General features: G+C 40.8%; 2 protein-coding genes across 7 annotated transcripts in view; both read left to right on the plus strand.

The window, feature by feature from the left end:
• Positions 1–6296: 6296 nt before the first annotated feature.
• PSMA5 (proteasome 20S subunit alpha 5) lies at positions 6297–36052 on the plus strand. 2 transcript variants are annotated; one of them, XM_032249861.1, is made up of 9 exons: positions 6297–6448; positions 10390–10456; positions 17100–17226; positions 19746–19813; positions 20697–20804; positions 20947–21005; positions 21788–21890; positions 23210–23296; positions 35812–36052. In XM_032249861.1, exons 1-9 carry the CDS (start codon positions 6420–6422, stop codon positions 35887–35889), a joined length of 726 nt encoding a protein of 241 aa, XP_032105752.1. In that variant the 5' UTR covers positions 6297–6419; the 3' UTR covers positions 35890–36052. The 2 variants fall into 2 exon arrangements, with proteins under 2 accessions (XP_032105752.1, XP_032105753.1); XM_032249862.1 differs by lacking the exon at positions 10390–10456 and having other exon boundaries at positions 6301–6448.
• Positions 36053–40209: 4157 nt separating this feature from the next.
• The window catches only part of SORT1 (sortilin 1), an 81421-nt gene continuing 49789 nt past the window's right edge, over positions 40210–71841 (plus strand). Inside the window, exons 1-3 of one of the 5 annotated variants that reach the window (XM_032249864.1) lie at positions 40210–40562; positions 67222–67281; positions 68279–68352. In XM_032249864.1, the coding sequence (XP_032105755.1) occupies positions 40257–40562; positions 67222–67281; positions 68279–68352 (440 nt within the window). In that variant the 5' untranslated portion in view covers positions 40210–40256. Of the gene's footprint in view, positions 40563–40814; positions 40946–43306; positions 45455–67221; positions 67282–68278; positions 68353–71841 lie in introns of those variants that run through there. The other 4 variants (XM_032249863.1, XM_032249866.1, XM_032249865.1 and 1 more) reach the window with 4 other exon arrangements.

The following is a 71841-nucleotide window of genomic DNA, read 5'->3' on the forward strand; positions in this document are numbered from 1 at the left end:
AACCTTATCCAGAAATACCCTCACAAACAAATCCAGAATATTTGATCAAATACCTGGGTACCCTATAGTCGAGTTGATAAAAAATTAATCATCACAAACTCCAGACTGCATCTTTCCATGCCTGACAGCTACAATACAATAGATTCTACTGAAATATATAACTAAAGTAGGGAATAGCCCCTACAATATATCACAAAAATTCAGACATTTCTACTGTGCTACTCTTCCCAGATCTTGCTGCTCTTACTGGTAATTGAACCTTCTGGATTCTGATGACTAAGCACCAGCATCTGGCCTCCATTACTTGGGAGTTGGGGTGATATAATTATCATAGTTATTAATAAGAATTCTGTGACAGCTTCTCCAACTGTCAACCCAGGATTGCAGAAAACTCTTTGGTAATGCTGTTTTTCCTCTTAACTGAGCACGTTTGATGGCCTTGGTGAATGGTGTCTTCTGGACCCTTCTGTGGAACATAATCCTCTAAAGGGTCTTCTGCTCTCATGTAATACATCAATTGTAAACACTCAGTTTGCCCATATATGGTAGAAGAATGAATTTTTAAATTCATTCTACCATATGCCAGGGTAACTCATTTTTACTTTGCTCAGGATTGGCCATCACTTGCTCCAGATTTCTAAGAATTCCTCAAAAGTGACTTTGTTTCATTTCTGATGTTTTGCTAGGGTGTTAAATCCTGTCTCTCAAGAAGTGCCCCCAAGTCAATAAATCTTGATTATTGTTTTATATTTCAGTCCCCTTGATCAAGCAACTTCAAAATCCAATCCTTGAGTACTCCCCTGGCTTGTCTGCATATGCTAATTAATTCTTAGTGTACTTCCTCCTTTGTCAGGCCCAGCATCTTCCTGGCTGGGTTATGCTAGTATTTACCTCTATCTATTGGCCTGGAGAGGATAGGAGGGGAAGTTGGGACAACTCCTGTGTTTCTTTGTGGGTGAGTAGCTCTACAGTGTCTTTCAGTTTGGGGGAAGTAGTACCTCTTAATACGGAAAGGCAGACCACCTCTGCAAGTTTTGAAAGTACACAGAGGTCTGCAGAGCAAACATCCATACGGATGTCTATCCAGATGTTCCATCCTTGTTTCAGTCTTGGCCTTTCCCAATAAGGACCCTGACCTACCTTGGCTGCACATTTAAATGTGTCTGAAACTCTGTGACTCTATCATGTCCGAAGTCTGTCACTCATCTGTGTTAGCTTTTCCACTGCAGAAAATAAGTGATTCTTTGTAGGCTACTAAAGAGACCCTCTGTCTTTCATATTTGGCTATTAACCCAGTGGAACCTTTGTTTTCTCATCCCTCTTCTGAGTGTCACTATAACTTTGCAGCATCCAGGCATCTTCACTGTCCTTGTAGGCATTGTTCCCCTATATATTTCAAATGCCTGAAATCGAATCAGCAGGGTCTTTAACTTAACTTCACTGGGATATTTTCCCAGGTGACCATTTACGAAAATCTTTAGCAACTGGGTCACCACCTTGTGCTAGGAACTACCTATACTGTGCTCCTATACTGTGCAGGATGGCATCTTCTTTGCCCAACAAGTAGTGAGTGAGTCGGTCTTGAAACCCCATCTTATGTCTTCCTGGATCTCCCCTAGCGCCATCCATGCTAGTTTGGGTCCTCTGAGAAGCAAAAGCCAAAGTGAGATTTGACATGTGTATTAGTTTCCTAGTGCTGCCATAACAAAATACCACAGACTGAGTGGCTTAAATAACAGAAATGTATTTCCTCACAGTTCTAGAGGCCAGTAGTCCAAGATCAACGTGTCAGCAGGTCTGGTTTCTTCTGAAGTCTCTCTCCTTGGTTTGCAGATGGCCACCTTCTTGTTGTGTCTTCATATGGCCTTTTCTCTTGTGCGCACCTGCCCGATGTCTCTCTGTGTATCCAAATTTCTTCTTCTTATAATGCCACCAGTCAGGACTGGATTAGGGCCCACCTTAACAGTCTCATTGAACTTGAGCACTTCCTTAAAGGTCCTAGCTACAATCACATTCTGAGATACTGGGGGTTAAGGCTTTAACAACTGAATTTGGTGGAAGACACAATTTCAGCCCATGACAACATGTAAGAAATAAATGGGAAGAAATGTCTATGAAGGATAAAAGGGATGAGAGCAGGAGAAGGTGAGAGATGCTCCAGACTGTAATAAAAGTCTGGCACCTATGAAAGAGAAAAGAAAGGATGGCACAGGCAGGGTCTCAGACTGCAGTGCAGTTCTAAGAAGGTTTCAACTAGGCTGATGGGTAGTCTGTAAGCCAAAGTTTCCTATTACAGTAGTCCCAAATTATGCAGCAATGGGCCTGCATTAGTACTCTTGCCATACTCAGTCACTGGCCAGAACTCTTCAATTTCTATTTCTTCAAGGTCTTCCAAGAATCAAAGCTAGCTAAACCTCTCTATATCCTTGAGGTAAAAACCTTTGCTATTTAAAAATATTCTATAAAATGATTGAAGTAAAAAATAATACACAGGGAAGCAGCCAAATCTAAAATGTCTTTTTATGTAAACAAATTGTAGTTACTAGAGATAAATGTGGATAAATGGATTTGGGGAACGTAATATTTAGAAAGGGCAAAGAATCCTAAATTTATTTGGAATTACTTTTTAAATTCTCCACATATTTTCTGCCTTAACCAGGAATGTCTGACACAATGTATTCATATATGATGTTTGCTAACAAATATGTTTTCAACATTTATTGGGCTACCAACTTTACCAAACTACTTCATTTACTTCCAGTAGAATAACAAAGCTTCTAATCTATAGTTGAAAAAGAATCTTTATTGCAGTATAATTTATTTCATCTATAAAATAATTATGGCAGCTTTCAATTAAGGGGTGATTTTCCTTTCTTTGGAAAAAATGTGCAAAATAGTACCAAAATATTTGAGAACTCTCACTCTATGGGAGAATGTAGAACTTTTATTAATGTCTAAATAACTTATGTTTCTCCAATGAGGAACAGTCCTTCTCATCTCTCAGTATTAATATTTCACCGAAAAAGGTGTGACTAACAATCTTTTGTCTATTTTCTTTAAAAATTTTTAGAAAGTACTTAAAAACATTTTAAAGTGGCCATTTGAAATTCTGAATTTTCTACTTACTCTACTTCTCCAAGTCACACATATATTAATGTCTATGGAACTACTATGTTTATAGCAATAAATACTTATCTGGAGGCCATTATCCTTAACAAACTAATGTAGAAACAGAAAACCAAATACCACATGTTCTCACTTATAACTGGGAACTGAATGATGAGACTACATGGACACATGGAGGGAAACAATGAATACTAGGGTCTACTGGAGGGCAGAGGGTGGGAAAAGGGAGGGGATCAGGAGAAATGACTGGTGGATACTAAGCCTGATACCTGGGTGATGAAATGGTCTGTACAGCAGATCCCCATGGCACACAATTAGCTATGTAATAAATCTGCACATCCTGCACATGTACGCTGAACTTAAAATAAATACTTATTTACTAAACAAATGTATCTAGAACATCTACTGTATACCAGGTGTTAGGCTAAACAAGACAGAGTACTGACCCTCAAAGAACTTACATTTCCATTATCTTCCTTTTTCCCCCTTTAACTTAAAAAATTATTTCTATTGTGGTAAAATATCCTGACATAAAAGTTACCATTTTTACTTTTTTTTTGAGACAGAGTCTTGCTCTGTCACCCAGGCTGGAATGCAGTGGTGCAATCTTGGATCACTGCAACCTCCACCTCCCAGGTTCAAGTGGTTCTGCTTCAGCCTTCTGAGTAGCTGGGCCCACAGGTGCCCACCACCATGCCCGGCTAATTTTTGTATTTTTAGTAGAGACAGGGTTTCACCATATTGGCCAGGCCAGTCTCAAACTCCTGACCCCATGATCAGCCCACCTTGGTCTCCCAAAGTGCTGGGATTACAGGGGAGAGCTACTGTGCCTGGCTGACATTTTAACCATTTTTAAGTGTGACATTAAGTACATTCACACTGTTGTGTAACCATTACCACAATCCATCAGAACTTCTTCATCATCCCAAACTGAAATGCTGTACTCATTAAACCCATTAACTGCTCATTCCCTTCTTCCTCCAGCCCTAGATAACAACTATTCTACTCTCTTTGTGAATTTGACTATTCTAGGTACCTTATATAAGTAGAATCATACAACATTTGTGTCTGAGATTTCGCTTAGCATAAGGGCTTCAAGTCTCATCCAAGGTGTAGCATGAGTCAGAATTGCCTTTTTAAAGGGTGAACAATATTCCTTTGCATATATACACATTTTGTTTAACTTCAATTACTTTTAGATGGCTAATTTCTCATTTTATTTCTTTCAAAGAGACATTAAGCTGGCTGCTAGATTTTTACAACAATGCACTCTCTTGGGAGAAAAGATTTTCCTTCCTACCCACAATTATAGGTGGCGCCCCTTCATTTACATTATATATAGCACAAACACACTTACCCAGAGGAGATTCTACGTTGAAGAACATTTTGTAAGCCATTCATTACTGTCTCTGATATTGGTAGGGGCTGCAGAGCACCGTGCATCCGTAGGTGTTCAGGAAATATTATACTCAAGTACCTATGTAGTAAAAGAACTTCTAAAGAGCAGCTGTAGTGAATTTATGACCAAGACTTTTCAATAGAAAGCAAGTGACAAGCCGGGGGTGGGGGGAGCTGACAAGAAAGCTAAAGAGTACGATTCTTTTCTCAGAAATCTAACAGATCCCTGAGGATTGCTACTTGGAATTTTTCCTCAGTTTTATTAGTGCTAAACACCTGATTGGCCAGGGATGACCAAACTAAGTTCCTACTGAATTCATGAAGGAAGTCAGAAAATAAAAGGTGGGAAAACAGAAAATAAAAGGTGGGAAAACAGATGTTGGTTAATACCCCAAAGACATATTTTTACATTTCCTGTACTTTTGAAATGCCTGGGTGACTTACAAACCTAATCTAGGACCAAGAATAAACTTTACTGGAGAGATACAGGCCTTGAGAGGTTAAGGACTTGACTAACGGTATCACGTTAATAACTGGAAATGAGATGCTGCCATTTCCCTTTCAGGCATATACTACCTGACAAATGACTTATTTCCAGCTTTATTAAGGTATAAGTGACAAATATAAATTGTTCATGTTTATGGTATACAACATGACGTTTTGACATACATTTATATGTACACACACACACTGCAAATAATTAAGTCAAGCTAATCAACATATCCATCAACTCACATACTTACTTTCCCGTGGTAAGTACATTTAAGGTGTACCCTCTTCGCAATTTCAAGCACGCAATACATGATTAACTATAGAACTCATTCACCTTGTCAAACTGAAACTTTGTATAATTTGACCAACAATTTCCCTATGTCCCCCACCTCCGCGCCAAGACTTCTTGCCTTTCTTTAACAAATACTTCAATTACAGTGTTATTATAAAGCTGTGAAGTTGCTCCTCTGACCTTATTGAAGGGAAGCAAGTAGCGCCGAAAAAGAGCGTTTTTTTGTTTTTGTTTTTTTTGGATAGGGTTTGGCTGTTGCCCAGGCTGGAGTGCAATAGCACGATCTGGGCTCACAAAAAACTTATTTTTCACAAATAACAGAAAAAGTAGAGAATGTTTTGAAGTCGGGATCGTGAACTCTAGGTTATTTAGGTTTGAAACCTGTGCTGGGGGAGGGGTGCAAGAAAGAGCTGGTAAAATTACCTCAACCATATGGAAACTTGACTTTCTTATATACTAACCCCTCGTCCCCCGCTTTTCTCAATAAACGAGCCAAACTGGCTGAAGCTAAAGGGACTCGCCCGCGGCACTGGCTCAGACCCACAACAGCGGACCCATTACCGCCCAAAGTCCTGGAGCCCTCGACCCGGCACGTAAAAGACCGCGCGAGAGCCCTAAGAGAGGGAATCCTGAGAACGGCCGGCAGCTGGAGGCCGCGCAGGAAACGGGACCAACATCCTCTAGCTGAGATTACGGGAGCCGGCGAGGGACTTATCAAGTCAGGGTTCAGACAACTCAGCTCGGCGTGCAAGCTCTTCCAATTGCCAGTCTTGGGGCGGGCTCACACCTTCTCTAAAATGCGAACTCACCACTCGCCTTCGGTTCCGATCTTCCTTAGCAACCACCCGCGATTTAAAGCGGAAGTACCTCACTGGTCCTCCTCCTCCTCCGGACCAACCACGCCCTGGCGAGGAAGCGCGTTGGCCCAGTCACCTCTGCGGGAACTACTATCAGCCAATAAGGAGCAGGCACAGGAGGGCGGGCTAAAGAGGTCGCGGGCGCACGCGCGGTTGGTCCTTGGTGCTGTGGCGGTGTGGGTGACTTGGGTGCCGGTGGAGTCGTGCTGGTCCTCAGAATCCCCGCGTAGCCGCTGCCTCTTCCTTCCCTCGCAATGTTTCTCACTCGGTCTGAGTACGACAGGTCCGTGCGGCGGGGGGACGTCGGGTCGGAATTATGGTGGGCAGGCCGGGCACCTGGCGGCGCGGCCTGGGTTCTGCCCCGTCATGGGGCGTCCCAGGAACCCGACACTGGCCGGACCTGGGGATTTCTTGCCCTACCCAGGCGCCCGCCGTGGTTCCCCTAGCTGGACTTGGGCACATCGGCGGCACTTTTCCTACCACCGAGTCTCCCCCTGGGTCCTAACTCGGTGCGGAAGCGAGAAGCTCCGGTTTGTGCTTGGTAAAGAAGGCTTGAGGAGCCGAAACTCCTAACTTGAATCAGGAGAAGGCCAGAGGTCACCCCTTGCCTCATTCATCTTTTTGTGCTTAGTATGACTGCCTTAAAAAAAAAAAAGTTTAACGTGCCTCCTGGAACAAAAAGCAACTGGCTTGTAGTAGGGTATGCTGCAGTGTATGAAGCACGAAGGCAGTCGTAGCTTTGGCCGGATATATTGTCTAGAGTCTGATTTTATAGGAACTGGAACTTAGAATGGTTTTCAAGAGATTTCTTATCATGCGGCTTCCAATTGACCTAAATTTTTCTGACATTTAAAAAGTTTAAAGCAAGTTTCACTCACAATATAAAGTTGTGCATATTTATGCTGTAGACATTTTTACTTTCAGTTTCCGTTTTCATCAGTTAAGTTTTCACATAGCTGTGAAGTTTTCATTAAAGCCAGGGAAGGCAGACATTTTCTTTGTAATAAGTGGCGTGAGAAGCTGCATTTCCTGTCAAGTATATGCTGATCCTGTCAAAGTTTTACCACCTGCAGTTACCTCTTTTTCATCTTTTTTACTGACTCATAGAAGATGTGTTGACATATGTTTTGACATATTTTCCCACTGTCTATAAAGTGACTGTTGGTCGATATTTAACTTCCAAATATTGAAGAGAATCATCTTCGGGTGACAATTTTGAGTAAGGGTGTGTATGATGGAAATTGTTATCCTTATCAGAAAGCATTTATTAAATTTTGTGGCCGTTTATTTAACATACGTATTGACTGCCTTGTTACTCATTTTTCTGTCTTCCCAAGACCGCCTAAAATACATCCCTTTTTGTTCTCTTAGTTAATGTGCTTGAGTGCTTGCTGTGAACAGGGCACTGTTCTAGGTGCTGGTGCTACAGCAGTGGACAAAATCAAGCTCCTTGCTCTCGTATACGAGACTCTCTTAAAGAATTGTTTACAGGCATAGTGGTTGATGCCTGTAATCCCAGCACTTTGGGGAGCCGAGGTAGGATTGCCTGAGCTCAGGAGTTGGAGACCGGCCTGGGCAACATAGCGAGACCTCGTCTCTACTAAACATTAAAAAAAAATCAGTGGGGCATGGTGGCCCTGACCTCATCTCAAAAAAAAAAACAGAATTGTTTACGGAAGTAACTGTAGTGTGAGTCAGAAATATATTAATGCCATTAGAGAAATTCAAGTCAGTACCGTGGAAGTTTTGATGAGAGATTGCATTCAATATGAGAGGATCATGGAAAACTTCACAAAGGAGCTGACATTTAAACTGGGTCTTTAACTGGGCGTGATGGCGCGCACCTGTAGTCCCAGCTACTCGGAACGCTGAGGCAGAAGAATCGCTTGAACCCGGGAGGCCGAGGTTGCAGTCAGCCAAGATTGCGTCACTGCACTCTAGCCTGTGTGACAGAGCGAGACTCCATCTCAAAAAAAAAAAAAAAAAAAAGACCACAAAAAAGAACTGGGTCTCTTGAAAGAGTAGGAATTTAATGAAGACAGTGAGATCAATAGTTGTGAGTTGGAGAATATGGGATAAATGAAGAAGGGGCAATGGAAAAACAATGCATGTTTGGGAAAAGTCCAGTCTGACTGGCACATATGATACATGTATGGGAACAGCGGGAGATAATGGGAAAAACAGCATGCTGCTAGATACTGAATGGCTTTAATATGAGGTTAAGGAGTTTGGGTCCTATTTCTGTAGACTACAGCTTGCTGTTAAATAATACTTGTGTCTTACAGAGATTATTGTCTGCATTAGGGGAAAGTGAGTCAATACCTGTCAGGAGCCTAGGAGGCTATTACAATAGTAGGTGAAAGGTAATGAGGCATTGAGAAGGAAGAGTGATGTGTTACTGTGGAGGAGGAATTGATATGAATTAGTATGACTTAGCATATAGTTGGATATGGGAAAAGGTGGGGAGGAATGAGTCAGATCATTCAGAAATTCCTATCTTGGGAAAACTGGAAGATTGGAGGTATTTTAAAATAAAACTGAAATAGGAATGGCAGGAGATGAAGTCAATTTTGCAAGGTGGCTGGATATAAAGAGATAGTATTTCAAATTGGAAAATGTTACGTGTTAAGTGCTAATGGAATATCCAAGTGGAAATGTTCAGCAAGCATTTAAATTGTTAGGAAAGAGGTAAAACTGGTAATAGAGATTTGGAAGTAACTGGTGCTTAGCACTCCGTAGCCCAGGCTAGAGTGCAGTGGTGCCATCTCGGCTCACTAGCAACCTCCGCCTCCTGGGTTCAAGTGATTCTCATGCCTCAGCCTCCCAAGTAGCTGGGATTATAGGCACCTGCCACCACACCCCAGCTAATTTTTGTATTTTTAGTAGAGACAGGGTTTCACCATATTGGCCAGCCTGGTCTTGAATTCCTGACCTCAGGTGATCTGTCCTCCTCAGCTTCCCAAAGTGGTGGGATTACAGGTGTGAGCCACCACAGGCAGCCTAGAGCACTACTACTTGTCATGTTACCTGTTACAAAGTCCAGACTCCATAAACCAAGGATTCCAACCATCTCATTCATTTATTCAGACATTTTTATTTTTTCTTTTTTCTAGGAGACGGGGTTTGCCGTTTGTTGCCCAGACTGGAGTGCAATGGCACGATCTTGGCTCACCGCAACCTCCGCCTCCTGGGTTCAAGCAATTCTCCTGCCTCAGCCTCCCGAGTAGCTGGGACTACAGGCACGCACTATCATGCCCAGCTAATTTTTGTATTTTTAGTAGAGACGAGGTTTCACCTTGTTGACCAGGATGGTCTCGATCTCTTGACCTCATGATCCACCCGCCTCGGCCTCCCAAAGTGCTAGGGTTATAGGCGTGAGCCACCGCGCCTGGCCTATTCAGACATTTTTTGTATCCATTGTGTGCTCAAAGCTTTTATAGCTGAGACCATGATTGGTGCCTCTTCTCCATAGGGATTTCTAGCACACTTGAGCAAGGAAAGGTGGAAAGTGTTAAGTGTTAAGGGGAACTGTTTTAGAGAGAAAAGCTGTCTGGCATGTAATTTATATAAATATCGAGTGATGAACTAGGTTAGACATAGGAACTACATTTATCTCAGTCTGTTGTTAAGATAATAATAGTAATTCACACAAATAAGTAGAGAAATGTACCTGTGGCCGACTTCTACTAAAAAGTAATAATTGTGTTTTGTAGAGATTGTTTGAATTAAGGGAAAAACACAACCTGCTCCAAAAGACAATACCTGTTAGGAGACTATTAAAATAGTTAAGTGAAAGGTAATGAGGGCACTGAGAATGGAAAGAAGAGTGATAACCCCAAATATTAACATCACATACATGTTATGGGAAGAGGATAAGAAAAAATGCACATTTTCTTGGAAACTGGCTGTTAGTTTTGGGGCATGAACTTACCAAGGGAATTGGTAAGTCGATGCAGCATTGATCCAGGTTGATTCAGGATTGAGGCAGAAAAGTCACTTGCTCTCATTTCATCAGTTTGAGAAGACTTTCTGGGAGTGGGGCAGAAGTGTTCTATATATAGGTCCCATTCCCTTGAGAAACTAATGTACAAAAAAAGCTACAGATTGTTGTGGGCGAAGTAGAGAATAATGACAGCATGCATATTCTGTAGCTATCTTAGCTTGAATTCAGGTCTATGTGACTAGCTTATATGAGAATAATTAATAATTTTTTTTAAATTATAGGGGTGTGAATACTTTTTCTCCTGAAGGAAGATTATTTCAAGTGGAATATGCCATTGAGGCTATCAAGGTATAGTAGCAAGTAGCATAGTTCCTGAAATTTCATGCTGGCAGAACCTACCTTGGAGTAAATGTGGTTTAACCATTCCTTTAGAAAATGTTTTTATATCCCTTTAAGCAACCACTATTAACTATTTTCATAACAGTTTCAATCCTATTCCTAATATCTATTTTAAAACTTTTTGAGCAGTTAACTGCTTCATAATTACCTAAATAGCTTTTTCTCAGTGGGGGTGGCGGGACATATTTGTGCTTTAGATCCTCTTAGCTATAAAGAAGAATGCAGAAGTCCAGAATTAGCACCTGTATTTATTTTTTATGTTTTGTTTTCTTGAGCAAATCATGACTCTGACCACCTTTGTTTTCTTGTTGGTAAAGACACCTAAGGGACTAAATAAGAGATTTGTTTTAGTTTTTTTAGAGACAGGGTTTCACTCTATCACCCACACTGGAGTACAGTGGCACCATCTTAACTCACTGCAGCTTCCAGCTCCTGGGCTCAAGCTTTCCTCCCACCTTAACCTCCCTAGCAGCTAGGATACAGATGTGTGCACCATGCCTGGCTAATTTTTTAATTTTTTTTTATTTGATAGAGATGTGGTCTTGCTATGTTGCCCAAGTTGGCCTTAAACTCTTGGGCTCAAGCGATCCCCCTGCCTCAGCCTCCCAAAGAGTTGAGATTTATAGGTGTCAACCACCACACCTGGCCTGGCCTGGATAATTATTTGTTGTGGAGGGCCATCTTGTACATTTTGGGATGTTTATAAATATTCCTGGATACTACCCATTAGATACCAGTAGCACTTACTCTTTCAGTTGTGACAACCAAAAATGTCTCCAAACTTTGCCAACTGTCTGGTGGGGACAAAAGGGCCCCCAATTGAGAATCACTCTTCTAAATAAAATTTAAAAGTATATATAAATTTTGTCTTACTCTGTTCAGTTGGGGATTCAGGATCAGTATACTATACATAAAACAATTAGAGAACAACTAAGTGCTGAATTACGTTTTTTGGCAATGGTTTCTGATTATATATTGGTTTGACTTTTAAGGTATACATGCATGTAGTTTCAGAGTCAAAAGGCAAAGTAGTTCTATAAACCTTATAACAAAAACAGCAACTCTTGAGCCCTGCATCGTCCGTGTTCAGCTTTTCAGAGGCAACCCTTTAAATTCTTTCAGCTGGTAATGTTCTAGGCGTGTCTCTACATATCTCTACAACACAGATTTGTGGTTTTTTTGTTAGGCATTATCCATGGACTTTTTATTATGAAAGATGAAGATTTTTGCCCCAACCCCACATCCCTACTCCGCATCACACACAGTTGTCTTTTGAGGTGGGGATGGATGACCCTCTCCAGATATATCTTGAATAGCGTAATTTTGTTAGATCTTTAGTCAACAGTTACATTAGTATGACTGTAAATGCTTTTCACAGCTGAGCCATTTTGTGTTTTATAATTGTTTTTCTGTTTCTGCACAATATTGTTTTTCTTGGAGTTAATAATTCTCTTTTTAAAAATATTTGCATAATTTAGGATGATCAGTAATGCATTCCAAAGTCTCTGCAGGTTACATGTATCCTCTCAAAACATTCAGCCAAATTAAGTGTCCTATTAAGGATTACTTTTTTTTTTTTTTTCTTGAGATGCATACCCGTCTCAGCTCACTGCAGCCTCAAGCTCCCAGGCTCAAGTGATCCTCCAGCGTCAGCCCCCAATGTAGTCAGGACTGCAGGCATGCACCACTGTGCCCATCTAACTTTTTGTATTTTTTGCAGAGATGGGGTTTCGCCATGATGCACAGGCTGGTCTTGAGCTCTTGAGCTCAAGTAATACGCCCACTTAGGCCTCCCAAAGTGCTAGGATTACAGGTATGAGTCACTGTGACCCATTAAGGATTCTTTTTTTTTTTTTTTTTTTTGAGACGGAGTCTCAGGCTGGAGTGCAATGGCGCAATCTCGGCTCACCGCAACCTCCGTCTCCTGGGTTCAGGCAATTCTCCTGCCTCAGCCTCCTGAGTAGCTGGGATTACAGGCACATGCCACCATGCCCAGCTAATTTTTTGTATTTTTAGTAGAGACGGGGTTTCACCATGTTGACCAGGATGGTCTCGATCTCCTGACCTCGTGATCCACCCGCCTCGGCCTCCCAAAGTGCTGGGATTACAGGCTTGAGCCACCGCGCCCGGCCCCATTAAGGATTCTTAATGAAATCTTGGAGACTTCTGACCTGCTCCAGTCTGGACTGGTTATTCTCTGTGCCTCCTGCATAGCTGTGGACTTCATTTTCTGTCACATCATTCTAGGCATTCCCTTTAACTCCCTCTTGTGTTGGACCCCATGTCGTCGTTTTTTGATTTATTTGCTAAATTTGGTAGAACCCATTTTCCAATAGTATCATAAAAACTATTTTTGTTTTTTTTAAGATGGAGTTCACTCCACAACCTCCGCTTTCTGGGGTCAAGCGCTTCTCCTGCCTCAGCCTCCCGAGTAGCTGGGACTATAGGCATGCACTACCATGCCCAGAATTTTGTATTTTTAGTAGAGATGGGATTTCTCCATGTTGATCAGGCTGGTCTCAAACTCCCAACCTCAGGTGATCTGACCACAGGTGATCTGCCCACCTCGGCCTCCCAAAGTGCTGGGATTATAGGCGTGAGCCACCATGCCTGGCCAGAAACTATTTTTAATTTCTAAGTTCTTTTGTTTCTTTTCTTTTTTCTTACTAGCATCTTGTTGCTGTTTTATGGATAAAATATCTTACTTTTCTTCAACAATTTTCCAATTTTTCTTTAAATTTTTTTTTCCCAATGGGACATTGTGGCTCACGCCTATAACCCAGCACTTTGGGTGGCTGAGGCAGGAGGATCACTTGAGCTTAGGGGTTTAAGACTAGCCTGGGCAGCATAGCCCATGCCTAGAAAAAATTTTAAAAATTAGGCTGGGCAAGGCTCACACCTGTAATCCTAGCACTTTCAGAGGCCAAGGCAGGAGGATTGCTTGAAAGAGTTCAAGACCAGTCTGAGCAACACAGTGAGACCTTGTCTTCACAAAAAATTAAAAAAATTAGCTTGGTATGGTAGTGTACACCTGTAGTCTTTGCTATTCTGGAGGCTTATGTGGGAGGATCTCATGAGCCTGGGAGGTTGGGGCTCCACGAGATGTGATTGTGCCACTGCACTCCATCCTGGGTGGCAGAGTGAGACCCTGTCTAAAAAACTTTTTTTTCTATTTTAAACTGGTCATATTCTTTAGAGCTATGTTTTTCAAACTGCAGGGCTAGATCTGTTAGGAGATACTAAAATAAATTTGGTGGTCATGAGGAGCATTTCTTCTGAGATGGTGTCACTCTGTCACCCAGGCTGGAGTGCAGTGGTACGATCACAACTCATTGCAGCCACAACCTCCCAGCCGCAAGTGATCTTCCCACCTCAGCCGCAGAGTAGCTGGGACTATAGGCACATGCCACCACGCCCAGATAATTTTTATTTTTTGTGGAGGTGAAGTTTTGCCATGTTGCCCAGGCTGGTCTCAAACTCCTGGGCTCAAGTGATCTTCCTGTGTCAGCCTCCCAAAATGCTGGGATTATAGGCATGAGCCACCAGTCCTGGCTCACATTTCTTTTTTAAGTGGGACAGAGCAGTAGATATCGGAATGCCTTGCCAATAGTAGTGGTGAGTGGGTTTTTTTCATGAAATTTTGTTTTTGTTAGGTATTTATATTTATTTGTGGGTTTTAGTTATGAAATCAAATGTATTCCTTATTAGCCAGGCATGGTGGTGTGTGCCTGTAATCCCAGCTACTCAGGAGGCTGAAGCAAGGGAATTGCTTGAACCCAGGAGGTGGAGGTTGCAGTGAGCCGAGATCGTGCCATTACACTCCAGCCTGGGCGATAGAGTGAGACTCTGTCTCAAAAAAATAATAATAATAATGAGATAAAATAAGATATTCCTTACTGTGGCTCTTGGTCAAAAAGTTTGAAAACCATTGCTCAGGAGAAAACTGCCTCTTCTGATTTCATTCTGGGAGGGTATTTCTGGCTACTGGCTTCTGAGAGCTGAGTAGGGAAAGAAGACTGAGGTTCTTAACATTATGTTTGTAAATTTGTACGTATTTATCCCATTTTCAGTACATTATTCTGGCCTTAGACTGTGCTTAGTGTCCCCAATCCAAAGACCCTCTGTTTTATGGTCTCCAGAGAGTAAGCCTGGAGTCTTCTGCAGGAGTGGGAGTGGTGCAGTCATTTGGCTCTACAGCATAGGAGAGAGGATCTGAGAATCTGTTTCTTAAACATTGAATTAGCTCCTTGTTCATTTCCATTTCCAGAGGTCCTTGTTACCACCATTTTCTTTTTTGAGGTCCTGTGATAAAATCTGGTTGTTTCTTTACTTTCTTTACTGCTGGTTTAGGATTTGGATTACCCAGGTATCACTAACCTATCTTCTTTTTAGCTTCAAAGTTTTGTTACTGTGTCTTCCCCCACTCTCTGTTATAGTGGATTTATGCCTTTTTAAAAGTCCTTTAATCATACAGTAATAGACTTAAGGAAGTAGTAGAGCTAATGTATGTCTTTAGTCTGCACCTTTAGCTAGAAATATGAGCACTCTTTTATTTATTTATTTTTTGAGATGGGGTCTCACTATGTTGCCCAGGCTGGAGTGCAGTGGTGTAATCTCAGCTCACTACAACCTCTGCCTCCCGGGCTCAAGCAGTCCTCCCATTTCAGCCTCCCATGTAGCTGGGAGTATATGCATACACCACCATGCCTGGCTACTTTTTGTATTTTTTATAGAAACAGGGTTGGTCTCAAACTCCTGGACTTGTGCAGACTGCCTGCCTCAGCCTCCCAAAGTGCTGGGATTACAGGCGTGAGCCACCATGCCCAACTTGAGCACTCATTTTTTTACATAAAAATTTTTGACAGTTCATCTTCTGTAGTTATGCATGTGTCTACCGATTAAGAAAATACATGACAGGCCGGGCGCAGTGGCTCACGCCTATATAATCCCAGCACTTTGGGAGGCCGAGACGGGTGGATCACGAGGTCAAGAGATCGAGACCATCCTGGTCAACATGGTGAAACCCCGTCTCCACTAAAAATACAAAAATTAGCTGGGCATGGTGGCGCACGCCTGTAGTCCCAGCTACTCGGGAGGCTGAGGCAGGAGGATTGCTTGAACCCAGGAGACAGAGGTTGCGGTGAGCCGAGATCGCGCCATTGCACTCCAGCCTGGGTAACAAGAGCGAACTCCGTCTCAAAAAAAAAAGAAAATACATGACAAAAAGCTGGTGTACATTTAATAACACTTCTAAATAAAGTCACAACACATTTGAAAAATAATATATTGTCTGTGAAACAATCAGCCTACAGACATGTTAAGCAAGTTATACATAAAGATTCTTGGAATTGTTTGGAACCCTTTGCAGTGCTCACACTTGGCAGTGATTACTTTGTAGAAGTAATTAAATATAATGGGAATTCAAAGCACAAAGCATTAGTTAGGGAAGGCTTTGATAAATGGAATTTGGGTAGGGAGAAGGAAGAAGTGTATTCCAGGGATGACAGCATGAGCAGGGGTGCAAGGGTAGGACATAATGTGGCTTGAGCAAGTGGGTTGGGCTATACCTGAGGGATTTTGTTGGAGAATAATGAGTAATGAAGTTGGAAGGGAAAAGTGGCATCAGGATAAGAAGGCTCTGGAAGCTTATTTGGATATTATGTTATAAACAATATAGGGTAATGTTAGTTCTTTAGAGAAGAAGAAATATAATGATAATAACATTTTATTAGATCAGTCAGCTGTAACATGAGAGATACATTGGGAGAGAGAGATTAAAGATGAGAGAGGCTATTGAAGTAATCTATGTATATTATAAGAATAACATTTGTTCCTATGTGGTAGGCACCATTTTAAGCATTTTATAATACATAATGTGTTTACCCTCCTTGATGTAGGTATTGTTATTGTCATACTAATTTTGCAAGAAACAGGTATAGAGAAGTAGATGACTGGGTGGTACATAGAGATAAAGAGATAGGTTCCAGGTATATTCCAGGTGACTTCTAGCCACCTTAAATAATTAATCATTTTATGTTGGTGGTGGTGATGGTGATGGTGGTTCTTTTCATCCCTCCCTACCTTCCTTTATTACTTTTCTGGAGGTCGGGGAGGTTTGGGACTATCACCTCTTGGGACAGACCAAGGTAGATGGCAGAGGTGAAAAGAGACCAGGTCCAGAAAAGACTAAATTAGAGTTTTATTACTTTCTTGCCCACTATGTTTAGAACTTTTGAGTCTTCCTTCCTCCAAATATTGGCATTAGAGAGTGGATTTTTCCAATGTGTTCAAGACTTCGTTGAGCTTATTCTTTTGGGGTTCTGGAAATTACCTGGGTAAATTATTAAAAAAAAATTAAACATTTTTTTTTTAATTTAAGGGAGAAAAAAACTTTTTAGAAATACAAAATTCTGTAAATCAGTGTTCTTGCTATTAAAAAGAGTAGTATATTAATTATTTACAGTATATGAGGGTGCTCCTTCTCTCTGCCTATAAGATGTGGCCAATTGAAGTTTCTATCATGAAGATTTACAGAGAGCTATCTGGTGAGTATGTGACCTGTATATGGTAATCATAACATGTTTCTCTTTAGCTTGGTTCTACAGCCATTGGGATCCAAACATCAGAGGGTGTGTGCCTAGCTGTGGAGAAGAGAATTACCTCCCCACTGATGGAGCCCAGCAGCATTGAGAAAATTGTAGAGATTGATGCTCATATAGGTAAGGAGTGGAGGAAAGCTATTCTATAGGATCTGGTTTAGGTTAATTAGTCCTCTATGATGTTCCAAGGGAGGTTTATGAAATAAACACGTTATCCCCTTGTTAGCTATTATTTTCCAGGCAGTAGTCCAGAATGTGTAAATGTAGGAGTAGAAGGCTGTTGCAGGACTCATTTATGTTTAACCTATTCCCAGAAGTTCCTTTCCCCTCAAATTTAGACTTGGTAAATGTGATGGTTGTTGAAATATGCAAAGGTTGAAGTTGAATCATAGGCCAGCTCCTTATGATGGTTGAGTCTTTACTGATGCACAGTATTTGCCCTAGTAAGAGGCCACCAGAGCACAGGATTATGTATGAGAAGCTGGAGTGTCCATTGAGAAAAGAGGAATTCTCAAAGATCTTCGGAGTGACTACGAATTATAAGAATAATATAGACTTGACTAGATCAGTCTTCCTCCTTTGTTTTCAGATTTGTCTTTGTTATTCTGTGTTCCCTCTACCCCCTTTTTTGGTCTTGAATTCCCCTGCTTTAATTACAGGGTGAGTCGTTCTACTTATTTATAGAATGGCATTTTATTTGGCTCTCCAAATTTTCTTAACCTAGTTAGTCATCTAATTAATGAAACATTGGCAAAATAATTAATTGCTTAAAGGCATCAGAACCAAATGCCGTGGTGACTCTGGGAGCTTGATATTATCTCTTTCATAGATATATGTATAGAAACTGAGATTTTATATTTTAAGATTGAAACATTGTGTCTTCTTTAACTCGAGTCTTGTCTTTTGAAGGTAGTTCAGTGTCACTTCATTGTACAAATTGAGAGCCTACAGTGTGCCAGACATTATGCTAGATACCAGGATGTAGAAAGGAATAAGACTTGTTTTCTAGGAGCATACAGTCTAATTGTGGTGGTAAATAAGTAAATGCAATTAAGTGACAAAAGTATTAAGAAAGACAATAGTGTGTTCTCAGTAGGGGTACAAAGGAGGAAATAATTTATTTTGCCTGGAGTCAGTTATAGTGGGGCTTTCAGAAAAGGATTCCATGAAAGTGATTTTGAGCTGAGTTTAATTCTGAAAGATAAGGAAATGTACACAAGGCAAACAAGTGTCTGGGTTTAGCAAGGGAGAGCTTTCTAGTCAGAAGGAATAGAAATGAGTGAAGCCATTGTAGTGTAAAATATAAAATACCATGGCATAAGCAGTTTTGTAGGACTGTGACATTAACTGCAGCAAGAGATGAGTCTGGGGTCAGAGAGTGAAATTCCTTTTTTACCACACTAAAGTGCTTCAATGTAATCCTTTTGCATGGATGGGAAAGATTTTACGCAATGAAGTAATATGATTCCATTAGAATTTTAGAAAGGTCCATTCTGATAATGATATTAAAGGTAGACTAAAAAAGGCTGAGACTGGAAGCAGGGAGGCCAGTTAAGAAACTTTTGTAATAGTCCAAATAAAGAGATGATGAAGGTTTTAACCAACACAGTAGCCAGAGAATGGAGAGGAAGGTAGAGATTGACAGAACTCATGATCTGATTGGTTATGAGGGCCAAGGAAGATGATGGGATCTAGAAGGGAAATGGGTGTGTGATATATCCAAGTAGAGATATTAAGGAAGTTATTTGGCTTTATATGTCTGAAACTTGGGAGAGAAACTTAGGCTGGAGATTTACATTTGAATTATGGCATGTAAAATAACAGTTATAGCTGGGCATGGTGGCTCAAGCCTGTAATCCCAGCACTTTGGGAGGCCGAGGTAGGCGAATCACGAGGTCAGGAGATCCAGACCAGCCTGGCCAGTATGGTGAAACCCTGTCTCTTAAAAAAATACAAAAATTAGCCGGCATGGTGGCGTGTACTTGCTTGTAGTCCCAGCAGCTCGGGAGGCTGAGGCAGAAGAATCACTTGAACCCGGGAGGCAGAGGTTGCAGTGAGCTGAGATTGAGCCACTGCACTCCAGCCTAGGTGACAGAGTGAGACTCTTGTCTGGGGGAAAAAAATAATAACAACAGTTATAATTATAATCGTGGTGGCTTGGGCCATCAGGCACACTCTCTCTGATATAATTAGTTGCTTTGTGTTTGGGACAGAGAGGCAAAAGGCTTTTGATTTATTTGAGGGTCCTCCACTGTAGTTCATAGTGAGGTGATCTCTTCCTTGTCTCTCAGCTTGGGGCATTAGTGTTTGCTTAGTTTGAAAATGTATCATGGTCTACAAAGAGTGCTAAAGGGATGCCTAGGGATATAATATGTGGAAATTTGTGTTTGGTTAGCTGCTCTTCTCTGGACTTATTTTTATTGCCTGGACTTCTGTGTCATTGTGGATGGTTTTTTGTTTCTAACATCAATACTTGGGTTCAGTGCAGATCATTTCCTATCTAATCTTTAGGGTATAAAATACTATGGGATAGCTGAATGGCTGCCATAGTTCCACTCCAGAATTTCAGGATTTCCTGAGTGGATGAAAGACTTCTACAAGGATTTGGCCACTGGGTCACTGTCAATTTTACATTGCAGGTTGTGCCATGAGTGGGCTAATTGCTGATGCTAAGACTTTAATTGATAAAGCCAGAGTGGAGACACAGGTAAAATTGGCATCATCTCCTTTTTACCAGGATGCTTGAGTTCCTTGTTTAGTTATTATATAGCTGCCTGAGCTATACTGCAGATATCTGTGTCAATATTAGATATGGCTCTTGGGAGTAATTTTGGGTAGAATTTCCAGTTAGAACTTTCTGGGGCTTGGAGTTTAGCCATCCAACCATTGCAGTTTTAAAGAAGCTCTGGTCAGTAGTGCTGACAGTGTCTTGCTTTTTTTGGCTTTGCTTATATAAAGCATGCATTGCAATGCATTGTTTCCTAATTGACTTTCTGTGGGAGCACCACGGCAGGAGGTGGACATAGTTAAAGGATATTCTCCCCTCAACTGCCTTTGCTGCCAGGCTTGCAAGTAACAGTCCTCCTTTGGTGAGTAATAACTTGTAGCAGCTGACAAATACTGGTCAGGGATACTGTTTTTTGTTTGTTTTAACTTTGTAGCTGCTGCTTGGAGATAGGCTAGTAAGAAAAATATATCACACGGTAAAATTTTTTGCACTTATTTGCAAGTTTGCTGTCTGTACTTATGTAAGAATAAGTCATTTAACTTAAACATCAACAGAATAAGCTAGAGTCTTTGACGGAAAGAGGCACTTTTAGTTTTTGAAAAGAGTAAACTTGGTGCTTTGAGGGCATAACCCTTTTTTTCAAGGCAGTAATTTTCTTGTCCATCGTTGCTTAGAGTCCTTGTGATATGTTTATTTCCAGAGCTATTTCTCTTCCCCTCATGTACTCCCAAGTACTCAGGGTTAATGTTAATTAAGAAAACCACATTTGAGCCTTCAGTTTCCAATCCCAAAGGAAAGTGAGATGGTGGGCTGCTTTAATGTCCTTATTAGAAGGGTGTTCCATGCCTTGCTCTTCTTCTAGAACCACTGGTTCACCTACAATGAGACAATGACGGTGGAGAGTGTGACCCAAGCTGTGTCCAATCTAGCTCTCCAGTTTGGAGAAGAAGATGCAGATCCAGGTGCCATGGTGAGCATGACGCTTGTGTCGAGTTTTCCTATTGTTCTATGGGACTTAGGACATTTGTCCTATGAACATAAACATTCCCAGCCCCTCTCACCTCCTTACTTCGTAGCTGTTTATCTTAATATCTCTTACTTTTTGGTTCTAGTCTCGTCCCTTTGGAGTAGCATTGTTGTTTGGAGGAGTTGATGAGAAAGGACCCCAGCTGTAAGTACCATTTTGTAATTTTCCTTCATGCTTTTGTAGAGAGTTATTTTAATTTGGGGTGGGGACTGAGAAGATTATTGTAGAGTATTAGCCAGGTATTAGCATGCACCTGTAGTCCCAGCTACTTGAAGGCCAAGGCAGGAAGACCTCTTGAGCCCAGGAGTTTGAGGCTGTAGTGAGCTATGATCGTGCCACTATACTCCAGCTTGGATAACAGAGCCCTGTCTCGTTAAAAAATTAAAATTAAAAAAAGAAAAAATTATTGTAAAAGGGCTATTGTAGATGTATGTGTGTATACACACATACACACGCAAACACACACACACACACGGGGCTTCTAATACTAAAGCTTAGTGATTCTATGCTGTTAACACAAATGTGGGGATTCTGTGAAGAATTTTCCTATTGGAACCAGCGTTAATTCTGGAAGGACTTAGAAGTAACTTTGTTACTATAGTCAGGGTATGTTTTAGAGCTTTGCTCTGGAATGTTGATCTGATCCTCATTTTCAAATATTACTAAGATAGGCATAAACAAGTACCATATTTATACATACTATACTATAATTCTAAATCCCTAAGGAAGTTACTAATTTTCTTAAACACTTTTTGAAATGTCTGGTTTCTCCGGACATAGAACATCTTTTATATCTGTGCCTCAATATTTCAGTGGTGTTTCCTGGCTGCAGGGCCAAGAATTTATACTTTGTTTTAGTGAGATGTTTGTTACATAAAGTGCCACCACTCTTAAGCATTTTAGTCCTCATTTTGGGGGTTTTGCAGGTTTCATATGGACCCATCTGGGACTTTTGTACAGTGTGATGCTCGAGCAATTGGCTCTGCTTCAGAGGGTGCCCAGAGCTCCTTGCAAGAAGTTTACCACAAGGTAATTAAGTATTCTCACAACTCGTACTATTTTTTTGAAAATCACAGTACAATTTACATATAATAAAATGTACAGACTTTAAGAGTTCAGTTCTATGAGTTTTGACTATTGCAAAACAAGAAGCCGGGCACAGTGGCTCACACCTGTAATCCCTTGTAATCCCAGCACTTTGGGAGGCCAAGGCGGGTGGATCATGAGATCAGGAGTTTGAGACCATCCTGTTTCTAACATGGTGAAACCTCGTCTCTACTAAAAATACAAAAATTAGCTGGGCATGATGGCACATGCCTGTAGTCCCAGCTGCTTGGGAGGCTGAGGCAAGAGAATCGCTTGAACCCAGGAGGCGGAAGTTGCCATGAGCTGAGATCGTGCCATTGCGCTCCAGCCTGGGTAGCAAGAGCGAAACTCCGTCCCAAAAAACAAAACAAACAAACAAAAAAACCACACTTTCCACCACTAAAAAAATAAAAATGCTCATCCACATTCCAATCAATCTTTTTCCCTCCCTTGCAACCATGTTTACTACTGTCCATTAGTTTTGTCTGTTCTTGTGCTTTTTTATAAAAGGAATTAAAGAATTTGTCAATTTTTATCTCTTTTGTTTAACAGAATGTTTTTGAGATCCATTTATCTTGTACCAATATTTTCTTTTGATGGCTAAGTAATATACCATGGTGTGGATGTACTATAATAAGTTTATCCTCTATTTCTCAGCTTTACTTAGCATTTTATAATTGGCTCTTGAAGCAAGTGGGCATTTGATATTTTCTTTGTGAGATGGGAAGATTTGCTTTTGGGTAGCTCATTGGTGTGATTGAAGGCTGTTGTATCATTCAGGTGGTTCATACAAGGATACCCGCTCACATCAGCTGCTAATGGTATTAATTTTACATGTGGAGGAAATTGGATACAAAATGGGGTAAAAAGTAAATTTTCTAAACCATTGGGCTACCTTCTTAGATCATTTGGGCATTATTGTTCATAGGGTATCACCAATAATATTATATTCTAAATTAAAAGAGGAATTCAAATGTATGCAAGAGAAGTATATCCCTTTCCCCTTCTTCAAAGACTACTTACTATATGAAGGTTGGTGACTTTACTGTGGCTCACAATCAGGTTTTGGGGGTTTTCCTGAAAAAGTATTCCACTTACTTGCCATTTACTTGAGTTCTGGAGATACTTGTAATGCACCGTACTAATTAAGATGTTTGACATACTTATTAAATAATTTCTTCAGTGAGATGAAGGGAAAATCTTTGAAGGAAGGAGAGATTATGTATAATTAATAGACATCTTCTTGCCTTCTTTGTTTCAAGTCTATGACTCTGAAAGAAGCCATCAAGTCTTCACTCATCATCCTCAAACAAGTAATGGAGGAGAAGCTGAATGCAACGAACATTGAGGTATTTTTCTGTTTTGTTGTTGTTTAAGAGATGAGGTCTGGCTATATTACCTAGACTGGTCTTGAACTTCTGAGCTCAAGCAGTCCTTCCACCCAAGCCCCTTGAGTAACTGGGACCACAAGTACACACACCATGCCTGGCTAATGTTTTTTAATTTTTTAGAGATGGGGTCTTGCTGTGTTTCCCAGACTAGTCTTAAACTCCTGGTCTCAAGCAGTTCTCCCGCCTAAGCCTTCTGAGTAGCTGGGACTATAGGTGAGAGCCAATACACCTGGCTGTTTTATTGTTTTTTATTCAGATATTATAGCTTGCATTGCTGAAGACTACATAGATCATGGAAATAACATTTTTATATGTTTAGTTCTTAAGAAATTGTTGCTGGTCTTTGAATAATAAGCAGCTTCAGTAAAGTGCTGGCAGAAGCCAGAATTCAGTGAGTTAAAGAACGAGGCCTGGTGAGGTAGCTTACACATGTAATCCCAGCACTGTGAGAGTCCAAGGCAGACAAATCACTTGAGGCCAGAAGTTGGAGACCAGCCTGGCCAGCGTGGCAAAACCCTGTCTCTACCAAAAATACAAAAATTAGCCAGGTGTGGTAGTGTGTGCATGTAGTCCCAGTTACTTGGGAGGCTGAGGCATGAGAATTGCTCGAACCTGGGATTCGGAGGTTACAGTGAGCTGAGATTGTGCTACTACACTCCAACCTGGGTGATAAAATGAGACTCTGTCTCAAAAATAAGATAAAATAAAAAGAATGAAAGGGAGGTGATGAGTGGAGAAAACAGGAATATGCTGCTTTTCAAGAAGTTTGATTAGTGTCAGCAGAAGATAGCATTAAAGAAAAGTAGTATGTGTTTTTAAGGGAAAAGTCTTGAAAATATAAATGGAGATGAAACTAGTATATAGAAAAATGTTTTAAAGAGCCAGGCGCAGGAGCTCACGCTTATAATCCAAGCACTTTGGGAGGCTGAAGCAGGTGGATCACTTGAGGCCAGGAGTTCAAGAACAGCCTACCCAGCATAATGAAACTCCATCTTTACTAAAAATACAAAAAATAGCCAGGCGTGGTGGTGGACACCTGTAATCCCAGGTGGGAAGCTGAGATATGAGAATTGTTTGAACCCAGGAGGCAAAGGTTGCAGTGAGCTGAGATCGCACCGTTGCACTCCAGCCTGGGCAACAGAACAAGACTCCATCTCAAAAAAAAAAAAAAAAAAAAAACAACAACAAAAAGAAAAGAAAGAAAAAGAAAAATGTAGAAAGAAATAAAAGGAGAGATTAGAATAGTGATGGAAAAGTTGTAGAAGAGGTAAGGCATGGTACGAATGAAGGAGTTGGTTTTGAAAAGTAAAATTCATTCAGCATTATATTGAGTACCCATTATATAGCAGGCATTATGCTAGTTGTCAGGCTACAGACACAGAAAATCCTATTCCTATTCAAGTAGTATACTGTGTAGTGCAGGGAACACATAGAGAACAGATTCCTGTGAGTACATGTAACTTAAGACTAAAGCACTAGGGAAGCTTCTTGGAAGAGGTGATATCTGGAAAAGGGAGCAGAAAGATATTCCAGGAAGAGAGGACAATATGTGCAAAGGCTCCAAGATGTAAAAATTACATTGTGGGTAAAAGGAAACTTTGAGGTTTTGTCTGACTGCTGAGGTGTGGAATGCATGTTGAGGCCAGGCAAAGTGGCTCATGCCTGTAATCCTAGCACTTTGGGAGGCAGAAAGGTATTCCAGGAAGAGGAGACAACATGTGCAGGAAGATCACATGAGGCCAGAAGTTCAAGACCAGCCTGGCCAATATAGTGAAACCCCGTCTCTACTAAAAAAAATACAAAAAATTAGCTGGGTGTCATGGTGTGTGCCTGTAATCTCAGCTACTCAGGAGGCTGAGGCATAAGAATTGCTTAAACCTGGGAGGTAGAGGTTGCAGTGAGCTTAGATTGTACTCTAGCTGCACCCTAGCCTGGGCAACAGCATGAGACTCTGTCTCGAAAAAATAAATAAATAAAATTTAAAGGCCAACCAAGGCTGTAATTATAAATCAGTAATTAAACCAATCAGTACCAGTACTTACCAGGATATTCGTTGACTACACTCATGAGAAAATGGATGGTTGGATTGATCCGTGGTAGGGGATAGACTAGTTAAGGACAGAAGATTAGAGAGTACTGGAGAATATCTCACCTATAGAACCAGCTTTCATAGGCTGCCGTAAAAGGTCAGTCTAAGAAGGACTGACATTTGGGAGCCACTGCTCTAGAGCCCATCTGCTTTAAGTTCCTACGCCGTTAGTTGTTCCTTGGATCTCCAGCCTCCCTCCATGAACTGCTTCCCCTAAGAAAAGGAAAATATCCAAGTTACATCTTTCTTTTTAAGAAAATCTTTATGTATACCTCCTTCTATCTAGTATCCTACCTATCTTTTTTTAATAAACTTTTTTGAGATATAATTTATATATAGTAAAATATACCTATTTTAAGTTTACAATTCAGCGAATGTTAACAAAGTTTCCTCATGTCCCTTTGTAGTCTCTTCACCCACCATTGATCTACTTTTTGTCACTATTGATTGTGTTCTAGAATTTCATATAAATGGAGTCATACATACTTCTTTCACTTGACATTATTTCACCCGTGTTTGTTTTTTTTAATTTCACCTATGTTATATGAATTCTGTTATATTTTATTGCTGAGTGCTATTTCATCCATCCTATTTTTTAACCTTTTTGTCAAGTCTCCTCCAAACAGAACCTGTATTATCTCCACTGCTTCACCTCTCGTTTACTCCTCAATCACTACTATTTGTTTCAGTTTTTATGTCCATGAGACTCCTCCTTGCTAAGATAACTCGTTTGTCAGATTTCATGGCACTCTTTGGAACTATCATTTAACCGTTTTGAAGCATTCACCTAAAATTTGACAGTTCTAAAATTACAATCATTATCTTTCCTAAAAACCATTTCATCTTCCCATATTTCTAATCTTGGTTGATTACACCCGCAGTGCACTCATTCACACCAGAAACCTGGAAGACTTAAACTTCCCTTCCATTTTACTTGATCATTTCTTTGCTTCCTTATAAATAACTTCCAAATCAATGTCCCTTCTTCATCCCTACTTCCAGTGCCTTCTTTTGTTCAGGTCCCTATTTTCCCCCTACCTGTATATTTTCAGAGATTTCCTAATTAGTCTTTCCCTCCTCCATTTCAGTCTAGTTTTTCCTCATTGTGCTACTGCAGTGGATTTTCTAAGCCATATCTAATCTTAATTGTTCTTCACTTAAGAAATATTTTCTGGCCGGACATGGTGTAATGCCTATAATCCCACCACTTTGGGAAGCTAAGATAGGTAGATCACTTGAGGCCAGGAGTTCAAGACCAGCCAGGCCAACATGGTGGAACCCCCATCTCTACTAAAAATACAAGAAATGAGCTAGGCATGGTGATGAGCACCTGTAATCCCAGGTACTCAGGAGGCTGAGGCATGAGAATTGCTTGAACCCATGAGGCGGAGGTTGCAGTGAGCCGGGATCATGCCACTGCACTCCAGAGCGAGACTCTGTCTCCAAAAAAAAAAAAAAAGTTTTTGACTTCTATTGTCTGTGAGATAAATTCCTAAATTCTTTTGATGGCATAATTCACTACTTCTTAAGTCATTTGTTTAATCTGTTAGAGACTTTGCTAAGTATTTTACATCAATTCTCTTAATCTTCACAACACTTTTTTGAGATAGATATTCCTATTCCAAAAACTATTTTATAGAAGAGGAAACTGGCTTTGAGAGGGTAGGACCAACAGGTAAATGGTAGAGTCAGGATTTGAATCCAGGTCTGGTCTTAACTCTTATACTTTTACGTCTCCCTATGAGCTCTGACCCCACTACTCCCTCTCCTTTTCACCTCATATTCCATGTGCACCCTTTTTAAATTGTATTTGGGCTCTGGGGTACATGTGCATGTCCTACATCCTGTAGGGTTGTGTATAGGTACATACATGCCATGGTGGTTTGCTGTCTCCATCCACCCACCCCGCCCTGTTGCCTATGTCTGGCATTTCTCCTGGTGTTATCCCTCCCCAACCTCCCCACCCCCTGCCACTGCTGTCCCTCCCTACCTCTCCCCTCCACCCCCCACACCTAACCCTGTGAGTGTTGTTCCCTTCCCAGTGCCCAAGTGTTCTCATTGCCTATGAGTGAAAACATGTGGTGTTTAGTATGTCAGTTTGCTGAGAATGATGGTTTCTAGGTTCATCCATGTCTCTACAAAGGACACCAACTCATTGTTTCTTATGGCTGCATAGTATTCCATGGTGTATATGGGCCACATTTTTTTTGTCCAGTCTACAATCGATGGGCATTTGGGTTGGTTCCAGGTCTTTGCTATCATAAACAGTGCCACAATGAACATACGTGTGCATGTGTCTCTATGACAGAATGATTTATAATCCTTTGGGTATATACTAGGTAATGGGATTGCTGGGTCAAATGGAATTTCTATTTCTAGATCCTTGAAGAATCGCCACACTGTCTTCTATAATGGTTGAACTAATTTACACTTCCACCAACAGTGCAAAAGTGTTCCTTTTTCTCCACATCCTCTCCAGCATCTGTTGTCTCCAGATTTTTAATGATCACCATTCTAACTGGCGTGAGATGGTATTTCAATGTGGTTTTGATTTGCATTTCTCTACTGACCAGTGATGATCATTTTTTCATATGTTTGTTGGCCACGTATTTGTCTTTTGAAAAGTGTCTTTTCATATCCTTAGCCCACTTTTGAATGGGTTGGTTTGTTTGTTTTTTTCTTGTAAATCTGCTTTAGTTCTTTGTAGATTCTGGATATTGGCCCTTTGTCTGATGGGTAGATTGCAAAAATTTTTTCCCATTCTATTGGTTGCCGGTTTACTCTAATGATTGTTTCTTTTGCTGTGCAGAAGCTCTTAAGTTTAATTAGGTCCCATTTGTCTATTTTGGCTTTTGTTGCCATTGCTTTTAGTGTTTTAGTCATGAAGTCCTTGCCTGTGCCTATGTCCTGAATGGTTTTGCCTAGGTTTTCTTTTAGGGATTTTATGGTGTTCATTCTTATGTTTAAATCTTTAATCTATCTGGAGTTAATTTTTGTATGAGGTGTAAGGAAGGGGTCCAGTTTCAGCTTCCTGCATATGGCTAGCCAGTTTTCCCAACACCATTTATTAAACAGGGAATCCTTTCCCCATTTCTTGTTTTTGTCCGGTTTGTCAAAGATGGTCGTAGATGTGTGGTGTTGCTTCCAAGGCCTCTGTTCTGTTCCATTGGTCTGTATCTCTGTTTTGGTACCAGTACCGTGCTGTTTTGATTACTGTAGCCTTGTAGTATGGTTTGAAGTCAGGTAACATGATGCCTCCAGCTTTGTTCTTTTTGCTTAGGATTGTCTTGGCTATGTGGGCTCTCTTTTGGTTCCATATGAAGTTTAAAGTGTTTTTTTTTTTCCAGTTCTGTGAAGGTCAGTGGTAGCTTGATGGGGATAGCAGTGAATCTATGAATTACTTAGGGCAGTATGGCCATTTTCACAACATTGATTCTTCCTAACCATGAGCATGGAATGTTTTTCCATCTGTTTTTGTCCTCTTCTATTTCCTTGAGCAGTGGTTTGTAGTTCTTAAAGAGATCTTTTACCTCCTTTGTTAGTTGTATTCCCAGGTATTTTATTCTCTTTGTAGCAATTGTAAATGGGAGTTTGCTCATGATTTGGCTCTCTGTTTGTGTGTTATTGGTGTATAGGAATGCTTGTGATTTCTGCACATTGATTTTGTATCCTGAGACTTTGCTTATCAGCTTAAGGAGGTTTTGGGCTGAGACGATGGGGTCTTCTAAATATACGATCACGTCATCTGCAAATAGGGACAATTTGACCTCTTCTTTTCCTAATTGAATGTCCTTCATTTCTTTTTCTTGTCTAATTGCTCTGGCTAGAACTTCCAATACTATATTGAATAGGAGTGGTGAGAGAGGGCATCCTTGTCTAGTGCCAGTTTTTAAAGGGAATGGTTCTAATTTTTGCCCATTCAGTATGATATTGGCTGTAGGTTTGTCGTAAATAGCTTTTATTGTTTTGAGATATGTTCCATTGATACCTAGTTTATTGAGAGTTTTTAGCATAAAGGGCTGTTGAATTTTGTCGAAGGCCTTCTCTGCACCTATTGAGATAATCATGTGGGTTTTGTCTTTGATTCTGTTTAGGTGGTGAATTACGTTTATAGATTTGCATATGTTGAACCAGCCTTGCATCCCCGGGATGAAGCCTACTTGATCATGGTGGATAACCTTTTTGATGTGCTGTTGGATTTGGTTTGCCAGTATTTTACTGAAGATTTTTGCGTCAATGTTCACCATGGATATTGGCCTGTAGTTTTCTTTTTCAGTTGTGTCTCGGCCAGATTTTGGTATAAGGATGATGTTGGTCTCAAAGAAAGAGTTAGGGAGGATTGCCTCTTTTTGTATTGTTTGGAATAGTTTCAACAGGAATGGTACTAACTCCTCTTTGTATGTCTGGTAGAATTCAGCTGTGAACCCGTCTGGACCTGGACTTTTTTTTGGTTGGTAGGCTATTAATTGCTGCCTGACTTCAGACCTTGTTATTGGTCTATTCAGGGTTTCAGCTTCTTGGCTTAGTCTTGGGAGTGTGCAGGTGTCCAGGAATTTATCCATTTCTTCCAGATTTACTGGTTTATGAGCATAGAGTTGTTTGTAGTAATCTCTGATGGTAGTTTGTATTTCTGAGGAATTGGTGGTCATCTCCCCTTCATCATTTTTTATTGCGTCTATTTGATTCTTCTTTCTCTTTTATTAGTCTAGCTAGTGGTCTGTCTATTTTGCTGATCTTTTCAAAAAACCACCTCCTGGATTTATTTATTTTTTGAAGGTTTTTTTGTGTGTGTTTCTATCTCCTTCAGTTCTGCTCTGATCTTAGTTATTTCTTGTCTTCTGCTTGCTTTTGAGTGTTTTTGATCTTGCTCCTCTAGCTCTTTGAATTTTGACAATAGGGTGTCGATTTTAGATCTTTCCTTGTTTCTCATGTGGGCATTTATTGCTATAAAGTTCCCTCTAGACACTGTTTTAAATGTGTCCCATAGGATCTGGTATGTTGTGTCTTCATTCTCATTGGTTTCAAAGAACATTTTTATTTCTGCCTTCATTTCATTGTTTATCCATCCATCATTCAGGAGTAAGTTGTTCAGTTTCCATGTGATTATGTGGTTTTGAGTTATTTTCTCAATCTGAGTTCTAATTTGATTGCACTGTGGTCTGAGAGACTGTTTGTTATGATTTCTGTTCTTTTGCATTTACCGAGGAGTGATTTGCTTCCAATTATGTTGTCAATTTTGGAGTAAATGCAATGTGGTGCTGAGAATAATGTATATTCTGTGGATTTGGGGTGGAGTGTCCTGTAAGTGTCTATTAGGTCCGCATGGTCCAAATCTGCATTCAAGTCCTGTATATCCTTGTTGACTTTCTGTCTCATTGACCTGTCCAATATTGTCAGTGTAGTGTTAAAGTCTCCCACTATTATTGTGCGGGAGTCTAAGTCTCTTTGTAGGTCTTTAAGAACTTGCTTTATGTATCTGGGTGTTCCCGCATTGGGCGCATATATATTTAGGATCGTTAGCTCTTCTTGTTGCATTGATCCTTTTACCATTATGTAATGCCCTTCTTTATCTCTTTTGATCTTTGTTGGTTTAAAGTCTGTTTTATGAGAGACTAGGATTGCTACCCCTGCTTTTTTTTGCTCTCCATTTGCTTGGTAAATCTTCTTCCATCCCTTTATTTTGAGTCTTTGTGAGTCTTTGCATGTGAGATGGGTCTCCTGAATACAGCACATTGATGGGTCTTGACTTTTTATCCAATTTGCCAGTCTTTGTCTTTTGATTGGGGCATTTAGGCCATTTACATTCAATGTTAATATTGTTATGTTTGAATTTGATCCTGCCATTTTGTTACTGACTAGTTGTTTTGCCTGTTAATTGATGTTTCTTCATTGCGTCATTGTTCTTTACCATTTGGTACATTTTTGCAGTGGCTGGTACTGGTTGTTCCTGTCCCTGTTTAGTACCTCCTTCAGTAGCTCTTGTAAGGCAGGTCTTGTAGCGACGAAATCTCTCACAATTGCTTGTCTGTAAAGGATTTTATTTTTCCTTCGCTTACGAAGCTTAGTTTGGCCAGATATGAAATTATGGGTTGAAAGTTCTTTTCTTTAAGGATGTTGAATATTAGCCCCTACTCCCTTCTAGCTTGCAGGGTTTCTGCTGAGAGGTCCACTGTGAGTGTGATGGTCTTTCTTTTGTGGGTGACTCGACCTTTCTCTCTGGCTGCCCTTAGGATTTTTTCCTTCATTTCAACCCTGGTGAATCTGACAATTATGTGCCTTGGGGTTGCTCTTCTTGAGGAATATCTTTGTGGTGTTCTCTCTATTTCCTGGATTTGAATGTTGGCCTGCCTTGTTAGGTTGGGAAAGTTCTCCTGGATAATATCTTGAAGAGTATTTTCCAACTTGGATTCATTCTCCCCGTCACACTCAGGTATGCCGATCAAGCGTAGATTAGGTCTTTTCACATAATCCCATAGTACTCGGAGGCTTTGTTCATTTTTTTCACACTTTTTTCTCTAATCTTGCCTTCTTGTTATATTTCATTGATTTGATCTTCTATCTCTGATATCCTTTCTTCTGCTTGATCGATTTGGCTGTTGAAACTTGTGTATGCCTCACGAAGCTCTCGTGCTGTGTTTTTCAGCTCCATCAAGTCGTTTATGTTCTTCTCTAAGCTGGTTATTCTAGTTAGCATTTCGTTTAACCTTTTTTCAAGGTTCTTAGTTTCTTTGTATTGGGTTAGAACAAGGTCTTTTAACTCAGAAGTTTGTTATTACCCACCTTCTGAAGCCTGTCAATTCATCAAATTCGTTCTCTTTTTTTGTTCCCTTGATGGTGAGGAGTTGTGATCCCTGGGAGGTGAAGAGGTGTTGTGTTCTTTGATGGTTTCATCCTTTTTGCACTGTTTTGTTTTGTTTTTTTTCCTATCTTTGTGGATTGATCTCCCTTTGATCTTTGAAGTTGGTGATTTCAGGAGTCTCTTAAGTGTATGTTTTTTCTGTTGAAGTTAGAGCTATATCTTTTTTGGCCTGTAGAAGGCGTTGCTGAGCTCTTTCAGGTTCAGTCAGGTTTTTGGGTGGGTGGTCCTTCCCTGGAGTTTGCAGGTGAGATTGGCCCTGCCTTCCTAATGCCGTCTCCTTCCCCAGCTGGATGCCTTCCTGGTTGGGGTCAAGCTGGTGTATTTGCTGTCAAGCTCTCTGGCGAGGGCTTCAGTTTAAGTTCTGTGGAGGTGGGACCTGCCGGGCCTTATGGTCTGTTTCCCTGCTTTCAACTCTGCCTCCCCCTGTAGGACGGCCTGTCCCGCTGGCCTTAGTCCAAACTCCCATCCAAGTCCCAGCGACAACTTGCCGCACCCCACGGTAGCCGCTGCTGAGATTTGCATCGACTACCCACGGTGCCCCACCGTCTGTCAGGGCTCTCGTGGACCGTGGGTTGCAGGAGGGATAAGGTAAGCACAGGATCCGAATTGGAGCACTGAGGGGGTTAAGTCCCCCGATCCTCCGAGCCAGCTGCATGTTTCAGGTGGGGACGCACCCCCCCACCCCCACCCCCGTCTTGATTTGGCCCCCAGGTCGGCTCTCGTCCCGGCGGCTCCTTCCCTGCCCTATCAGTCCCACAGAAACAAACCCGGCACGTCTTTTGGAATCGGGAAGTCCTCCAGCCCTCTGCACCTCATTCGCTGGGAGCTGCATTCTGGTGTTGTCTTCTCCCAGCCATCTTGGCGACCCTCCAGAATTACTTTCAATTTTGCAAATACGTCATGTTCTTTTGTGGTTCTGTGCATTTGCATATTGTCTGGCCTTCCTGTCTGACCCATTCTTGCCATGCTTAAATATACAACTCAAAAGTTGCTTCTCCTTGAAGCCTTCCTGGGCTCCCCCAGATCACTCTTATACATATGCTTAGCTCTATTATAAACACTTACCTGACATTGAATGCATTTGGCATGTAGTGCTTAGTAGATAAGACAGACTTTCTTCGTCTTTGGATCCTTAGTCACAAGTACATGTAACTAATGCACAGGTGCTTAGTATTTAATTATTGGTGGAATAAATTGAAAGAAAATATCTGCTCTGCCTGCCTCATGGAGATGTTTTTTGAAAGTGAGATAATAAATAGAAAAGTATCTTTCTCATTATGCAAATACATTTTTAATATTACACAAAAGTAAGGGATTGTTTTTACTTATCTAGTGATGAGCAACTTCCTGAAGGCAGTCCTTGGCTCAGATTCTATTATTAATAGTATTGATTTGCATTCTAGTTCTTCTGTAGGACTGTTCTACTCAGTTTTTTTTCCCAGTTTCTGTTTTTTAGCGCCTGTAATGTTTTGAGAAGGGTAGCCTGAGTCATGAGTGAAATTCTTTAGGCCCTCACTCTTTAGATTATCGCCCTTGTATTTCTCTGTCCTCACATCATTGATCATCATGTAGAGATATATGTTAAGAGAAGCAGTAGTAACTTATTTATTTATTTATTTATTTATTTATTTGAGACAGGATCTCACTTTGTTGCCCGGGCTGGAGTGCAGTGGGGCAATCTCAGCCCACTGCAACCTCCACCTCCCAGGTTTAAGCGCTTCTTGTGCCTCAGCACGGACTACAAACCTGCACCACCATGCCCAACTAGTTTTTGTATGTTTAGTAGAGACAGGGTTTCACCATGTTGGCCAGGCTAGTCTCAAACTCCTGGCCTCAAGTGATCCGCTTGCCTCAGCCTTCCAAAGCGCCGGAATTATAGGCGTGAGCTACCACGTCTGGCCAAAAGAGGCAGTAATAACAATATTTGTATATTTAAATATCCTCAGAATGGAACTCATGGTCTATATGGTAAACTAATTGTTTACATATATTTTGCAAATATATTTGGGACTTTTCTGACCTTTCATGTAATTGGAGATAAATCTTTTGGGAGAATCTAGAGGAGACTACAGGCTTTGAGAAGAGAACATTTTTTTTTTTTAAGTCTGTTCCCAGATATCAGATATCTTAAGATGTGCAGCAGTCTTTCTGAATTTTACTTATAGATGAGGCAGAAGATACTAAACATCACATAACTGGATTATGCTAAGTCTGTCTAGCAACTTTCAAGTTTATTAAATATCAGTACTGAAAATTACTTTGAAATGCTAGTATATTTAATTTTTTAAAAATTATTATTAATTGTTTTAGACAGGCCCTCCTTCTGTCATCCATGCTGCAGTGCAGTGCATGATCACGACTCACTGCAGCCACAGCCTCCCAGGCTCAAGCAACTCTCCCACCTCAGCCTCTTGAGTGGGTGGGACGCAGGCTTTTGCCACACCCCCTGCTAGTTTTTTGCGAGGGGCTGGGGGGAGGGAGTTTGGTAGACACAGAATCTCCCCATGTTGTCCAGGCTGGTTTTTGACTCTCAGACTCGGGTGATCCTCCTGCCTCAGCCTCCCAAAGTGTTAGGGTTACAGGCATGAGCTGCTATTTCCAGCCATATGTTTAGTTTTAAAATTGAATGGGGAAAAAAAAAGACACTATGAGGATATGACATGTAAAACACAAATCTTTTGAGGCAAATGTGAAGTGGCACCTATCGCTCAGTATTGCCTAAAACTGTGGGATGTGAGCAGCAGAGAGAATGGAAAACCATCTTCTGACCCTAGTTTTATTTTGTTGCATAAATGTAAATATAATCTGGACTTCCCATTATTACTGGTATCTTCAATAGTCACAACGAATTTCCTATGCCAGTGTTCATGAAATCTTTTCTTGGTCAGTCCTTTTAAAAAACAAAACAAACTTTTTTTGTTACATTTTGCCACATGAACAATTTTAGAGAAAATGTCTAACAATAATAGTTAATGATTATTTGGTGCATTATGTTCTAAACAGTGGTCTAAGCACTTTATATATATTAACATTTAATCCTCACAGCTACTCTATGAATTAGCTATTATTATTGTCCCCATTTGTACAGATGAAGAAATAGAGGCACAGAGTGGCCGAGTAACCTGAGGTCACACACACAAGCTCAACTTTTAGGTATTTAAATATACTTTAAATATATTTCTAAAGGAGTCTTTAACAGAAAAAAGTACTGACTCCATGTACTTTGTTGCTGCTTTTGTGATCCCTGTTGAAGTGACTTCAATAAATGACGGTGATGCCAGGCATTTGGTTAAGTATGATGTGGTGAGTTAACCTTAAAATAGAAAATTTGGTCAATAAGCATTTTTATTTTGGAGGCAGAGAGCTATTTTAGGGACCTGCTGCCTGGAAAGGATATCCTTGGGACAGCAGATCCCTTAGTTTCTAATGAATAGCTGCATCACCAACACAGCTTCTGCTGACCATGGTAGGACCATCCGCAGGGTAATTGAACCCAGCTTAATAAACCTTCTGTTTTCTTTCCAGCTAGCCACAGTGCAGCCTGGCCAGAATTTCCACATGTTCACAAAGGAGGAACTTGAAGAGGTTATCAAGGACATTTAAGGAAGCCTGATCCTCATAACTTCTCTGGGACAATTTCAGTTCTAATAATGTCCGTAAATTTTATTTCCAGCTCCTGTTCCTTGGAAAATTTCCATTGTATGTGCATTTTTTTAATGATGTCTGTACATAAAGGCAGTTCTGAAATAAAGAAAATTTTAAAATATTTGTTTATAGACTGTCTGTTCTCTTCTAATAGTCTTTTTAAAGAGATGAGGTCTCACTATATTGTCCAGGTTGGTTTTGAACTCCTGGGCTCAAGTGGTCCTCCTGCCTCCGGCTCCTAAAGTGCTGGGATTGTAGGGGTGAGCCATTGCTCCCAGCCATTGTAATACAGTCTTTTGTTTGAAATGCATATGTTAGTGGGCCAAAAGGACAGTGTTATTAATATCCCTATTCTTTTTTTTTTTTTTTTTTTTTTTTTTGAGACAGAGTCTAGCTCTGTCACCCAGGCTGGAGTGCAGTGGTGCGATCTCGGCCCACTGCAACCTCCACCTCCCCAGTTCAGGCGATTCTCCTGCCTTAGCCTCCCAGGTAGCTGGGACTACATGCTTGCACCACCATACCCGGCTAATTTTTGTATTTTTAGTAGAGACGTGGTTTCACCATATTGGTCAGGCTGGTCTTAATACTCCTGACATCATGTTCCACTCACCTCAGCCTCCCAAAGTGCTGGGATTACAGGCATGAGCCACCACACCTGGACTAATATCCCTATTCTATGAAGATACCTGTTCTAAAACTTTTAGTGATGCTCTATAACAGAATAAACTATATCCATTAATCCCTTAGTATTGACAAATGTACTAGTCCAGCTCTTCCCAGTGGTTAATAGATGTTAACAGCACTGTAAATCCATTTCATTCTGTAATTTCTTGAGCAAACATGTATTTTTGCTGGTTTTCTTATAAGGAGATGCTACTAATTGACCATCAACATGTTTTGAAGTCCTTTTCAAAACACTGATGGGTTGGACTAAGCCATCAATAGTGTTGTACCACTTCTCAGGTTTTGATAGACACTTTGGAAAGAGATTTCCCTGTTTACGAAGTGAAGGCCTAAAAAATAAACTAATGACCTTAGCCTCACTGGCAATCAATTACAGATCTCAGCCATAGCAGTAAGAGAACTGTAAAATTCAGAAGCAGTTTACATTGGACTCAGGGATGAATTATGAACTTCCCCCATTAGAGCTTCCATTTTATGATTGGTTAAGATTGTTTAAAGAATCATTCCATCTCAGCCTCAAAAATGACCATGGGAAGATGGTATCAGTATCACTACTTACAGATGAAAAATCTAAGGCTGTGTGCCCATGGACACACAAAATGAAGCTGTTCTGTTGGGACTTGAACAGCTCAGATTTTCTTGTTTCAGATCACCAACTCTTGAGTAATAGGGAAATCTGGAGATTTGAAAAATACTTGCACTGTCTACAACATGGCTAATCCATATTTGGATGAAGCAGAATTGATTTAATTCCCTAACGGGGACCCCATAATTATTTGCTGGGCTCTGGGTGTATTGATGTGTAGGAAGTTGTACTTTATAATGTTAATAAATTATGACTATTTGAGTAGACTGAATTCATTTAGCAAAAAACAACTTGTATTTATATACATTTCAATAATGCAATGACAGGAAACATTTGGAAGAAAGGGATTTTGCCCTAGAATAACACATAAGGACAGTAGAGAACTATAGTATATTGCTACTCAATGTTCCACAGACTTCTAGTGATTTTAATGCTCCTATTAAATATAGCATGTTGATTGGGACATTTGTTTCTCTCAAGATCATGTTGTTTTATTAAATCCTAATAGAAAATACCATTGAAAATCCTATCTCAATTTATATTTATTCATGTAACAAATTTATTGAGCATCTACCTACTATATGCCAAGAAGTATATCAGACATCAGGCAGAGAGCTGTTAAAATGATAGAGTCTGTACTCTTGTGAAACTTGTGGGGATGCCAAACAACAAACAATACTCCCTTTTAACTCCAGGTTAATGCAGAAATGGGTAAGGCCCTTGTTGCTTTTGGGAGAGGTGAGTTGTGTCTCTGAATCACATGTATTTCACAGGGGGAAAAAAAAGCCCAAACACTAAGGAATAGCTCTTAACCTATCTCTGCCTCAGCTTAAACTGTTTTCCTTCCCACTGGCTAAGCAATGTATTTGTGTTTTTCCTGGTAAAACAGTAAATTTCTTACCTTCTGTAATTATAATTGGCATTCTTCAAAGAGGTAGAACTTTGATTTTTTTTTTTGTAGAATATTAAAACAAGCTTTCTTAGGTCAAAGAAGTGATCTTACTAGGAAAAGCAATGGTTTCATGATGTGTAATTGTTTTATGTTATCTTTCTGCTATTAGATTGTATCCTGAAAAGTATGGTTTTTAGTAATAAGATAAATTTACCTATTTTAGTCCTTTCACAAAGGAAAACTGACACTGCGACGTTAATGCCAGTCTCATTAGACAAAAATGAAATATAGTTCCTAAGGTTTCTGATATTAAAAAAGAAGTGAAATACTAAGTATTCACTCAAATATTTTCTCAGTGCCATATGCAAGTTACCATGTCCCCCGAAGCTGATACAGTTTGAGGAAGGAAATATATAAGTACCCTAAGCCTGTGATAACTAAAAGCAACATTAAAAAGTGAAGGTACAGATAATTGCAACACATTTAAGTGTATTTGGTAATTTCTCCAGGAGATGGCACTGTTGCTTTTGTCTTTTCAGACAGTAAGACAATAGACCATTCATCTTTGTGTCACCTAAACAAAGAAATATTCCTTTACAACCCCCTTTCCTCCCCCCACGTAATCACATGCTACTGCAACTGACTGTCTTGTGATCTACTCCCATAGTTCGCATAGATTTTTAAATAATTTATTTTTTAAATTAATCTTATAGTAGTTATGAAAGGAACAAATTATTCACCAGTTTTGGTCAGCTTTGTCAGTCCAGTAACTGGCAACTTAAAGGACTATTCTTGTGATTTTACTCTCCTGCTCAGATGGCATTCAAAAACATTTTTCATGTCTCACGTCTTACTATGGTTGTTTTGGAAAAATTTATAAATTCTTAAGTCTTTTCGTTTGAAAGTTAACGTGACTAGAAGTATTTTAATGTAAATATTGGGTTGGTGCATTGTATCATTTTGCTGTACAATGACTATACCCTCATTTGGGTTTATGGCCAGTGTATAGTTAAAAGTCATCTTTACTTTTTTGAGAGTAACGATTTGCAAATTTTGTAGCTTTCTATTTGCTACTTTTTCTACTCAACAATTTCTAGCTTTCTAAAGGGACGGAGTCAGTTTAAGGATTCAGAACTGGTTTTACCTGTACTACGTGTTGTAGAAGTTGTGTGTGCAGCTTCTGCAGTAAAGGGAACAGCGTAGGGGTTTTATTTTATTCATTAGAGATGGAGTACGGTGCTAATTTAGAGGACATCACATACTAGAACCAAATTTGTGCGAAGCTCTCACTGCAGAGCTGAGGCATTCTGGTAAAGTAAATGTGCATCTAGGAAATGAACATGTAACAGTAGGTATTGGGTCATTTGCCCCCTTTTACCTGCCCCAAATGCCTAAGCTACATTCGAAGTCTTGGAAAACCTGTAATTCCGCCTTTGGCCTACCTCCCCGAAGAAGAGGAAGGCGAGAGGCCAAACGTGTGGAAAGACTATTCTTCAGGCTTGCAGGAGTTTCGGATGTCCTGATGTCTGTCTCCGTAGGATGTGACCCACACCAGTTCGCATTCACCTTCTTGGCAGCAAGGGGGCTGCTTAGCAGACAATGGGCGCTCCAATGAGCCGGGTTTATGAAAACCTGAAGCCCCGGTTCATGATGGAGCTCCTTTTTCCAGCTGAGCGAGCTCAAGGATTCCTTGGGGGAGATTTTCCAGGCTCTGCCTCACCGAAGGAATTTTAGGGGTGTCTCTGGGGAACAGGAGGGAAGTAACACAGCACCAGCTTGAGGGCGCTAGAGGTGCGGCGAGGGGTCGCGGCGCCAGGAGCCCAGGGCTCGGCGGGAAGGTGGGAAAAGCTCTTGCGTGAACTCCGCCAGCCGGGCCCGGGAGACGCTGGGCGAGGCGGGGTTGACCTCAGCAGTCTCTGCCACGTTCCAGCCAATCAGTCCCGCATCTTGGCATCCGAATCCAGGACCCCCGAAGCCGGAGGCGACGCGAGCCAATGAGGAGTGGGCCGGGAAAGAGGGACAGGCGGCCAGCCTATGGGGCGGAGAGGCCCGGCCGCGCGTATCCAAGGAGCGCCGCGCTCGGCTCGGGGGTGTGGCGCGCGCCGGCGGGGGTGGGCGGGCGCGCCGGGCGGCAGGTGTCGGCGGCGTAGGCATTCGGCGGCGATGGAGCGACCCCGAGGAGCTGCGGCCGTCCTCCTGTCCCGACTCCACGGCCTCGGCCTCTTTCTCCTCCTGCAGCTGCTGCCGCTTGCGACCTTCGGCCAGGACCGGCTGGACGCGCCGCCGCCGCCTGCTGCGCCGCTGCCGCGCTGGTCCGGCCCCATCGGGGTGAGCTGGGGGCTGCGGGCGGCAGCGGCCGGGGGCGCGTTTCCCCGCGGCGGCCGTTGGCGTCGCAGCGCGCCCGGCGAGGACGAGGAATGCGGCCGGGTCCGGGATTTCGTCGCCAAGCTGGCCAACAACACGCACCAGGTGAGCGGGTGCCGGGGCCGGGCGCCGCTCGGCTTCCAGGTGCCGCCCGCGCGCCCCTCCGGCCCGCGCGCCCCGCGACTCCCAAAGGAGACCCCGGCCCTACCGCGCCCGCGCCCCCCGGGTCGCAGCTCCGAAACTGCGGCGGCCAGGCGGGCGGAGTCGGGTCTGGGCGGCCGGCGGGGCTGTGTTTCGTCACAGGGGAGGCAATCTTAGACTTCCACCGCATTCTTTTTTTTTTTTTTTTAAGTTGTCAAAATCTCTTGAGCGTAATTGTTTTCCGTCTGTATAAATAATCAGGACCGAGTAAAGCTATTAGGCCCCAAGAAGCTGAAGGAGTAATTAACTCTGAGCGGTTGCAGAAGTTGGGCTACGCAGAAGCAAAGGTGTGTCCTCTCTGGGTCAGTACTTTCGGGGTGGAGAGGCGGGAGTTCAGGAGGCCAGAAGCAGCAGTCGGGTCACCGTGTGTTTTGATAGTTAAGGGGACTAGCTTGGAAATGAGATGGCAGTATTTATGTGATCTCCCTTACTCCTTCAGATTTGACCTTCTGTCGTGGTACGGAACCCTGACTAGCTATGTCTACATCCTGTGATGATAAGATTTTCAATACTTAAGAAAGGAATTGCATACATTCTGCTTTGAGCCAGACTTTCAGAATTGTGGTATTTCAGAATTGTGGTATTTCTGTCCCTGGGGACAAGCAAGCTCAACCTTTGCACACTACTGGATTGACAAAACCAGTTATTAAAAAAGTCCTGGCTGCCGGGCGCGGTGGCTCAAGCCTGTAATCCCAGCACTTTGGGAGGCCGAGGCGGGTGGATCACGAGGTCAAGAGATCGAGACCATCCTGGTCAACATGGTGAAACCCCGTCTCTACTAAAAACTACAAAAAATTAGCTGGGCATGGTGGTGCATGCCTGTAATCCCAGCTACTCAGGAGGCTGAGGCAGGAGAATTGCCTGAACCCAGGAGGCGCAGGTTGCGGTGAGCCGAGATCGCGCCATTGCACTCCAGCCTGGGTAACATGAGAAACACTCCGTAAAAAAAAAAAAAAAAAAAAAAAAAAGTCCTGGCTTCTTGCTTCTGCACAACTTGGGCATTTTCCTCCTTTTTCTCTGTAATTAACAATTTAATCCTTGCTAGCTACATTGCATAATGTATTTTCAATTCTATATATTTTCTTGCTTGCTTGTTTTCCTCTTTCAAAGAGAATGAATTGCACTTGGGGGCAGGGATGGGTGGCCAAGGCTCTGTGCCTGCACTTGTCCTTCTGTAACCACATTTCAATATCAGCTAAGCCTCAGTTTCCCTTTGGACTGCCTGGTTATCTGGACCATACTTGTTACCTGTGATAGAATTCTCTGATCTGGGGACACAAGACACAAGTGTTCAGGAATAAGTGTGCTTAGTGCAGCTGGAGCAGCAGCTGTATGAAGGAGACCAAGCTAGTGCTGAAGGGTGGGACAGATTGGGTAGAATGAGTACTGGGAAGTCTTCCTACTTGATGAGAAAGAATAAAAATAATCGAATAGACTGCCTTCTCACAGTGGGGGGTTGAGAAAGGCTTTACGACACTGATGCTTAATTTATACTGGACTACTTCCTTCCTTGAACCAGATGGACACAGCATTCTTATTCCATATTTCAAATTCTTCTCTTGCTGGTTGACCTAACTTTAGGACTGCTGCTACTCCTGGATTTAGATTTACTCCTTTTTTTTTTTTTTTTTTTTGGACAGGGTTTTACCTCAGCCTTCTGAGTAGCTGGGCCTACAGGTGTGCACCACTATGCCTAGCTAATTTTTGTTTAATTACTATTTTTTTGAGATGGGGTCTCACTCTTTTGACCAGGCTGGAATGCATTGGTGTGATCACATCTCACTGCAGCCCTGACCTCCTGGGTGCAAGTGATCCTCCCACCTCAGCCTCCCAAGCAGCTGGGACTACAGGCACATGCATCTAGCTAATTGTTCTTTTCTTTTCTTTTTTCTTTTTTTCTTTTTTAGAGACAGGGTTTTGCCCAGTTGCCCAGGCTGGTCTTGAACTCCTGGGCTCAAGTGCTCTGCCCACCTTAGCCTTCCACAGAGCTGGGATTAGAGGCCTGAGCTACTATGCCCTGCCTTGGTTTATTCCTTGAGTCAGAGTATTCCTGGTTAGTTTGAATTGATATGTCATTTGTAATATATTGATTCCAAAGCAAGAGGTTGAAAAAACTAGCTCAGAGGTTCTAAGGCCAAATCTATGGACGAGCCAAACTAAAACCACTCCTTCTTTAAGAAATTTTCTTTTATTTCTTTCATTTAGCTGTTTCTAATGATTTATTTATTTATTTATTTTTATTTATTTATTTTTTTAGCTTTTCTCTCCCAGTCTTTTTTCAGTGACCTTATTTAAAATAGCTATTTTGGCCAGGTACCATGGCTCATATCTGTAATCTCAGCACTGTGGGAGGTCAAGGCAGGTGGATCACTTGAGGTCAAGAGTTCGAGATTAGCCTGGCTAACACGGTGAAACCCTGTTTCTGCTAAACATACAAAAATTAGCCAGGCTCAGTGGCATGCACCTGTAATCCCAACTACTCTGGAGGCTGAGGCATGAGGATCACTTGAACCCAGGAGGCGGAGGTTGCAGTGAGCCTAGATCACACCACTGCACTCCAGTCTGGGCGACAGAGCAAGACTCTGTCTCAGGAAAAAAAAAAAAAAAATTGCGCTTGTTGATATCTGTGGTCTCTTCTTCAGAGATCTCATCCTTTCTGTATCTGGTTTAAAAAAAAAAAAAAGGTAGAGCCTTTGTTTAATATCCTTTACCTTAAAAATGGTTAAGTAAAGTACCACTTCCTTAGCCAAGAATTGTTATGTAGTAACCTGTTCTATTTATTTATTTGTTTTTAAAAGTCATAAAGAATCCTGACCTGTATTAAAGAGATCTAGTATTTTGGAACCCTTTATAAAACAGTGTGAAATAAAAGTATCAGCATGACGGAACAACTTTTTATCAGAGATCATTGTATACTTTGTACAACTGGGGAAGGAAAGTGCTCTTAGAATCATTTTTCCTATATAATATGACAAGATTTGTGTCCCAAGAAAAATCAAAAGTTCACGGTTCTCTTATTTCTTTTAACTTGGTGCTGTTTATTTCAAGCCAGATTAATTCATATCATCCATGTACGTGAATGCCCTCCAAATGCCTAGATCTGTACTAGATGCTGGGGGTGCCAAGATACAAAGAAAAGATCATTTAGACTGGAGAACGAAAAGCCTCAGAAGGTTGTAGAAAACCACTAGGCCTGTTTCTGTGGCTTATATTTGTATTAGCATTTAACCTGTCTTCTTAAGAAAGCACAGTAAAGCTAAAACATGATAGTGCATTTATATTATGGTTTTAGGGGACTGGTGTCCTGAAGACCACTCAGGCTTCTTTGTGCATGAAATCTAACAGGTTTTTCTCTTTGCCCAAGCCTCCCTTTTTATCTCTAATGTTTTTCTCCCGTATCATTTTTTTTTCAATCTATTAATTTAAAATATATTTCAAGTGTATTGGGTTTATTACATGCAGTATATATTTTCCACATAGAAGTTCTAATGAGTAAGTGCTCTATTTTAGGAGTTGAGGCAGGAGAGGAAAACATTTTCCTTTCTAGTTATAGTATTATAAATTAGCTATGATAGACTCATGGGAAAGTGGAAATAAAAAATATTGGTTATTACTAAAAAAACAAGAGGGATGGTAAGAAAACAAAGGAGAGGGATAAATAGTTATACCTTTCCAAAAATTATTCTCCCTAATTTTGTGCTAAGGGTTTGACATATCATGGGAAGGCAGTATAGCACTGCCTTGTCTGGACTGTCTGCATTCGAATCCTGGCCATGTCACTGTGTGATCTTGGGTAAGTTACTTAAGCTTTCTGTGTCTCAGTTCCTAATCTGTAAAGTGAAGATAAGAGTACTTAATTCATAGAGTGATAGAATTAAATGAGTGTGTGTTAAATTATATATACATGATATATACATATATGTATATTACATAATGCATATTTGTATCATAATATATACATATACAATGTAATGTTACATTGTATTAGTTGTAATGAGTTATAGTTTGTAATACAACATATCACATTGTGTTGTATAATATATACATATGTAATAACTCATTAGGACAATGGCACATTATTAGCACTCACGAAGCTATTATTAAGAATCATTTATAAATGCTCTTTTCTTAGACTCCATAGTCTTCCTTTTGCATTGAACTGAAAACTGCTTTCATGCCACATTTTTAACTGATTCTTTCCTTCAACTGCTTGGAGTATTCATGACATTTATAACCTTTGTACATGAGTGAAATTGAGCAGGCCTAGAAGACTTTATTAATGTTGGTTGCTAAGCTGGGTTGCTTCAAAACATTTCTGCTGTAAGCACCCCTTTGAGGGGAGGCATGAAACTGTCTTAAAGGAACTGAGGAAATGCCTTGGCCAGAGTTGTGGTGGTGACTGACATAATTTTCTTACTTCTCATTCCTTTGCACAGCCCATTTGACAATTTCCTTAAAACTTTTTAAACTTATGATGAGTAAAGCCAGGAACTGTTGCTTATTTTCTGCCCTCCCTCTGCTCCTGTCACTAACTACTTCTTTAAACATAACTTCCCAACTTCTACTCCAACATCAAAGCATCTGGCTTCTTAAGTAAACAGGCCCTGTAGAGAGGCCGTGTTGTATGGGGTGTCAGCTCTGGGAAGAATGCATGTGTTTGTTTGCTGGCGTTGGCAGGGCTGAATCCAAGCTGACAGGACTGAGTGTGCCTGTCAGAGGCTTTAGGGAGCTGCCGCTGAGGCCCTCTGTCTGTTGTTGTGGATTGCCAGACCTTTGTAACACCCGGAAGTCTGAAGGTCAGTCCTTTGATGCCCCGGAACTTCTTAACTGCCTCATTTATTCCAATACTTGGTCTCTCTTAATACTACCTTCTCCAGCACCCCCAACCGTCTAGCTTATTTAATAATCTCTTGAGTTCTGTTTCTTCCGTTCATTTTTGGATCAAGGAGTAGGAACTCTATAGGATCTCCTTCTTGGTCCTGGTTGAGCAGAGTGAGCGAAACCCTCATGAAGAATCAGTCCTCAGGGCCGGGCGCGGTGGCTCAAGCCTGTAATCCCAGCATTTTGGGAGGCCGAGGCGGGTGGATCACGAGGTCAAGAGATCGAGACCATCCTGGTCAACATGGTGAAACCCCGTCTCTACTAAAACTACAAAAAATTAGCTGGGCATGGTGGCACGTGCCTGTAATCCCAGCTACTCAGGAGGCTGAGGCAGGAGAATTGCCTGAACACAGGAGGCGGAGGTTGCGGTGAGCCGAGATCGCGCCATTGCACTCCAGCCTGGGTAACAAGAGCGAAACTCCGTCTCAAAAAAAAAAAAAAATCAGTCCTCTCCCATGCAATGTGTAGTCAGACCTTTAGCCCCCAGAGCGATGTTGACTTATGCATTGGAGATTTCAATAAAAAGTATCAGCAGATTTGATGAAGTGTAATTTATCTGAGAAAGGGTTCATCTTCATCTGAAGTTTGGTTGGGATGAGAGTAGAAAGCTAGCCAGGTATGACAGATGGCTCCAAGGGAATGCAGTGTAACAATTAGGTAAGTTCACTGCTGACTCAAATATTTGGCTCTGTGCACAGTGATTTTTAATTAGAAATCTGAGTCTCATGTCTGCTTGTGAAAGTACTTGGAAAAAGCCTTATGTTCTGGTCAATTTATAATGGCTGTTTTCTTTTTGTGGTATCAATAACAGTAATAATCTCTCCATCCTGCTGTTTTGATCAGATCTTTCATGTCAGGGTTACAGATACTTTTAACAGTTTCTTCTGCACTCTGCCAGTTTCCAATCAGCTCTTGTCAACAGGCATTGGATTCTCAGTGGGTCACGGCAGAGTCTGTGCTCCCCAACTTTGTCCCAGTTGGCCTGTTACCCTTATGTGACCATCACATGGTGGGCAGTGCTTAGGACCAAGTTATAGTGGTCAGAACAGGAGAGTCGCACTTGTTCTTCTCCCTCCTTCCTACCTAATCCTACCCCTTAATTTCTTTTACAGAAAGTGAACTGTGTTTTGAGGCTGGAGAAATGAGGCTCAGATGTTTTATATAATTAGGAGCTAATATTAAGACAGACAAAGCCATCACATTTGACATGTAATTAAAAATACAGCTTTTCTAGAAAAAAAAAACCATGGCAGTGGTTCTGACAATACTATGAACTAAGTAATGCATTTGTAAATTTCTACAAGTTTCAGTTCCCTTTCTGTCCTTTTGTAATCAGTGTTTCTATTGCATCTTTTACTCCTGTTTTTAGAAACTTGGTGAAAACTTGTTCTTCCCACTATGTGATCTCAGTGATTTGTATGTAGGTGGATTTGAGGATTAATGGGGCTTGAAGAACAAGCTGATCAATTTCAGTCAGTTATCGGCAGCTTTCTTGTTTCAATGGTGACGATAGTCAAAGTGGGATTAGTAATGTGTGGTTTTGAGATAGTTTGGTTGAATGAATCTTCATGACAGATTCCTCATACCTATGAAGATTGTTAGGTGAAAGATTGAGGATATTTTTTATTTTTCCTTTTCTGTCCCCAATCCCAGTCTCAGGAAACCACAGTAAAATAAAATCCTTCCATTCAGAACCTGTCGTGTTCTGCTAAGGAAGTTTTCTGTGAATGTAATTTATTTTCTATTTTGTGTTTTAGTCTCTGGCCCTCCATTCCTCATCTGCAACGTGAGAAGTTTTGGGCTAGCCTTAAAATTTCTTTTAAAAATTCTGTGATTTATAGGGAAGAAGAGAGGCCAGAGGTTGCGATCACTGTGATTACTGCCTGATTCCAAATTTAGAAGCAAACTGTGGCTGTTTGACTCCCAGTCAGACTTGAACATAGCATGGATTTCACATCTGGGGGTGATTTACTACCACCTCCAGAACTTGCTTCAATGAAATATGAGTGTTCTTAAAGATAGCAGAAGTACTTTTTTTCATATAGTTATGAAAGACATCTGTCTCTTTTATTTTGGGGTTAATACTTCATTGTTTGTTCCTTGTTGGCTAAAAAATCTAATGGTAATGAAAGCTACTAGCTTGAATAGTCCAAAAGCAAACCCAATAGATAGCAACAAATTCATTTTTTCTTTTTCCGTTTCCTATAGTACTCTGCCAAAACTGGGGCTTTTCTTCTTCATCCTGGCTGCCTGTGTGTTTGAAAATAGATGATCGGCTCCCCATAAATATATTCACTTGTAGAAACTTACACAGGATTAATTGGCTTGATTTGTTTTCATCAGAAGAAAATATATGTATGTTTCTTCTCTGGCCTATGAATACTATCTCTTCTGTCTTATGTTCGCTTTTGATAAGAGTTTTGTTCTTTCTGTATGTCCTGAAACACATGCGCACGCGCGCGCACACAGACACACACACACACACACTTTCTAATAATGTACGTAAGCCTGTTTGCAAGTCTCATTGCACAATACACTTGCCCTAAAGGACCAGGAGAAATTGAGCTGAGGAGGAAAATTTGTATTAACTTCAATAATTCCCAGAAACAAGTTAGTTTAAATCATGTTTATGTTTTACTTGCTATTTGTCACAAAGGATTCGAAACATAGATATGTTGTATACAAAATTCCAAAGAGATGTCTCAATACCCAGATTTGGGTCCTGGCTCTGGTGCTTCATGGCTGTGTGACTATGAAAAAATCACTTAACTTCTCTGATCTTTACAGTTGTTTTTTAAACTAGAACAGCAGCTCAGGATTGTTTGGAGGGTCAAATGAGAAGTTTAATCAATGTGTTTTGTTAAAGTACTATATAGATGTCATTCATTTAGGCACTTACTGAGCTGCCTCCCATATACTGAGGGGAGTCCGGACCTGTGTATAAACAAAGCGAAGCACTGGGGCTATCCTAAGGATTTAGGTTAGGTGTTTAGAGATGTCTCACTAGGAGTTTAGAGGAAGGCTTGACCACTACAGTGCAGTGTTCTGGGAAGGCCTTCTGGCTGAAGAGAGAATCAAAGTGGAGGTAATTTTTAGGGAGATCTGTAAAGGCATGAAGGAAGTAGGAAAATCCAGGATATGCTCAGGGGATGGTCAATAGCAGCTTTATTTTAGCGTGACGTAATTGATGGGGAGTATGTCTGAGGTTTCCAGGAAAACATATAAGGAAGTTAAAAAAAAAAAAAAAAAAAAAGCTCTTTTGTGGGGGATGGAAAGAGGAGAGATGTGTGTGGTAAGTTTGGCAAAAGGACTCACTTGTGAAAGAGTTTTAACAGATAGTGCTAGACACGAGGCTAAAGCAGGAGGAACCAGAGGAAGAAATCGGGAGCCAAGAAGAGCTCGCCTTTCAGAGGCTGGCCATTGCTGTGGTCTCGGACGCATAGGTTCCAGAGGAAAGCAGAACAGAGGACAGGGCAGACCGTCCTTTATACTTGAAGTGCTGCTGTTTCCAAAAAACACTCCTAAACTTCTGGACCTGGTTGAAGAAAAATATGAGGCAAGGCATGAGGAAGCCGGGAGCTGTAAGACAGTGTTGCCTATGAACAGATTTTTCTGAACATTTGTGAACAAGGATAAGGTTGAACTCTTGCTGATACTGTGGTTAACCATTTGAATCATGGATTATTGGGCTGATTAGCTGGTCAGAGCCCTTTTGCTACTGCGGCTGGCTGACTTGCTTACAGGCTAAGGGCTGGGAATAGAACACAGATGTCCTAACATGGTGTTGCATTTGGAAGTATTTCATATGCATGTCGAAATCAATGCATTTGCTTCAGGATAAGGCAGTTATGAGACCCTAGTTATAAGTAATTATAGTTGTGAATTCTGCCCTGCTCCTCAAGATCATACTACCCTCGACAGAGCTCAACTAGCCTTTCTAAGCCTCAGTTTCCCATCACATAAAATGGAGGATTATCATGAAGTTTTGAAGAGAAGATATATGTGAAAATGTTTTGAAACTTTGAAGTACTGTCAGTATGATCTGCATAATTCCTTAACAAACCTGTTGATGTGTCACAGCCTCCACAGGGCCCGCCTATCAGCCCGGTGATCCTGGTAGCTTCAGCCCCCAGCCAAACATGTATTAAAGCAGGCGGATGAGGCATAAATGCATTTGGTTTATCACTTGGCAGAGTTGGATGACAGGCTGGGGTGGGGGTGGCAAGAATGAAAGTGAGTCAAGATTGGCAGAAATGTAAGATGTGTATGTAGTGGTTTTCTTCCTTTTTAAACCTTTGTGATTATGTCAGACTTCTGTTAATGTGATTGATGGTGGTTTGAGGCAGTGGTTTGGGGAACAGGATCTCAGCTATTAGACCTGGATTCAAACTTCAGTGATGACCGTGGACAAATTAACCTCTCTGAATCTTAGATTTCTCATCTGTGAAATGGGAGTACTAATATCTTCCTCTTAGGGTCATTGTGAAGATTAAGAGATGGTACGGAATTTAGAGTATACTCTTTTGTTGAGTAATGATTTTCTCTACAAAGCTTCTGACACATTACCAGTTAGATGCTTAAATATTTGTACGTTTTTATTTTTTTATATCTCTAATATTTCTAGAGAATTATTAGAGGTTTTCACAAGAACTGCATGTGGATTCAGATATATTAGCCCTGGCTAAGCAGGGTGGCTTACACCTGTAATCACAAGGGTTTTGGAATCTGAGGCGAGAGGATCACTTAAGTTCATGAGTTTGAAACCTCCCTGGGCAACATAGTGAGACCCATCTGTATAAAAAGATTTTTTTTTTAATTAGCCTGGTGTGGTAGCTTATGCCTGTAGCCCTAGCCATGCAGGAGTCTGAGTTGAGGGGATCACTTGAGCCCAGGAGTTTGAGGCTGTCGTAAGCTATGATTACACCATTGCATTCCAGCCTGGGAAACAGACCGAGATACTGTCTTAAAAAAAAAGAATTATTAGGGGGAGGTGGTGGTGCCCACCTATAGTTCCAGCTATTTGGAAGGCTGAGGCAGGAGAATAGCTTGAGCCCAGGAGTTCAAGGCTATAAGGCATTATGATTGCATCTGTAAATAACCACTGTATGCCAGCCTGGGCAGCATAGTGAGATCCCATATCTAAAAGGTAAAAAAAAAAATGTGCTATTTACATAACTGGCTCCAGATAAAAAAAGAGGAGGGTGGGAGCCAGGGTTAGGGAAAGATCATCTATTCAAAATGCCTTTCTTGAAGCTATGGGAGATGGAGAAGAAAATAATCAGATTAATAATCTGAAAACAATAATCAGACACCTGGTCATCTGGTTATAATAGCTTCAAGCATGTATGGTTAAATAGTTTTTGTATTGTTTTAAAAGAAAATTTAAAAATTTAAAAGGCATAGTCTTTACTGTGTCAGTGTGGGCTTGAATTCCTGGGTTCAAGTGATCCTCCTGCCTCAGCCTCTGCACTAGCTAGGACTACAGGCACATATCCTTGTTCCTGGCTAGTAAATAGGTTTAAATAACTTAAAATTATTTATTATTATTACTATTTTAGACAGAGCCTCACTGTCGCCCAGGCTGGATGGAGTCCAATGGCATGATCTCAACTCACTGCAACTTCTGCCTCGTGGGCGCAAGTGATCCTCTTGCTTCAGCCTTCAAAGTAACTGGGACTACAGGTGTGCACCACCACACCTGGCTAGTTTTTGTATTTTTAGTAGAGATGGGGTTTCACTGTGTTGTCCAAGCTGGTGTTGAACTCCTAAACTCAGATGATCCACCTGCCTCGGCTTCCCAAAGTGCTAGGATTACAGGCATGAGCCACTGTACCTGGCCAAATTATTTTTTTAAGACTATAATTTAATAACAATTTTTCTTCCCTTTCATTAAGCTTTAATTGGTTAGAGTTAATGACTATGGTTTAAGCTGATAGCTCTGAAATAGCACCTTGCATATTTCATCCCTTTCTTTAACTGAGCAGCTACTGTTAGCTTTGTACTCTACAGCCCTCTGTGAAGTTTCAAGAAATATTAGTGAGATGTGATTGGTACTTCTCAGAAACTTTGCTTTAAAGAATAGCAGACCAGAATGTAGGTGAACTTATTTTTTATTATGTGCATGTTGCTTTTTTAAACTTTTAACAATTATTTAAAAATAGAGACGAGGTCTTACTATGCTGCCTAGGCTGGTCTCGAATTCCTAGGCTAAAATGATCCTTCCGCCTGGGCCTCCTGAAGTGCTAGGATTATAGGTGTGAGCCACCACACCCGGCCTATGTGCATATTTCTTTAACCTGCAAATTCACCACTTCCTGACCTATGTTAACCCTCTGTTCCAGTTAAAGTGACCTTCTAACCAGTCCCTTCAGCTCCCCATGTGCTCTGTTGCTTCTCCATCTTTGTTTTCATGGCGTTCTTCCTGTCTGAATGCCCTTCTAGCCCTGGTTAGTTTTTCCTGTTCTCTCCTATAACTTTTGACTATGCCATGTAATACAACACTTCGTGTTCTGTTTTGTGTTCAGTTTCATTTATAAAAGTTTTATTCCCTAAATGATAAACTCCTTAAGGTGGGGCCCAGCTTGTGCTATGAGTCCTTCATCACTTTTGCCTCCCACAGTGCTGAAGAAAGAGTAGTCATGAAATGTGTAGTCTGGAGTCAGACAGACATGAGTTTGAAACCTTGCTCTGCCACTTACCAACTTTTTGACTTTGAGCAAATTACTTAACCTCTCTGAGCCTGCTGCTTTCTTTATAAATTAACAGTGAGTACCTTAATATATATAATACTAATATAGTAAGTGTTCAGTGAAGGTTAAATATCATTGTTTTTCTTTAATTCAGCAGTTGTTTATTGAACACCTACACACATGAGGCACTGCATCAGGTCCTGGGACTGGTATAGAACACAACAGATGAGCCCCCTGCTTTGATGGAGCTTTTTGGACCAATAGAGAAAATGGCACTAAACAATATGTAATTATAAATGTGATAACTACCAAGAAGAGAAATAGTAACCACAGGAGAATAATTGACAGAGGTCATTTTTAGTCTGGGGCATTAAGAGAGATTCGTTGAGAAATAACTTAAACTGATAGTTGGATAGGATTTTGCCAGGAACAGTATCTCAGGCAGAGAGAACAACATGTTCATAAGGCCTGGATCTAGAAAGAGCTTGGCATACTCCAGGACCTGGAAGAAGGCCAGGGTGGTTGTAACAGACGGAATGGGGGGAGGGGTCAGTGCCCACACCCAGGGGATAAGCAGCAAGCCTTTATGGTTCTATCGGCTCAGTCAGCTGGCAACTGGACCATATCTCTTTGTCACTTTCTTTTCTTTAAAATGAACTAAGATATAACAAAGGCAAAAAATTTTGAAATGTAACTCATTTATTGAGAGATGAATTGTTGCATGGAAGTGACTTTTTCAAAAACTAAGCCTACCCTTTATAAGTGCCAAAGGTTTTGTTTGCTTGCTTTTTTAATGGAAATCTTTCTAATATACTTCTCTGACTTCTTAGCCAACAGTATGAGTCTAGGTCACTAAGAAGAGAATAAATCATGCTATACCAGGACTACTGTGATTTGAATGTGCCTCCCCCAAATTCATGTTTTAGGAACTTAATCATCAATGCAACAGTATTAAGTGGTGGATCTTTAAGAGAGACTGTATCATGAGGGCACCAACTCATGAATGGATTCAGGCCTTTATTCCAAGAGTGGGTTAATTATAGAAGGGGTAGAGTTTTGTCCTTTTCTTTTCTCTTCTTTTCTTTTCTTTTCCTTTTCTTTGAGGCAGTCTCACTCTATTTCCCAGGCCGTAGTACTGTGTTGTGATCTCAGCTCACTGCAACCTCTGCCTCCCAGGTTCAAGAGATTCTTGTGCCTCTGCCTCCCAAGTAGCTGGGATTGCAGGTGTGTGCTACCACGCCCAGCTAATTTTTGTATTTTTAGTAGAGACGGGGTTTCACCATGTTGGTCAGGCTGGTCTCAAACTCCCGACCTCAAGTGATCTGCCTATCTTGGTCTCCCAGAGTGCTAGGATTACAGGCATGAGCCACCATGCCTGGCCCTATTTATTTTCTGTATCTCCTTTGCTTGCTTCTGCTTTCTGCCATGGGATGATCCTCAACAGATGCCTATGCCATGCTCTTGGACATCACAGCCTCCAGAACTGTGAGCTAAATAAGCATCTTTTCTTTATAAATTACCCAGTCTTGGATATTCTCTTATAGCAACTGAAAATGGTCTAAGACAACGACTCACAGTATTTTAATGTGATGTGACATTTAATACCCACGGGGGCTATTGAGATACGTGGGGCTATCTTCTCGCATTTCAAATGTCCTAGATTATAAGCTTAATGCCATTGTCTGCCTGGCAGTGGTATTTGTTTTCTGCAGAAATGGTATTTCTGTTTGCTTTTTTCCTGCAGAAGTGGTATTCCCTTTGTAATTACTTTTGTAATATCCTCTTCCTCTTGCTGTTGTCTCTGTCTGTCTCTGATTTGCTTCCTCTCTATGCTAAGAAAGGAGATTTCTAATATTAGACAATTCTAACCAGTTTAATAAATTGAATTAGAGTGATGGTCTGCAAATTTCTCTTAGAGGCTGAATGCACAGATATTTAATGCATGATAGTGGCATCAGGGGTCTCCCTGCTTCTTTTTAGTGAGTATCCATGTTTCTGAGGTATCTAGATCATGGAGGTTACTGTTGCCCCTCTCCTTTGAACACTGGCCTGTTGTAGAGCAGGGAGCTGATCTCTAAAACAACAAAAACCCAGATACATAGCAGAGGAAAAGCAAACTGAGTAGCTAAATTATTGATGAGTCATAGAATTTTAAAACTTAGAGAGACTAGAAAGATGGTCATTCCAGCCCCCTCAGTTTGGTAATGATGTTAGGTTGGGCTGCCCAACTTCACACAGCTGGAAATAAAATTCGGGCTGACTGATTATTAGCCTAGTACTCCCCTCTGTATCGTGCTGCCTCAGAAAACTCTGAATAATTAAACAGATTTGAAAACTTGTACATTATTTTGCGGTTAATTTTTGTCATTTCTAAGAATAGACTTCATGAGAGCTGGAACATTTGTGATCTTATTTCTGGCTCATGTTTTATGATTCTAGCAGTGCCTTATTTAACAGAACTATATTCTGTTAGGATTTTCTTCCTGCCTGCGAGAGCATCACTCGAGTTGTGTTCTAGGCCTCACTGGGGTTTGGATGCCTAACTCTAGATTCCCAGTCTTTATGGGATCACCATTGCCTTTCTTTTATAATTCTTGGTTTTACTTCTGAGGAAATGGTTTCCCAAGAGAGAAGGTGATTTGTGCCTACCTTCCCAATCAGTTACTGGACTAGGCTTAACATCCTTCTGTAGTTTTATTTTCACCATGACAGGCTGACATCTGTAGATTGAAAGTCTAGTGTGTTTCGCCTTCACATTTAGCTTTCTGTACATAAGATGCCTGTTTAGATAGAGTATAATCTTCAATAGCTCAGAGCAAGTGTTATCACAGCACATGGTAGGCATGCAGACAATTGTTGAAAGAGGGCACGTATGTGAAGGATGCCATCATTGAATTCACTTCCTTCTTTGCTTGTCAGAAAGGCTGCTCCTGATAGGGACATGGTCAGGCAATCGGCAAGTGGCTTTTTAGCTGGGACTTGCCTTGGGAAAACTGACCTACACCCAGTAGTGCCAGTGTTAGTTTTTTTCAGTGTTTTATTTTTGATCATGTGTGTAACTAAAGATAGAAGTTTCTCATGACTGAATTTTTTTCCAAGCTACAGTGACTCTTGAGACCAACTCTAAATTTTCCAAGCTTATAATTTAGCTTCTAGTTTAATTAGATGTGAAGGTGGTTGTTTCTGTGAAGAATCTTGTGTTTTGTTGCCTTTCTTCATTTCTGAACAGATCCTAGGGCATATTCAAATGATCATAGAAATGGACATTGTGCTAATTCATGAACTCTAAAGTGTGGGGGCCTCCTGCGTTAAGACGGTAGGCAATAAATGCTTGGATGAATCTTGTATCATCAGCTCTCAAGGTAGATGCATTTTAGAGAAGGTAGTACAAGCTGTCCCCTGCTTTCTAACATAATGAATTCCTGAAAACCTATTTGACAGTCGGATGGCAACTATAAATGCCAGCCAGTGACTTCTTGCTGCCCAGACCTCCCCTACTGAGGGCAGTAGATGGCTGTTGGTACCATCTGGGACGTCAGAAATCACTATTCAATAAGTAATGGACAAAAGGCTCTGAATGTGACTCTGAAAAGGTAGTTTAGTATATCAGTGAGTAATGATATTAGGAGGTCTACCTTAAATCAAGACCACCTAAGATCCTGTGCCTCAGTGTAGCAGAGGATCACTTGAGTTCAGGAGTTCGAAACCACCCTGGCCAACATGGTGAAACCCCGTCTCTACTAAAATTACAGAAATTAGCCAGGCATGGGAGTGCACCTGTAATTTTAGCTACTGGGGAGGCTAAGGCACAAGAATCACTTGAACCTGTCTCAAAAAAAATTTTTTTGAACTCTCTCTCAAAAAAATAATAATAAACTAACATGGTCTATGTGTACTTTTTGTAGTACCCTTTCCTTTATACGTCGTCTTTTCTTTCTTTCTTTTTTTTTTTTTTAGCTAAAAATAGCTTACTTATATAGTTTTATTAAAAAATGATTCCTGCCAATTGAAGGTGGGATGAGAGTGATTCGTGGACTCTAGAAAAACTATAAAAAAGAGTACAATCAATTCTGTAATACCACTTAAAGACAGTTGCTATTGATATAAGAGTATCATTCCAGATGTCTATTTTTTTGTTTTTTAAGAGGCACTCTTGCTCTGTCATCCAGGCTAGAGTGCAGTGGCACAATCATGCCTCACTGTAGCCTTGACCTCCTGGGCTCAGACAATGTAGCTGGCACTACAGGTGCTTGCCAGCATGCCTGGCTAGTTGTTGTTGTTGTTGTTGTTGTTGTTTTGTTGTTGAGTCAGAGTCTCACTGTGTTGCCCAGGCTGGTCTCAAACTCCTGAGCTCCAGCAGTCATCCTGCCTCAGCCTCCCAGAGTGCTAGGATTATAGGTGTGAGCCACTGTGCCTGGCCCCAGATATCATTTTAACCATAAATATGCATATATGATGTCACATGCTGTTTTGTAGCCTGCTTTTTACTAATATGCTATGAGTATCTTTCAATGTCAGTAAATACCTGAAACATTTTTGTTTTGGGTTTTTAAATTTTTTAAATTTTTCTTTTTTCCTTGTTCCTGAAACATTTTAATAGTACCTGATATATTGTTTTATGACATAATATAATTTACTTAAAAAATCTCCAGTTCTTCGTTTATAATATATGGGTATAGTAATATCTCATAGGGTTGTTATGTGGATTAAATAATAATGTGTATAAGATACCTAACACAGAAGATGACATGCAGAGAATGTTCAATAGTTGTTAGCTATAGTAATCACCCCAATATATGACATCTTTTATAAAGTTGTATAATTATCCCCTAATGACAAATTCCTAAGAATAGGATTTGCTAGGTAACATCATATGGATGTTCTCAGTTTTTATTTGCATCACCAGATAGCTCTCCAGAAAAGTTGCAGCAATTTATGTACCCCCACCCACCATCAAAAAGGTGCTCTGGTCTCTGTGCCCTCACTGGATACATTTTGTCTAGTCTTTTATCTTTGACAGCCTGAACAGCAAAAATGTTATATTACTTTTTTCTTTTTTGGTTCACTGCAACCTCTACCTCCTGGGCTCAAGCCATCCTCCCATCTCAGCCTCCTCAGTAGCTGGGACTACAGGTGCCCACTACCACACCTGGCTAATTTTTAAGAATTTGTTGTAGAGACAGGGTTTTGCCATGTTGCCCAGGCTGGTCTCAAACTCCTGGGCTCAAGAAGTCCTCCCACCTAGGCTTACAGTGTGAACCACTGCACTGGCCTTTTTTTTTTTTTTTTTTTTAAGAGATTAAAAGCTTTTCATATTTATTGGGCATTTCAATTGGGTGCTTACATTCTTTGCCTATTTTCCAAAAACCTATTTGAGGTTTTGGCCTGTTTCTTACTGATTTGAAAACCCTTTCTGTATTAATACTTTGTCATGTTACAAATAATTTTTATATAAATTCAAACCCTTCCTATATTAATACTTTGTTACAGGCCAAGTGCAGTGGCTCACGCCTGTAATCCAAACACTCTGGGAGGCCGAGGCGGGTGGATCACAAGGTCAGGAGTTAGGACCATCCCGACCAACATAGTGAAACCCCGTCTCTACTAAAAATACAAAAATTAGCCAGGCATGGTGGCATGCGCCTGTAATTCCAGCTACTCAGGGGGCTGAGGCAGGAGAACTGCTTGAACCCGAAAGACGGAGGTTACAGTGAGCCGAGATCGCCCCACTGCATTCCAGCCTGTGTGACAGAGCGAGACTCCATCTCAAAAACAAAACAAAAACTTTGTCATATTACAAATAATTTTTCCCAATTTTATTCAGCTTTCTCTTTGGCGTTTTGCAATTTGAACTTTTCAAATAGTCAAAGTAAATCCTTAAATATGGGTTCTGATTTTTGTATCATTTTTGTAAAGGTCTTCCATTCCAAGGTTATAAAAATATTCACATATACTTCTAGTATCATTTTTTGAGACAGGGTCTCATTCTGTCACCCAGGCTGGAGTACAGTGGTGCCATCACAGATCACCACAGCCTCGAACTCCCAGGCTCAAGCAGCCCCACACCTCAATCTCCTAAGTAGCTGGGACCACCAACGCACGCCATGCCACCACATCTGGCTATTTTTGTTTGTTTGTTTTTGGTAGAGACAGGGTCTCACTATGTTGCCCAGGTTGGTCTCAAACTCCTGGACTTAAGCAGTCCACCCACCTTGTCCTCCCAAAGTGCCAGGATTACAGGTATGAGCCACTGTGCCTGGCTATTTCTAGCATTTTTTAAATGTAATTTTTTTACATTTAAATCTTTGCCCTATGTGGAATTTGTTTGGGCATTTTAAGAAGGGAGTTAGGAATTCAGCTTTTTATTTTGTTTCCAAATAGCCAGTTTTTCCAGTGTTTTTATACCACTAACTTGAAGTGCTAGCTTTATCATGTGCTGAAAGAAACCTCATCCGTTCCTGGATCTGTTTCGCTCTATTGATTTGTCTTGTCTATTCCTGTGCCAGTAGCTCTGCCATGGGATTAATCAATTTTTCCAAAAGTGGCAATAATTTTATGCTCATCTGCTCCTAGTAGAATCAAGCTGACATTTTACCCAACGATTCAGAATTCTTGGCATCTGAGTTTCTTATTCTAGGGTATGATTAGATTATCCAAATTACTGTATTTGCTCTGGCTCCTCTGGGTACTGGCTTTTGGACTGTTAAGCAGAGAAACAGCATATTTACGTAGTTTTCCTTAATTTTGACCTGTTTCTAGATCATATATTTAGCTAACTCCTTAGCAATATGTAGTGACCAGATCATGTTCCCTTTGTGCCAAAAGACTGGGCACCCCTGTGCTAAATAACCTGCCTCTTAGGCATGCTACATTACAGCAGCACAGCAGTTGTTTACCAGAAACAAAACAGGCTTCAACTTTCCCCATACTCTCCATTTGAATTGTCATTTACACAGCTAACACATAACATCTTTTTTTTTTTTTTTAATAACATTCACTCTACCTTCTATTGGCTGGATTCTCCGACATAGTACTAGATGCTTTCATGTGGTTCATTATTTTAATATTAGAACATTCTTTGGTAATATTGTGTCAGAGGTTTTGGGTTTCACTTCCTATAGGGATTGTTCTGCCTTTCAGTTCTTTCTAGCACTTTCTAGCAACAAAGCCTTATCCTCTGCTTATATTTCTTTTATTCTTCTTACCTAGCCTTAATTGGCATGAGCCAGCGTACCCAGCCTGAAATTCTTTTTTATTTTAACAATCTTAATAGCATTTACTGTATACTCAGCATTTTACTCCTTGGGTTAATAGATTTTATTTGGGTTGCTCTTTGAAAAATTTCAAGATACTTGTATATATCTTCCTGTGTGTTCTACCTGCATAGCTGCCTTCCCTCATTGCCTTACTCTTGCTTATATCTGCCTCCCCACTCTGTAAACTCTGCTTAAATCTCAGTGTGCAGACCTTTATTTCTTCACTTGAAATTTGAATTTCTCTTCTGTATAGACTACCCCTGCTCAATACCTCTAAACACTTGGATGTGTTCGGGGCATCTTTGTTTAGCTACATAAAGTTAATGGTAACTACCACAGGAAGGAGAGGAGTAAGGTCACCATCGTGTGTGAACAGCTAAGAACACATACCAGTTTATAACAGTATCTTGGCTGACTAGAAAAGCATAGGAATCAACTCTATTCTACCATTATTATTATTGTTATTATTACTATTTTGAGATGGATTCTCACTCTGCCAGCCAGACTGGAGTGCAGTGCAGTGGCATGATCTCAGCTCACTGCAACCCCCGCCTCCCAGGTTCGAGTAACTGTCCTGCCTCAGCCTCCTCAGCAGCTGGGACTACAGGCATGTGCCACCATGCCCAGCTGATTTTTGTATTTTTAGTAGAGACAGAGTTTCACCATGTTGGCCAGGATGGTCTCCATCTCTTGACCTGGTGATCCACCCGCCTTGGCCTCCCAAGTGCTGAGATTACAGGCATAAGCCACTGAACCCAGCCTATATTGCCATTATTTACTAAGACAACAGAAACCGTGTTAGGAGGAAAATTATATACAGATCAATAATGTTAGTTCAGGACAAACAGCTATCATGGGTTAAAAAAAAATACTAAGAAAAAAAGAAATAATGTTAGTAGCAGGAGTTTGTGAATAGACTTTTATGGAGATGCTTGTGGAGCATCTAATAGGTATAAGACCTTGTGCTAGGCCTGATGGGTAATACCAAATTATAGGTCTGCCATGAAGAATTTATAGCATAATTTGAGAGGTAGACAAATATGTAGACAGTTCTACATGTATAGTTTACATTGCATGTATAGTTTACATTTATATGTAAATATAAATAGTTATAGTACAAGGAATGTCCATACATGCTGTGAGGATAATGCTTAGGAAGAGATCACTTTGAGCTGTGATAATCACAGACCAGAACGGTTGGTTTTATGGGGAAAGATGGAACTTCAGCTGTCTTTCAGATCTTTTGCACTGGTATAGTCTGTCCCCTGTGGCTGTCAAAAAGAAACATCTGCCGTAGAATGCTGAGGAGCAATGGTCAAGTGCACGGAACTTTTCTTTTTTGAAACGTGCATTTTTTTCAACTTTTAGAGTTAGGGGTACATGTGCAGGTTTGTTACCTGTGTATATTGTGTGGTCCTGGGGTATAAATGATCCCATCACTCAGGTCGTGAGCATAGTGTCCCCAATAGTTAGTTTTTCAATATTCACCTCCATCCCTCCTCTAATAACCCCATTTCTGTTGTTGCCATCTTTATGTTCATGAGTACCCAGCATTTACCTTCTAGTATACGTGAGAGCACGTGGTATTTGGTTTTCTGTTTCTGTGTTAATTTACTTAGGATAATGGCCTCCAGCTGCATCCATGTTGCTGCAAAAGACATGATGTCATTCCTTTCATGGCTCCATAGTATTCCATGGTGTATATGGACCACATTTTCTTTATCCAGTCCACTGCTGATGGGCACCTTGGTTGATTCTATGTCTTTGCTATTGTAAATAAAGCTATAATTAACATAGTACATGTGTCTTTTTGGTAGAATGATTTGTTTTCTTCTGGATATATAACAAGTGGGTTAGGTCATAGTTCTAAGTTCTTTGAGAAATCTCCAAATTGCTTTTCACAGCAGCTAAATGTTCCCTCCAACAGTGTATAAACATTCCCTTTACTCCACAGCCTCACCAGTATCTGTTGGTTGGTTGGTTTGTTTAATAATAGTCATTCTCCCTAGTATGAGATGGTATGCATTTTTGAAAAATAGTTTCACTTGCTATAGAGTTACAGCTCGACAGTTTTTTTCCCTGTACTTTAGATATGTTACTCCACTATCTGGCTTGTGTTGTTTCTGAGGAAAAGTCTGCTATCATTCTTTGTTTATCCATATGTAATGTCATTTGGTTTTCTGGAGGCTTTTAAGACTTTTCTCTATTGCTGATTTTAGATCATTTGAATATGATGTGCTTTGGTGTCATTTTCATCGTGTTTCTTGAGATTAGAGTTTCTGAGCTTGTTGGATCTCTGGGTTTATCCTTTTCATCAAATTTGGGGAAATTTTGGCTATTATATCTTAATTTTTTTTCTGTCCCTACCCCACCCTCCTCTAAATGCCCTGATTGCATATATAATTAGCTGCTTGAAGTTGTTCCACTTCAAAAAGAATGAACAGAGCCATCACTGAGCTGCAGAATAACTTCAAGAACATTTGTAGAACTGTAGAATTGATGACTCTGTTCTATTTTTGTCTTTTCTTTTTAAATTTCTGTGTTTCACTTTGGATAGTTTCTGTTGGTATGGTTTTATATTCATTCATCTCTTCTACAATGTCTAATCTGTTCAGCCTATTCAGTGTTGTTGTCTTTTTTTTTTTTAGGTAGTATCTCACTCTGTCACTCAGCCTGGAACAATCTCTGCTCGCTACAACCTCCACTTCCCAGATTCAAGCAATTCTGCCTCAGCCACCTAATTTTTGTATTTTTAATAGAGACAGGGTTTCACCATGTTGGCCAGGCTGGTCTTGAACGCCTCACCTCAGGTGATCTGCCTGCCTCAGCCTCCCGAAGTGCTGGGATTACAGGCATGAGCCACAGTGCCTTATCTAGTGTATTTTTCATCTCAGACATTGTAATTCTTCTTTATACGAGTCTGATTTAAGTCTTTTTGTTTTTTTTTTTTTTGGGATTGAGTTTTATTCTTGTCGCCCAAGCTGGAGTACAGTGGCACGATCTCGGCTCACTGCAACTTCTGCCTCCTGGGTTCAAGTGATTCTCCTGTCTCAGCCTCCTGAATAGCTGGGATTACAGGTGCCCGCCACCACACCCAGCTAATTTTTCTATTTTTAGTAGAGATGGGATTTCACCGTGTTGGTCAGGCTGGTCTCAAACTCCTGACCTCAAGTGATCTGCCAGCCTTGGCCTTCCAAAACTCTGGAATTACAGGTGTGAGCCACCATGCCCTGCCTGATTTAAGTATTTAAAAAAATTTTTTTTCTTTAACATCCTTAGTCTATTCTCTAATTTCTTAAACATGTGGAGTACAGTTATAACCGTTTCAATGTCCTTAACTACTACTTATCTTTATTATTTCTGAGTCAGTTTGATTTTTCTTTTCATTGTGGGTCCTGATTTCTTCCTTGCGTGCCTGGTGATTTTTAAAAATTTATTTTAAGAGACAGAATCTTGCTCTGTTGCTCAGGCTGGAGTGCAGTGGTGTAATCATAGCTCACTGTAGCCTCAAACTCCTGAGCTCAAGCGATCCTCCTGCCTCAGCCTCCCAAGTAGCTAGGGCTGCAAACGTATACCACCATACCTAGCTGATTTTTTTAAAAAATTGTTTTTGTGGAAATGGGAGTCTTGCCACATTGCCCAAGCTGGCTTAGAATTCCTGACCTCAAGTGATCCTCCCACCTCTGCCTCCCAAAGCTCTGGCTTTATAGACATGAGCTACAGCACCTAGCCACCTGGTGATTTTTCAGTTGGATATTGTGAGTTTTATCTTGTTGGGTGCAATTTTTGTATTCTTCTAAATATCATTGGACTTTGTTCTGGAACATTGGTTACTTGGAAACAGTTTGATCCTTTTAGGTCTTGCTTTTAAGCTTGTTTCGGCAGGACCAGCACAACATTTAGTCTGGGGTTATTTTTCTTTGCCACAGAGGCGTAAGTGTTTCTGAGTACTGTACCCAACTTTCTTGAAATACAAGGTTTTCTATTGTGGTTTCCAGGAATAGGAATTATTCCTGGTCCTGTGTGAGGTCTGAATATTGTTCTCTGCCGTCCCTTCAGGTAAGTATTTCCCTGGCCTCAGGTAGTGTCCTCACATGATGGTTTTCAGCTGAAGACTTGGCAGGGTGACTGGGGAGGCCACTTCCTCAGGTCTCCAGCATTTTTTTTTTTCTGTGTAAGTCTTTCTTCTCTGATCTTTTGCCCTGTGAACTCTGGCCTCTGTGGCCTCCCCAGACTACCGGCTTCCTCTCTTCAGTTTAGGGAGAACTCTGGGCTCTGCCTGTGTGCCCCTTCCCTGCACTGTGCCTGAAATTCTCTCCAGGCAGTAGGCCAGGGAAACTGTAGGGTCGAGTCCCTCCTTGTTCAGTTCCTGTCTTTCAGGAATTTTGTCCTTTGTGCCTGATATCCAGTATCTTGGAAACAGTCATTTCATATATTCTGTTGTTGTTTTTTTGTTTTAGTTGTTTCTGGTAGGAAGATAAATGTGATCCCTGTCACCCCATCTTGACCAGAAGCAGAAGTCCACTCAGAAATGAACTTTTGCTGGGCGCGTTGGCTCACGCCTGTAATCTCAACACTTTGGGAGGCAGAGGCAGGCAGATGAGTTGAGGTTAAGAGTTCGAGACCATCCTGGCCAACATCATGTAACCTTGTCTCTACTAAAAATATAAAAATTAGCTGGGCATGGTGGCGGGCACCTGTAATCCCAGCTACTCAGGAGGCTAAGGCAGAAGAATGGCTTGAGCCTGGGAGGCAGAGGTTGCAGTGAGCCAGTATTGCACCACTGCACTCCAGCCTGTGCACCTGAGCGGGACTTTATCTCAAAAAGAAGAAAAAAAAATGAAATAAACTTTTACATTTAATTCTCTTGTCTGTCATGGGGAAATTAAGCGGGTCTGGCCTTATCTTTTTACTTCGTCATCCTCTTTTTCAGAACTTCATAAGCAGTTCTTCAAGAAATATTTATTGCATGCCCACTATGCACTGTGCTGTGTGTTAGCTGAAATGTATAGGCTTGATTCCTTTACCAGATGGGCCTCAGGTCTAGTGGGGAGGATAAGCAACATTCTTGCGGCTATGCTTAAAAGTGCTATGATACATATTTTTGAAAGATCTAAGCTGTCACTGCAGTTGTAGAATGACATGTATGTTGTCTTGAATATTAAAAATGACTCTGGATTAGTATTGATGCCTTTGTGCTGACTTGTGAATTCTGTCTCCTACTCATGACCAGGTCATCCGCCCTTTCCTGGACATCCGTATTCTTTTTCCCATTGAGGGGGCAGGATTGAATCTGTACTCTTGGTCCCTAGCTCTCCTGGATTTATCTTTTTTCCATATGACATTTTCTTTCTGCTTAACCTTTTAACCTGCTGTAACATCTCATTTCATTTTTCTTTTTTAACTTTCACCCAGTATAAAAATGTTAGAGACTGAAATATTTAAAAATTAGTTGTATTTGCTATAGGTAGATGAGTTTTTCAATGAGTGTGCACATTTTCAAAAGCAAATCTTCATTGGTTAATTGGAGCGGTGGGAGGAAAGCTTAAGGGTATTAGAAAACCACAGTTTTAGCTAGTAAATCTGGCCAACATTTCTTTGGATGATGAATGAGGTCCATTACCATTTCAGTTGTTTCAGTGAAGCTGAGAGTTGCCAGTGACACGTGATAATCCTCCTCATTCTGTGGTTGACTAATAGGAAAACGTGGGTAATGCCAGTCTGCATTGACTGGGTCAGCTGCGTAGAGCATTGCCTGAAAAGTAAAAGTTTCAGTCCTGATTGGCTCAAGAGTGATATCTTACAGCCTGATGAATAAAACCATAAAGTCCACTGCCACAGTTGATGGACATAACTTTTCTCTTAGTTATGATGAGGACCTTCCTTGGAAAGATAACCTATGTTGAGATGACTGTTAGCCTTACATGATCTGCCTGGTCTTGTGGTAGCTCTAAACGTTCCTGTTTTTCCTGAAGATCTCATTGATGTCATTTCAGACACTCTGTCCTCACTCAAGAGAACTTGTGGTCTTGCTCTGTGTGAAATGTCTTATAAGACACACTGCTGTGTCAGTGTTTAAGCTTCCGATTTCAGAAGCTGTAGCAGTCCAACTTTTTCTCAGTTGCCTGTCAAGCCTGTATGTCTGAATAGCCCTTCTGTCCTCCAGAGGCTGTAAGAAGCTCTGCTGAGCATTTGAGAGTTAACCATTATTTCAAGAGCAAGACCTGCATGAAGCCTTGATTGAACTAACTTACAGAAATTGTATAAGAGATTCTTTTGACATCAAAGGTACTTACGGTCCAGAGGGAAAATCACATAGGTGAATTCAGAGGCCCATTCAGGAGGACTATAAGAGAAAATTTAAAGATAAGCAAAACAGTTCATGTTTTGAGTTCTATTTCTTTGATTCCTATGTTGGGATTGGTGGCTTGAGTGACCAAGTAGCTGGCATCCCAACCATTTATAGACATGTTCTATTTTGAGGTTGAGTTTGTGGTTTGGGAAGGATGTGTAATCATTTTCAACAAATGCTTATTGAGTATGCAAAGTATCCCCGTGGTAGGCACAGGAAGTACCAAGAAGTATAAAGTTACATTTCCCAGCTTCTAAGGAGCTTTTCATATCTGGGAGAGCAAAGCATATTTAAGATTTTTAAATCTTGATAAGATTATAAGTCTTAAGAAAAAAACATAATCATCAACATTTAGTAGAAATATGTACTGAACTATTAAACTGTCTAAGAAATGGGGCTTAGGTGGTGAACATGTGGCCTGAAAAGAGAAGTATCTTCACTTTTTGCTACACAGACTATATGGTATATAATTTCTGTGTAGTTTGAATTTTCCAAGTGCAGTATTGCCTCTTTGGAATTTTTATTTTTTTATCAGTTACAAAAATGATAGAGAACAGGAGGTTGTATTAGTACACATAATGTTAACCTGAATATCTTTATGTAGTAGGATTATGAATGACTCATATTTTATCTGTTATATCTTGTTATAATTGTCTACATCTTCTTTAATGGATATATATAATTGTGTAAGTAGAAAAAGGAAGTAGTTGAAAAACAAAACCCAAAACCACCTACAATGGTTATTATAACTATATTTTAACATGCTTACTATATTTTGGATATAATAGACCAGCTTTTCCTTTTTTACCTCGTTACTCTCACTGCAACTCTAGTAAGGCTGTTTTATTATTGTCATTATTACTGTTGTTATTAAATTTAAAAGGTAAAACAAAGGCATTTGCTGCTTCTGCTTCTTGTCATTCTGAGTGAGCTAGCCTAGAAGTAAAAGGAATCCAGCTATAAACTATTCAACTATACTGTAAAGGATGCCCAGAACAATTTAAATTATGCTGATTTGGTTACAATTGTGCCTGTCAGTGTGGGCCGTGATCTCTTGTTTTAAAGCATCCTAAAAATACTTTGCTATAACTTTATATTTAGTTCTGTTGGAGAAAGCAATTAGATTATCCCATCTCCCCATCTGGTGCAGTAAAGAAAACTCATCTGCTTGGCTTACTTTGTGTGAGAGAGAATTTAAATTTCCAAGTTATTTGTGATTCACATTAAGTAGTTAAATTCCATCTCTCCCAAATTTTGTACTGGGAATCCATATCCCCTTTATAATTATGAACTTAGTTACTCTGAATAAAGTTCAAATATTTAAAGAAGCCAAAGATTGAAGGAGAATAGATATGATTTCTAAATGAATTTTTCCCCCCTTATAGCATGTGTTTGATGATCTCAGAGGCTCAGTATCCTTGTCCTGGGTTGGAGATAGCACTGGGGTAAGTCATATTTTGAGTCTATTATTTCAGCCTAACAAGAAGATGATATAGATTTGGGGGGTTTAAGCACCTAATATCATTTCTTCTTGAAACTGTCTAGCTTAAATCACAGAAAATGCATGTTTGCAAGACAGACTTTCAGTAAGTTGTAGTTGTGTTGGTTTTGCTTTAGAATTGGGAATGTCTTCTCTTTTTTTTTTGAGATGGAGTTTTGCTCTTGTTGCCCAGACTGGAGCGCAATGGCATGATCTCACTGCAACCTCCACCTCCCGGGTTCAAGCGATTCTCCTGCCTTGGCCTCCCAAGTAGCTGGGATTACAGGCACCCGCCACCATGCCTGGCTAATTTTTTGTATTTTTAGTAGAGACGAGGTTTCACCATGTTGGCCAGACTGGTCTCAAACTCCTGACCTCAGGTGATCCGTCCACCTTGGCCTCCCAAAGTGATGGGATCACAGGTGTGCACCACCGTGCCCTGACATCTCCAAGATTTCTCATATGGCTTTCTGTGACTCCCTAGACTCTTGTAGTAATACATCCAGAATCATTTCCTCATGCAGTTTTTGGTAGATAAAGTACTGAAAAAATTAATTTCATGAAGAACTAACAGCAAGGTGAAGAAAAAGACAGACACAGTGACCTCTATGAGAACATTCATGCCATTCTAGCCTCTGTAAGGAGAAAAGGGAGAGGGTTCTTGCCTGAGAATATCTTTCAATAATATGGATACAAAATAGTTAAAGCCTTCTTTTATCTGAATGTGTATTTGAGTAGTCTGCCTTATTGCTTCACTGTAGGCGATGGGGAGCATACCAACAAAATGAGCTGAGGACTTTTTCGTCATTCCCAGCCCTAGTAACTAGATCCTTCTAGGTTTTGGGGAATACTACAAAGTAGGGATATCAAAAGTCTTTTAGGTGTTGGCCTAATTTTGAACACGTATCAGCACTTAATTGGAATATCTTTTTTATTTACAGAATGCTTTTTTCTCTCTCCAGGTCATTCTAGTCTTGACTACCTTCCATGTACCACTGGTAATTATGACTTTTGGACAGTCCAAGCTATATCGAAGGTGAGATCAATAACACGCATTGGGACATTTGACTAAGTAACATATTAAGAATGTAGATTCTCTAGACATGGTGGCGTGTAACAGTTGATTTAAAAGATCTAGCCATCGTAAGTTTTCACCAGACTGTCCACTCAGCACAATTTTTTTTGTTGTTTTTTGAGACAAGGTCTCACTCTGTCACCCAGGCTGGAGTACAGTGGCTCACTGCAACCTCGACCTCCCGGGCTCAAGCCATTCTCCCACCTCAGCCTCCCAAGCAGCTGGAACTGCAGGCACATGCTACCACACCCACCTAATTTTTTGTAAGGATGGTGTTTCCCAATGTTGCTCAGGCTTGTACCAAGCTCCTGGGCTTGAGTGATCCACCTGCCTCCGCCTCCAAAAGTGCTGGGATTACAGGCATGAGCCACAACACCTGGCCCTGAGAACACTTTTTAACATGCACTTTGTTTTTTTTTTTTTGAGACAGGTCCGGGCCCTTTCCCCAGACTGGAGAGCTGTGGTGCAAACACAGTCATTGCAGCCTCTCCCTCCCAGGCTCAAGCCGTCCTCCCACCTCAGCCTCCCCAGTGGCTGGGGTTACAGGCATGCGCCTCCATGCCTGGCTAATTTTTGTATTTTGTATAGACAGGGTTTCACCATGTTGCCCAGGTTAGCACTGAGCTACTGGGCTCAAGTGGTCTGCCCACCTCAGCCTCCCAAAGTGCTAGGATTACAGGTATGAGCCGCTGTGCCTGGCCTTAACATCTAATTAGCAACTGAAAGAAATATGAAAAGGGACCTGGTTCCAAGGAGGTTGTTTCGACCTGACTGAGGGCAGAACAATAAAGGAAGATGGAAGGGGGTGGGGAGGGAGGCTCAGAAAAAACAATAAAGAAAGATGAAGAAAGAGTCTATAGGGCTGTGTGTTTATGTCCATTTAAATGGATATTTATTTGTGGGAAGGTAGTATGGAGTTTAAAAAGTCTTTCTATTTAGTATGAGCACAGAATGGTTTTTTATATTTCTGAAATGAAAATCTTCATTGTACTTTCCCAGCAAATATTATTTATATAGCATTTTGAGGCCTAAGCAGATTATTTTTAGCTCTGAGGTCAGACCTACCAAAATGCTTTGTAGTGTTCACACTGGTGATGATGATGGTAACATGGTGTTCTGGAACCATAACGTATGCTGTGACATTGACAAAGTTTTAGAGTTGTCTTCTCAAAGGTATGACTTGGTTAAAAAGTACGTTCCTTTCCTTAACAGTAAGATTCAAGACAGCCAACTCCTGGAGATTGCTGAGTGATTGTGTCTTTTCAATCGTTTATGTCTATCTCATTTCCACCTAGGGACCTAAAGAAATAATGACATCCCAGCAGATGGTATAGAAACTACCCCAGGTTCAGGGTATCTCCCGGGAGTCATGGTACTTTCTCAGGGTTCTTTATTTGACTGTTGTTCTTGGCTCAAGCAGGAGTGAACCCACGTTCAAGCTCTGAAATGGATTAGCCTAACCTTTCTTCCCTAAGAGGTATGAACTTTGACTGTGTCTCCTGGGCATGGAGCCAGAGCTCTCTACCCTTCAGTACATTGATGTGGCCCCGGAGAGGCAGTAGGTACCTTTAGGCCAAGAAGGAATTGCCATCTTAGAACTACAGTGTAAAGTCCACGAAGTCAAAGTTCTTGACTAACTTTGAGTTCTCCAGAATCTAGCCACATGCCTGACATATTGTAGGTAGACAGTAAACAATAATTGAATAAATGAATGAATGCCTTGGCTTCTCTATAATTTTTAGATGAATAATTAAAAAAAATTTTTTCGATATAGGATTGACTATATTGTAGTATCTTGGTGCTAGAAAGAGCTATAATAGATGAGTTAGGGTTGGGCATGGTGGCTCACACCTGTAATCCTAGTACTTTGGGAGGCTGAGATGGGCACATCACAAGGTCAGGAGTTCGAGGCCAGCCTGGCCAACATGGTAAAACCCTGTCTCTACTAAAAGTACACACAAAAAAATAGCCAGGCATGTTGGCACATGCCTGTAATCCCAGCTGCTCAAGAGGCTGAGGCAGGAGAATTGCTTGAACCCGGGAGACAGAGGTTGCAGTGAGCCAAGATTGCACCACTGCACTCCAGCCTGGGCAACAGAGCAAGATTCCATCTCAGGGGGAAAAAAAATAGGTGACTTTGTTTATTCAATCAGAACAGTAGTTGAACCATTTTACATTTTAGACAGATGAAAAGCATCCTACTGGGGAAGAGAAAAATGCATTTAAAATGTGTAACTTTACTTCAGTAACTCTTTCCAGTATTTAAGAATCTTTGCTATTATAAAATCTCTCCTCACAAAAGTAGCTGGGCAAGGTGTCACACACCTGTGGTCCCAGCTACATGGGAAGTTGAGGTAGGAGCATCTCTTGGGCCTGGGAGGTTGAGGCTGCAGTAGCTATGATCACATCACTGCACTCCAGTCTGGGTGACAGAGCGATATCCTTTCTCAAAAAAATAAAATCTCTTCTCATGATAGTTTTCTTACCAACCTGTGTTTCATTATAAAAGCAGTATAATCATATAGGACGTTTGAAAATTTTAAAGGAAAGAAATAAGTTCACCGTACAGCCAAGTATAATCTTAATTTATTTGCAGTTTATTATCCTGACCTTCTCCTTTAATGCTGTATGATATAGTTGTAGAGTATTGGGAAGCAGTGTGGAATAGCAAAATGTTGCCAAGCTTTGTTGCCAAGTAGGCTTAGGATTGAATTGCAGCACTGTCATTGCAAACAGAATGAACTTGGGAAAGTCATTTAACCTCCTAAGTCTTTTGTCATCTGTAAAAGGACAGTAATAATGCCTACCTCAGAGCTGTTGTGAGGTATGCTCTGCAGTGCCTGGCATGGAGGAGAAACTTGATGCTGTTAGTTACTGGCATTGCCATACCAGTTAAAATGAATTTGACACCTTCCACACCAGTTGCCAAAAAGTAATTGTCTGCCCCCAGATGCCTCCACATCTACAAATACACACTGCACCCCCTAGCCTCTGCCAGTATGCAAATGTTACTAACACTTGGCATTATGACCTACATCTATGCTGATCAGTCAGTGCTCATACCTTCACTCTGCTAGTAACTCCTCATTTTTTCAGGTTGACATAATTTACTTAATCATTGTTTCATTGGATAGTTAGGTTGTAGCTATTTTTTTTCACAGAAACTAATGCTACTGTGATAAATATACACATTTGTGCCATAAGGGATTTTTTAGTAGTAAAGGAAAACCTCTCTCTGATGGATGTCAACATGTTTTAAAGGCTATTTGTTAAATGCCTCTTTCTCCAGGTTGAATTATCTTCTATACCTAATGCCTCAACAACTTAAGACATTAAAAACAAAAACAAGAACCAATACTGCCATGTCACTGTTTAAATACCACCACCATCAGACTCAAATCCTTTTTTCAGCCTATTTTTGTCTAGTCTTGTGAGAAACCCTGCTTTCCT

This window comes from Sapajus apella, unplaced genomic scaffold, assembly GCF_009761245.1.
Source record: "Sapajus apella isolate SASKATOON/1434 unplaced genomic scaffold, GSC_monkey_1.0 scaffold69, whole genome shotgun sequence".
NCBI lineage: Eukaryota > Metazoa > Chordata > Mammalia > Primates > Cebidae > Sapajus > Sapajus apella.

Excerpts from the sequence above, each read along its gene's own strand:
- PSMA5 (XM_032249861.1), top strand. The coding sequence starts at position 6,420 with ATGTTTCTCACTCGGTCTGAGTACGACAG. Across the intron at positions 6,449-10,389 it reads ACTCGGTCTGAGTACGACAG|GGGTGTGAATACTTTTTCTC; the intron begins GTCCGTGCGGCG and ends TTTAAATTATAG. Across the intron at positions 20,805-20,946 it reads ATGCAGATCCAGGTGCCATG|TCTCGTCCCTTTGGAGTAGC; the intron begins GTGAGCATGACG and ends TTTTGGTTCTAG.